This window comes from Salvelinus sp. IW2-2015, linkage group LG22 (assembly GCF_002910315.2).
Source record: "Salvelinus sp. IW2-2015 linkage group LG22, ASM291031v2, whole genome shotgun sequence".
Taxonomy (NCBI): Eukaryota; Metazoa; Chordata; class Actinopteri; order Salmoniformes; family Salmonidae; genus Salvelinus; species Salvelinus sp. IW2-2015.
In genome coordinates, this window is record NC_036862.1 from 5,003,060 (window position 1) to 5,075,148 (window position 72,089).

Genomic DNA, 72,089 nt, shown 5'->3' on the forward strand with positions numbered 1-72,089 from the left:
TATAGCCTGCTACCATATTGTATGAAGATGAATATTGTTTTGTTACACACACACACAAACAATACAGATGTATGTGTGTAAAGACTGACCAACATTGAGTGAAAGGCCATAAAAGCTGTGGTCAATCAGGAGAGGGGAGGGGTGCATATCTCTAAGCCAACCAGGAAGGTTAGGACACTGGACAATACCAAATAAGGGACTGTGTGTAGCATCGGGGGAGACACAAGACGGATCTAATCTACGCAACAACCAGATGCGGACATCTGAGAGAAGGGGACAGGTTGAGCAAAGTTTAAACCGCGCTCAGCCTCTACTGTGATAGGCCAACAGACGCGTTGGAACTACGTCATCACGGTATAAGAACAGCTGTTTACGTACTTCCTGCCAGTTCCCTGTTCTACCCTGCGCGGAGATACAGCGAACCCGTATATACGAAAATTGCATTTGCCATTTATTGTTTGCGTTAATTAAACATAATTAAAGAAAGTTAGCAGACCTTGCTTTTTATTTATCCTGATACCGGATTTGAATAACGCAGTGCTCACACTTTCCGAAGGCACTGTAAGTGAATAAACTGAGATATGACTAAGGAGTTAATCAGTGCAATTTTTACATACAGTTGAAGTCGGAAGTTTACATACACTTAGTCATTAAAACTCGTTTTTCAACCACTCCACAAATTTCTTGTTAACAAACTATAGTTTTGGCAAGTCGGTTAGGACATCTACTGTGTGCATGACACAAGTAATTTTTCCAACAATTGTTTACAGACAGATTATTTCACTTATGATTCACTGTATCACAATTCCAGTGGGTCAGAAGTTTACATACACTCAATTAGTATTTGGTAGCATTGCCTTTAAATTGTTTAACTTGGGTCAAACGTTTCGGGTAGCCTTCCACAAGCATCCCACACTAAGTTGGGTGAATTTTGGCCCATTCCTCCTGACAGAGCTGGAGTCAAGTTGGTAGGCGTCCTTGCTCGCACACACTTTTTCAGTTCTGCCTGTTCCATAGGATTGAGGTCAGGGCTTTGTGATGGCCACTCCAATACCTTGACTTTGTTGTTCTTTAGCCATTTTGCCACAACTTTGGAAGAATGCTTGTGGTCATTGTCTATTTGGAAGACCCATTTGCGACCAAGCTTTAACTTCGTGACTGATATCTTGCTTCAATATATAAATCATTCTCTCTGCTTTTATTCTGATATTTCACATTCTTAAAATAAGTGGTGATCCTAACTGACCTAAGACAGGGACTTTTTACTAGGATTACATGTCAGGAATTGTTTAAAACTGAGTTTAAATGTATTTGGCTGAGGTGTATGTAAACTTCCGACTACCTCTCCATGGTTGCAGGATATTGTCTATTTTKACTAGTTTTCTATTGAAATTCATTGTGGAGAGCTCATTTATATAATTTGTGATATGAATACTAAGTTGTTCTACTTCAACGTCAGCCCATTTTATAGGTAAACTGCAGGTTAATGTAAAAGGTTTTAAATAGGTTTCATGAATAGGTTTTAATCCAGAGTGCAGAAAAGTTATCTAGGTCTTCAATGAGACATTGCAGGGATCTAGCTTTCAGACTTAATATAAAACTTGAGTCATCGGAATGCATGGACACCTTTGTTTTTAACGCTTTTCTAATGCTTTAATTTTTTATTTCTTGTTATTTATTTCACCTTTATTTAACCAGGTAGATCAGCTGATAACAAGTTCTCATTTACAACTGCGACCTGGCCAAGATAAAGCAAAGCAGTGCTACACATAAACAAACGTACAGTCAATAACACAATAGAAAGATCTATGTACAGTGTGTGCAAATGTAGAAGAGTAGGGAGGTAAGGCAATAAATAGGCCATAGAAGCAAAATAATTACAATTTAGCATTAACACTGGAGTGATAGATGTGCAGATGATGATGTGCAAGTAGAGATACTGGGGTGCAAAAGAGCAAGAAGATAAATAACAATATGGGGATGAGGTAGTTGGGTGTGCTATTTACAGATTGGCTGTGTACAGGTACAATGATTGGTAAACTGCTCTGACAGCTGATGCTTAAAGTTAGAGAGGGAGATATAAGACTCCAGCTTCAGTGATTTTTGCAATTCATTCCAGTCACTGGCAGCAGAGAACTGGAAGGAAAGGCAGCCAAAGGAAGTGTTGGTTTTGGGGATGACCAGTGAAATATACCTGCTGGAGCGCGTGCTACGGGTGGGTGTTGCTATGGTGACCAGTGAGCTGAGATAAGGCGGGCTGGGCTTTACCTAGCAAAGACTTATAGATGACCTGGAGCCAGTGGGTTTGGCGACGAATATGTAGCGAGGGCCAGCCAACGAGAGCATACAGGTCGCAGTGGTGGGTAGTATATGGGGCTTTGGTGACAAAATGGATGGCACTGTGATAGACTACATCCAGTTTGCTGAGTAGAATGTTGGATGCTATTTTGTAAATGACATCGCCGAAGTCAAGGATCGGCAGCATGGTCAGGTTTACGAGGGTATGTTTGGCAGCATGAGTGAAGGAGGCTTTGTTGTGAAATAGGAAGCCGATTCTAGATTTAGTTTTGGATTGGAGATGCATAATGTGAGTCTGGAAGGAGAGTTTACAGTCTAACCAGACACCTAGGTACTTGTAATTGTCCATATATTCTAAGTCAGACCCGTCCAAAGTAGTGATGCTAGTCGGGTGGGCGGGTGCGGGCAGCAATCGGTTGAAGAGCATCCATTTAGTTTTACTAGCATTTAAAAGCAGTTGGAGGCCACGGAAGGAGTATATATATGGCATTGAATGTATATACAGTATATATATATGGAATGTATATGGCATTGAAGCTTGTTTGGAGGTTTGTTAACACAGTGTCCAAAGAAGGGCCAGATGTATACAGAACCGTGTCGTCTGCGTAGAGGTGGATCAGAGAATCACCAGCAGCAAGAGCGACATCATTGAAATATACAGAGAAAAGAAAATGTTCTGATGTTCTTACTTGATCTGATTTTAATAGCTAGCATTTCGATGACCATAACGAATAGATAAATATGGTGACAGCGGACACCCTTGTTTAACTGCTCATGTCAATTCAAAACTCTCTGAGAAGTAGCTGAGAGACCTTTACATGGCTATCAGAACGTCACACCAGGGTAAGCCTACACAATACACAGCCCTTATTTTAAGTGTTTCTAAAATCCCCTATGGGAAAAATTTATGGTATCATTACCCTGTTTGACCACTAGGTTTTATGGGTATTACGACACCACTGTGGGGCTCTATAGGCAAAATATGTGCATTGATTGAAACATAACACAGATAGGCCTATGCTATAGTTTAAGACCATCTGCTCTACAATTCGCTCACTGTACATAATTCGAAACAACACTGTAGGCTACTTTTAAACAACACTGTACATAACTCAAGAAGATCTAAATGCATATTCCCAGGGTCACAACTTTCACAACTTTTTTTGAGACACATTCTGAAAATGCACCCCCCAGTGTTATCATTGGAATGTCATACAAAACAGGGGACTGTGTGCTTTAGGACCATGCGGACGCCTCCAAGCGTCGGGTTGGCTGTTTGGAGTGTTTCTTCGACAGGATTAAATAATAATAATGCCCCCCCACTTCGAAAACGAAAATTGCGTCCCTGTACATTCCCACATAGGAATGAAAACTGATATGAAACGGATTTTAGTTCAAATGTTTCACTGGTAAAACTTGAAGAATTTTTATTCACGATTGACAGTGAGAAATGTTTAGGTCTGGGGAAAGGTTTCCAGGGGAGCAGAACGGGCAGTTACCTTCGGAACCAAAGCCTCTGCCGTTATATAACATCTGAATTATCATCTGAGAGAGTTGAAACGACAACGGTACAGACATAGCTTTACGCGTTTTAGTGCCAATTGCACACTTATCATGAAGTAGTACCCATCTAGGTAGGCTACAACATTAAGTATAATGTAATGATTCAAGCCACAGGAGCGGGCACAGGTCAATGTCACCTCAGTTGTTGTTAGGAATTTACAACAAAAACTTGTGTCTGAATTTACACAGCCAAATGTTTTTGGTAGAAAGGAATTTCCGACCATAATTGATGAATTTCTTGAACATGCAGTCTACTGTTACAACAGACGCGCGTGCCTGTATTTTCACCTCGAGATCGCGCATGAAGAGGGCGTAGTTAGAGGAGGTGTTGGGGGCAACATTTGTGCAAGACGGAGGGCAGGGAGAGGTTCTGCAAACGGAAGGGGATGAACAGGAAGAGCACGGGCCGTGCATACAGAGGGGGGGAAACTGCAGGCTGTGTGGATTTTTCTAAATGTATTTATGCACCTCGTCTCTCTTCCGCCTATGTTAATGATTTGTGTTAGCTATGTAAATGTCCCTTTAGTTTATTGGCGCCACCGTCAGCTCTCCCTTCTACCTCAACAGTAAGCGTATTATCAAGCTATCTTGACTGTATCCAGCCTGCCACTGAACTTCCCGTCACTGAGAAGAACGCAGACGGAAAGATCGAGCAGCTGAATAGGAAACATAGGGGTTGTCAATGAGAATACAGTTCAATCTACACGGAGACCAGACGGATAGACAAATCGATATCATTGTCTTTTAGTCGACTAGACGGGTCTGGACTGGCTTGCTTACCAACCTGCGTTGTATTCCTTGCTGAGCACCCAGCTGCAGTTTGCCCCACTCGTCGAGGCTCGAGACAACCACTGGTGGGGGGTTTAATGGGATCCTTGTTTCAATAGAACTCCCTTCTCCCACCCCCCGACGGACCTTCGCTCGAATCCGACTCGGGCGCCCACTTCCCCGGGGGGTGCCGGTTTTTGCTCAGTCTGACTGGGGAAGGAGGGCGCCCCCCCCCCCAGCATTGACTGTCGCTCTGGCCGACCCTAGTGGAGCCTAATATGGCAGGAAATCTGAAGAAAGGCGGAGGACTGATCGGGATGATGAAGGACGCGTTTCAGCCTCATCACCACCTCCATTCCCATCACCAACCTGGGGCCGTGGACAAAAAGACGGTGGAGAAATGCTGGAAACTAATGGACAAGGTGGGTGACTAGCAGTCGGAGAACTATCTATCTAGCTACAGTACCCAGCTGATGATCAGTGGCCCAGGAAGTTAGCTTAGCTAACTTTAGCTAATTTGCTGGCTAGCTTCCTAGCTAACGAGACAGTTTCTAGCTAACTAGATAACATTAGTTAGCTAGGGGTACACTGACCAGCTAGGCTACACCGAATAGTAGAGAAGGTGGTAGCTAGCTAACGTTAATGATCTATAATATATTCTATTCATCTGCAGAATATGTAGCTAGGTGAAGTTAGCTAGAACTGGCTATATGGTTGTAACTAGTTAGCTTAATGCTGGTGTCTGGATTGCTAGCTACGTTAGCCAGCTACCTAGGCATCTAGCTAGCCAATTAACATTAGTTAGCAACATTGACCAATATAATCTCGTGTACATGGGGATGGTGACTCAATACTCATCCCAGATTAGGGTCATGAAAATAGTAACTAGTTAGCTGAGCAAAATTAGGCTTGGGTTTTGATCATACCCACCGAGCTATATTTGACTGTTTAGAACAAGATCTTTCCCATTGACAAAGTTGTTCAATAAGGTTGTAAAATGTGAGATTTAGCTAGCTAAATGTGATTTTAATCTGTAATTTGTATGATCAGATATTAAACACAATCATTGTCTAAACAATGTGCCAACAATCTAACTGCTCGAGTCCAACACTTAGCCGTGGCATCTGAAATCCAGAGTAATGTGCAGCAATGAAATTAATACATGTGAGCATAATAAAGGATTAGCTACATTTACAGCATCACTTCTTGGTAAATGTAGCTGGCTGACCCCTAGTTTCCTGTGTGATTCACACTGAATTATCACAGTGATTCAGAGGACAAGACAGCCTTTTATGTTTGTTTCTCTAGGAGTAGTCTACACATGTTATTCTTTTCTCTTATCCGTAAGAACCCAAGCCCCTGAAGATTGTCATAATGGCACTTTTTTTGGGCCAATTTGCATTTCTTTCCACCAGACAAGCACATCTGCATTGACTCTTTATGAAGAAGAGGTCACTTCACACAAACAGAAAAACAGAAGTGACACTGCAATGTCAGTTCTCCTTTTCTGTTTCAGAAAGTAGCCTGGGCTTCCCAATCAGTGGCACAATGTCTAGTCTGTCTGAGGCAGAGTTGAGGAAGAGGTGTGTGTGTGTTTCCCGCAAGACCTTTGAAATAGAAGAGTTTGTCCACGATGGAGGTTTTGTTGAGAGGAAAACCACTGTGGAACCTGCGATATGTGTTCTTTTGCCTGCTGATTTTAGCAGACTGTTACCCTGTATCAACAGGTCTCTGTCAAGTAGTGTGAGTGCTTCAAGGCAGGATACAACTTTACAAATGACCCCTGTGGAGACTTTGTTTGTTACTGCGGAAACTGGTACCCTATCAAGTGTTCTTCATAGAATTTGTACAGTATGAATGTCCCTCCCCTCTTTCAAAACGGGTTAACAATCATTACACTGACCTTTTTGCATCAGGTTTAACCAATAATAAAAGCTTGTCTTCAGACGGTTATGCTCCATGCACAAGTTAGCCTATCTGCTCATTCAAATATCATGAGGACAACCCGAACAACAGTGCATGCTTTTCATAGATCGGCCTAAGAACGTCAAAGTTCAGTAAAAGTGTTTGAATGGAATATAAGTGTCCTATGGGGTTATTATAGGCTTATTACTCTTCCCATGTTGATTGGGTGTCTCTCTATCTCAATTAAATGTCAATTTAAGGGGCATTATTGGCATGGGAAACAGTCAATATTTTAGTGGTTTTATCATAGCAGGAACCTGCAGTCATGGGTTACGTCCCAAATGGAATCCTATTCCGTATGTGGTGCTGATCAAAAGTAGTGGGCTATATAGAGAATAGGGTGCCATTTGGGATGTAACCCATTACTGCAGGTTTCTGCTATGATAAAACCACTAAAATATTGACTGTTTCCCATGTTTCCCACAGCTGAGAGGCAATCTTCTCTTTGTTTTTGGTTCGGTCCAGGCCACCACGACTGGATGTGTGTGCGTGTGTGCACGTTTAGCCAAGGGCTTATCTGCTCTCTGACAGGACTCATATTCTTGGGTTGGAAGCGCATTAGGGTTTACTGTGACCCCCTCTGTCTGACGTCAGCAGTGCTGCTGCTCAGCCAACCCCCCCACCCATTCTCAACTGGCTACACTCAACACATGGCATGCGTCTCTCTGTATCCATGCGTCTCTCTGTATGCAGCCTTTTAAGCATTCTAGTACAGTTAAATAGTTAACACACACACATGGACGCAGCGGTCTAAGGCACTGCATCTCAGTGCAAGAGGCGTCACTACAGTCCCTGGTTCGAATCCAGGCCGTATCACATCCAGCCGTGATTGGGTGTCCCATAGGGCGTCGCACAATTGGCCCAGCGGCGTCCGGGGTAGGCCGTTAATGTAAATATGAATTTGTTCTTAACTGACTTGCCTAGTTAACTTCTCTAGGATAGGGGGCAGCATTTTCACGTTTGGATGAAAAGCGTGCCCAGAGTAAACTGCCTCCTAATCAGTCCCAGATGCTAATATATGCATATTTTTATTAGTATTGGATTGAAAACACTCTGAAATTTATAAAACTGTTTGAATCATGTCTGTGACTATAACAGAACTTATTTGCCAGGCAAAACCCCGAGGACAAACCATTCAGATTTTCTTTTTGAGGTCACTCTCTTTTCAATGTGCTTTCATTGGGAATTCAGTTTTCTAAGGGACCTTCTTGTAGTTCCTATCGCTTCCACTGGATGTCAACAGTCTTTAGAAATTGGTTGAGGTTTTTTCTTTGAGAAATGAAGAAATAGCCATGTTCAGAATGAGGCTCCAGTGAAGTGTACTGTTTGTCAGAGGCGCGTGACCAGAAAGCATGCTACACATTGTTTTCCTCCGGTATTGAACACAGATCATCCCGTCTTCAATTTTATCGATTATTTACGTAAAAAAATACCTAAAGTTGTATTACAAAAGTAGTTTGAAATGTTTGGACAAAGCTTACAGGTAACGTTTGAGATATTTTGTAGTCACGTTGTGCAAGTTGGAACCGGTGTTTTTCTGGATCAAACGCGCCAAATAAATTGATATTTTGGATATATATCGACAGAATTAATCGAACAAAAGGACCATTTGTGATATTTATGGGACATATTGGGGGTGCCAACAGAAGAAGCTCGTCAAAAGTAAGGCATGAATTATATCTTTATTTCTGCGTTTTGTGTTGCACCGGGAGGGTTGAAATATGATGGTCTGTGATTGTTAGCTGGGGTGCTATCCTCAGATAATAGCATGGTTTGCTTTCACCGTAAAGCATTTTTGAAATCTGACACGTTGGTTGGATTCACAACAAGTGTAGCTTTAATTTGGTATATTGAATGTGTGATTTCATGAAAGTTAAATTTTTATAGTAATTTATTTGAATTTGGCGCTCTGCATTTTCACTGGATGTTGGCCAGGTGTGACGCTACCGTCCCACATATCCCAGAGAGGTTAAATAAAGGTTACACACACACTGACCAAAAATACATTTTTTGGGCATTTTATGTATGTCCCCATTACCAGTAAAACAATCATATTCTTCCTTCACTTACTTGCTGTGCTGTTTCGTTGTTCATTTGTTCAGTCGTTTCATTCTCAACCAGGATTTCATCCTACATGTCAAGCAGTGAAGTTTCAGCTCTCTGTCCGTGGCTTCTCTTCCTCGGTGTACACTGTCACTGTGTCCGTTTCCATCTTGAACAGCTGTGTATGTAACATTTCACACAAACCCTGTTTCTTGTCTGCCTCGAGGTAGCGGTCTTTGTACATAGCATCGAGCATGGTGGCGACACAGTAAAGAGAGAATGCCACCGAATCGCTTTGTTGAGCAGGCGTTTCAATGCCATGACCGAGGGTATCACGTCTGTTGCAGGCACAGTTGATACGCTTATTTCTCGAGTCAGTTGTTCGAATGGAGCTAGCTAGTGTGTTCATGTTTCAAACATGTTCTCAAATGCCATTGAAATGCCAGTAGCGGTATGACATCTGGTCATACATTTGGCAGGAGATTAGCAAGTGCAGCTCAGTTTCCACCTCATTTTGTGGGCTGTGTGCACATAGCCTGTCTTCTCTTGAGAGCCAGGTCTGCTTATTGCGGCCTTTCTCAATAGCAAGGCTATGCTCACTCAGTCTGTACATAGTCAAAGCTTTCCTTAAGTTTGGGTCAGTCACAGTGGTCAGGTATTCTGCCACTGTGTACTCTCTGTTTAGGGCCAAATAGCATTCTAGTTCGCTCTGTTTTTTGTTAGTTGACACATTGGAAAGAATTATCTTTTTGTTTTCTCATGATTTGGTTGGGTCTAACTGTGTTGCTGTCTTGGGGCTCTGTGGGGTCTGATTTGTGTTTGTGAAGAGAGGAATAGCTTGCTTAGGGGACTCTTCTCCAGGTTCATCTGTCTGTAGGTGATGGCTTTGTTATGGAAGGTTTGGGAATTGCTTCCTTTTAGGTGGTTGAAGAATTTAACTGCTCTTTTCTAGATTCTGGTAACTATCGTGTATCAGCCTAATTTTACTTTGCATGCATTATTTGGTGTTTTACGTTGTACACTGAGGATATTTTTGCAAAATTCTGCGTGCAGTCTCAATTTGGTGTTTGTCCCATTTTGTGAATTCTTGGTTGGTTAGCAGACACCAGACCTCACAACCATAAACGGCAATGGGTTCTATAACTGATTCAAGTATTTTTTTAGACAGATCCTAATTGGTATGTCAAATGTTATGTTCCTTTTGACGGCATAGAATGCCCTTCTTGCCTTGTATCCCAGCTCATTCACAGCTTTGTGGACGTTACCTCTGGCGCTGATGTTTAGGACAAGCTATGTCTAGTTTTTTGTGTGCTCTAGGGCAATGGTGTCTAGATGGAATTTGTATTTGTGGTCCTGGCGACTGGATCTTTTTTAGAACACCATTATTTTTGTCTTACTGAGATTTACTGTCAGGGCCCAGGTCTGGCAGAATCTGTGCAGAAGATCTAGGTGCTTCTGTAGGTCCTCCGTGGTTGGTGACAGAAGCGCCAGATCATCAGCAAACAGTAGACATTTTGACTTCAGATTCTAGTAGGGTGAGGCTGGGTGCTGCAGACTGTTCTAGTGCCCTCGCCAATTCCTTGATATATATATATATCATGTATGTATGTATGTTGAAGAGGGTGGGGCTTAAGGTGCATCCCTGTCTCACCCCATGGCCCTGTGGAAAGAAATGTGTTTTTGCCAATTTTAACCTCACACTTGTTTGTGTACATGGATTTCATAACGTATGTTTTTCCCCCAACACCCCTTTCCATCAATTTGTATAGCAGACCCTCATGCCAAATTGAGTGTCAGGCTTTTTTGAAATCAACAAAGCATGAGAAGACTTTGCCTTTGTTTTGGTTTGTTTGTTTGTCAATTAGGGTGTGCAGGGTGAAATTCATGGTCTGTCGTACAGTAATTTGGTAAAAAGCCAATTTGAATTGTACCTGCAAACACCAGTCTCAACGTTAACAGTGAAGAGGCGACTCCGGGATGCTGGCCTTCTAGGCAGAGTTGCAAAGAAAAGCCATATCTCAGACTGGCCAATAAAAAGAGAAGATTAAGATGGGCAAAAGAACACCGACACTGGACAGAGGAACTCCCACTCCTTTTTCTATTCTGGTTAGAGCCAGTTTACGCTGTTCTGTGAAGGGAGTAGTACACAGCGTTGTACGAGATCTTCAGTTTCATGGCAATTTCTTGCATGGAATAGCCTTCATTTCTCAGAACAAGAATAGACTGAGTTTCAGAAGAAAGTTCTTTTGTTTCTGGCCATTTTGAGCCTGTAATCGAACCCACAAATGCGGATGCTCCAGATACTCAACTAGTCTAAAGAAGGGCAGTTTTATTGCTTCTTTAATCAGGACAACAGTTTTCAGCTGTACTAACATAATTGCAAAAGGGTTTTCTCATGATCAATTAGCATTTAAAAAATGATGAACTTCGATTAACTAACATAACGTGCCACTGGAACACAGAAGTGATGGTTGCTGATAATGGGCCTCTGTACACCTATGGAGATATTCCACTAAACATTTGCCATTTCCAGCTACAATAGTCATTTACAAGATTAACGATTTCTACAGTGTTTCTGATCAATTTGATGTTATTTTAATGGACAAAAAATGTGCTTTTCTTTCAAGAACAAGGACATTTCTAAGTGACCCCAAACTTTTGAACTGTATGTGTGTGTGTGAATTAAAGGGGGTTTCCAGCCAAGTAGTCTGCATATTAGATGCAGTAGTTGGTGCACCTCTCCAATCTCTGATAGTTTTAGGTGTCTTTTGCCAGAGGTTACCTCAGCATATGTAGGCTGATGAGCTGAATGATACATGGTGTGGACTGCATCATGTGGTGTACTTCTCTGAAGGACTGTGTTCTGCCTGACCCTAGAGTAGTGGTCAGAGCTGTGTTGTGATGGGCCGGGTCTAGTAGAGCTGTGTTGTGATGGGTCTAGTCTGGTAAATCTGTGCTGTGTTGGGCCATGTCTGGCTCTTCTCTCCTAGGGACGGTGGGGGTACTGTTGTTTCAGAAAGTGGATCCGGGGGGGGGGGGGACTGCTGCTGTGGTGAAGGGTGTGGGTCCCTGCCAAGTGTTGCATCCTTTAGGTCCTTAGCAAAGGTTCTGACACTGTCCTGATCAAGATGTACATTATCGTGTAAGTGTTCAGATGTCAGAGTGGGATGGTGAGCCATTCTGACATTGAGCAGTAAGGCACAGTCCACGGTGATCTGTTGATTTATTTTGTTGATCAACTTTCCTGGGACGTCTTTTCTTGGTAAGACCCAACTATATTGTTTTTTGTGAACATAGCCTGTTCTGCCACTCTTCTCACTGCCCCAGATACTTTTTCACCTTTGCCAGTGTGGAGGATGATGTTGTCAGGGGTGTCAATCCTGGTCTGACTGAGTAGCTGCATTGCGCTCTCTCAGTTGTAGGACACCAAAACGTATACTTCTGGTGTCTAAGGAATACTATTTCCTGGACTAAGAACTTCCCATTTGAATCGATAAGGATTGCAGTTGTGGGTGATTGTCTGGGTGGAGGCTGGTATTCTGACCTGAGCTATGAGCAGACTGGGAGGCTGGTATTCTGACCTGAGCTGGAGCAGACTGGGAGGTTGGTTGGCTGACCTGGGCTGGAGCAGACTGGGAAGCTGGTTGGCTGACCTGGGCTGGAGCAGACTGGGAAGCTGACCTGGGCTGGAGCAGACTGGGAAGCTGGTTGGCTGACCTGGGCTGGAGCAGACTGGGAAGCTGGTGCAGTGTCATCAGGCTATGTGGTGGAGCCCATGCTGCTTGTGCTGGTCTCAGGTTCTGCCTGTTTTGTACCAAGCTGGTGGACAAGTTTCTGAGATGAGTTCCGCTTCTACTTTTAGGGTAGCAAACACATTCTCAAAAGCCTGGAGACTTGAGTCATTGCCTTGTATCAATATAGTTCCATTATTGTATAAGTTGACTGTTTGATATGTGTTGCTCTGGTCAGCTTACAAAAAGCTGATCTGGGGCCTCCTGAGGGGCGCGGTGGTCTAGGGCACTGAATCACAGTGCAACCTGTGCCACTAGAGATCCTGGTTCGAGTACAGGCTCTGTCGCAGCCGGCCGCGACCGGGAGACCCATGGGGCGGCGCACAATTGGCCCAGCGTCGTCCAGGTTAGAGGAGGGTTTGGCCAGCAGGGATGTCTTTGTCCCGTTGCACTCCAGCAAATCCTGTGGTGGGCCGGGCGCGTCCACGCTGCCACGGTAGCTAGGTGTATGGTGTTTCTTCCGACACATTGGTGTAGCTGGCTTCCAGGTTAAGAGGGCATTGTGTCAAGAAGCAGTGCTGCTTGGTTGGGTCGTATTACATGACAGTTTGCTCCTGTATTTCTTTATAAAGTCAGCAAAAAAAGAAACGTCCTCTCACTTTCAACTGCGTTTATTTTCAGCAAACTTAACATGTGTAAATATTTGTATGAACATAAGATTCAATAACTGAGACAAGTTTCACAGACATGTGACTAACAGAAATTGAATAATGTGTCCCTGAGCAAAGGGGGTGTCAAAATCAAAAGTAACAGTCAGTATCTGGTGTGGCCACGAGCTGCATTAAGTACTGCAGTGCATCTCCTCCTCATGGACTGCACCAGATTTGCCAGTTCTTGTTGTGAGATGTTACCCCACTCTTCCACCAAGGCACCTGCAAGTTCCCAGACTTGCTCAATGGGATTGCGAACCGGGCTCTTCGCTGGCCATGGCAGAACACTGACATTCCGGTCTTGCATGAAATCATGCACAGAACGAGCAGTATGGCCGGTGGCATTGTCATGTCAGGAGGAGCCTGCAGGAAGGGTACCACATGAGGGAGGAGGATGTCTTCCCTGTAACGCAAAGCATTGAGATTGCCCGCAATGACAACAAGCTCAGTCCGATGATGCTGTGACACACCGCCCCAGACCATGACGGACCCTCCACCTCCAAATCGATCCCTCTCCAGTGTAACGCTCATTCCTTCGCCGATAAATGCGAATCCGACCATTACCCCTGGTGAGACAAAACTGCGACTCATCAGAGTAGTTCACTTTTTGCCAGTCCTGTCTGATCAAGCAACGGTGGGTTTGTGCCCATAGGCGACGTTGTTGCCGGTGATGTCTGGGGAGGACCTGCCTTACAACAGGCCACATTTTTTGGTGTTGCTACATACAGCTGGAAATAACTTTTGGATATCAGTGCAGGGGTAACTCACCAGCATTACGACCAGGAATACAAATTTCCTGAATTGGATCCTTTGTTCGTACCACCAAGGGCAATTGAACTTATTCCAGAGGCTGCTCCAAAACACCGCCGGTGGAGAAGCGGTATTCAGAGTGGATTTCTAGTCCGACTCAGGAGACGTGCACACCATCCACCGCTTCCGAGTATATTACTCGCTAATGTTCAGTCTCTGGATAATAAAGTAGACGAGCTCAGGGCGAGGGTCTCCTTCCATAGAGACATCAGGGATTGTAACATACTCTGTTTCATGGAAACATGGCTCTCTCGGGATATACTATCCCCGTCCAATCAGCCATTTTGGGTTCTCAGTACATCGCACAGACAGGAATAAATACATCTCTGGGAAGAAAAAAGGCGGGAGTGTATGTTTCATGATTAACCACTCATGGTGTGATTGTGATAACATACAAAAACTCAAGTCCTTTTTTTCACCTGACCTAGAATACCTCACATTCAAATGCTGACTGTATTACCTCCCAAGAGAATTATCTTTGGTTAATCATGATCAAATCTGATCACGACTCCATTTTGCTCCTCCTTTCCTATAGGCAGAAACTCAAACAGGAAGTACCCGTGCTAAGATTTATTCAATGCTGTTCTGACCAATCAAAATCCATGCTTCAAGATTGTTTTGATCACGTGGACTGGGATATGTTCCGGATAGCCTCTAAGAATAACATTGACGAATACACTGATACGGTGACTGAGTTCATCAGTAAGTGTATAGGAGATGTTGTACCCACTGTGACCTATTAAAACCTACCCAAACCAGAAACCGTGGACAGATGGCAGCATTCGCGCAAAACTGAAAGTGCGAACCACCACATTTAACCATAGCAAGGTGACTGGGAATATGGCGAGCTCTGAACCAACTAATATTAATTTGGGGACAGGTCAAAAAGCATTAAACATTTAAGGCAATTTAGCTAGCTAGCTTGCTGTTGCTAGCTAATTTGGCCATGGATATTCAGGTATAATAACAACCAAAGGTCCTCTACTCTGACAATTAATCCACAGATAAAAGGGTAAAGGTTTCTAGTAATCTCTCCTTCTGGCTTCTTCTTTGGACTTTATATGGCGGATGGCAACGAACTTTTGCATTACAACTACCAAGTAGACTGGAGTTTGGACCATCTTTCAATCATCCACGTGGGTTTATGCTCCTAAAAAACATTGAGGAGACGGGAGAAGTGGGATTTGCAGCGCATCAAGCATCACAAATAGAACCAAGTTCTATTTTAGCGCCTGGCTATGCAGACGCTCGTGAGCAGTGTGTTTGCAATGATTGAATAACATGTGCAAGACAGGTCAAAAGCTTTAGAACACCTACTCATTCAAGGATTTTTCTTTATTTTCACTATTATACATTTGTAGAATAATAGGGAAGACATCAAAACCATGAAATAACACGAATGGAATCATGTAGTAACCAAACAAGTGTTGAACAAATCAAAATATATTTTAGATTTGAGATTCTTCAAATAGCCACACTTTGCCTTGATAACAGCTTTGCACACTCGTGGCACTCTCTCAGCCATTTTCATTAAGTAGTCAAGTAAAAGACATATTAACTGTTCAAAGGAGACTGTGGGAATCAAGCCTTCATGGGTCAAATTTCTGCAATTTGGATCCAACTGCCGTGTCTTTGTGAGATGCGGTGTGGGTGAATGGATAATCTCTGCAAGTGTATTTCCCACCGTAAAGCATGGAGGTGGTGGTGTTATGGTGCTTTGCTGGTGACACTGTGATTTATTTAGAATTCAAGGCACACTTAACCAGCATGGCTACCACAGCATTCAGCAACGATACGCCTTCCCATCTCATCATTTAAGCTCTGGGCCTTGGGTCTGAACTCTGCCCTGTGTAACTGGGTCCTGTAATTCCTGACAGGCTGCTCCCAGCTGGTGAAGGTAGGAAACAACACATCCACTTCGCTGATCCTCAACACAGGGGCCCCACAAGGGTCCGTGCTCAGCCCCCTTCGGTACCTCGTTCACCCATGACTGCATGGCCACGCACGTCTCCAACTCAATCATCAAGTTTACAGACGACACAACAGTAGTTGGCCTGATTTACTAACAATGACGAGACAGCCTACAGGGAGGAGGTGAGGGCCCTGTGAGAGTGGTGCAAGGAAAATAAGCTCTCACTCAACGTCAACAAACTACCTGCCCTCCAGGACACCTACAGCACCAGATGTCTCTGGAAGGCCAAAAAGATTGTTAAGGACATCAACCACTAGAGCCATGGCCTGTTCACTGCGCTATCATCCAAAAGGTGAGGTCAGTACAGGTGCATCAAAGCTGGGGCTGGGAGACAGAAGCTGTTTTTCAATCTTAAGGCCATCAGACTGTTAAACAGCCATCACTAGCCAGCTTCCACCAGGTTACGCAACCCTGCACCTTAGTGGCTGCTGCCCTATATACAGTGACTTGAAATCACTGTCCACTTTAATGTTTAAATAATGTTTACATACTGCTTTACTCAACTCTTATATACAGTTGAAGTCGGAAGTTTACATACACTTAGGTTGGAGTCATTAAAACTCGTTTTTCAACCACTCCACAAATTTCTTGTTAACAAACTATAGTTTTGCCAAGTCGGTTAGGACAGCTACTTTGTGCATGGCACGCGTACTGTTTCCACTTATAATTCACTGTATCACAATTCCAGTGGGTCAGAAGTTTACATACACTAAGTTGACTGTGCCTTTAAACAGCTTGGGAAATTCCAGAAAAGGATGTCATGGCTTTATAAGCTTCTGATAGGCTAATTGACATCATCTGAGTCAATTGAAGGTGTACCTGTGGATGTATTTCAAGGCCTACCTTCAAACTTAGTGCCTCTTTGCTTGACATCATGGGAAAATCAAAAGAAATCAGCCAAGACCTCAGAAAATAAATTGTAGACCTCCAAGTCTGCTTCATCCTTGGGAGCAATTTCCAAATGCCTGAAGGTACCACGTTCATCTGTACAAACAATTGTACGCAAGAATAAACACCATGGGACCACGCAGCCGTCATACCGCTCAGGAAGGAGACGCGTTCTGTCTCCTAGAGATAAACGTACTTTGGTGCGAAAAGTGCAAATCAATCCCAGAACAACAGCAGGACCGTGTGAAGATGCTGGATGAAACAGGTACAAAAGTGTCTATGTCCACAGTAAAACGAGGCCTATATCGACAACCTTTTTAAAAGGCCCCTCAACAAGGAAGAAGCCACTGCTCCAAAACCGCCATTAAAAAAGCCAGACAACGGTTTGCAACTGCACATGGGGATAAAGATTGTACTTTTTGGAGAAATGTCCTCTGGTCTAACAAAAATAAAACTGTTTGGCCATAATGACCATCGTTATGTTTGGATGAAAAAGGGGGAGGCTTGCAAGCCGAAGAACACCATCCTAACTGTGAAGCACAGGGGTGGCAGCAGCATGTTGTGGGGGTGCTTTGCTGCAGGAGGGACTGGTGCAATTCACAAAATAGATGGCATCATGAGGGAGGAAAATTCTGGATATATTGAAGCAACATTTCAAGACATCAGTCAGGAACCATTGCTTGGTCGCAAATGGGTCTTCCAAATGGACAATGACCCCAAGCATTCTTCCACAGTTGTGGAAAATGGCGTAAGGACAACAAAGTCAAGGTATTGGAGTGGCCATCACAATGCCCAGACCTCATCCTGTAGAACAATTGTGAGCAGAACTGAAAAAGCGTGTGCGAGCAAGGAGGCCTAGAAACCTGACTCAGTTACACCAGCTCTGTGAGGAGGAATGGGCCAAAATTCACCCAACTTATTGTGGGAAGCTTGTGGAAGGCTACCTGAAACTTTTGACCCAAGTGAAACAATTTAAAGGCAATGCTACCAAATACTAATTGAGTGTATGTAAACTTCTGACCCACTGGGAATGTGATGAAAGAAATAAAAGCTGAAATAAGTCATTCTCTCTACTATTATTCTGACATTTCACATTCTTAATATAAAGTGGTGATCCTAACTGACTTAAGACAGGGAATATTTACTTGGATTAAATGTCAGGAATTGTGAAAAACTGAGTTTAAATGTATTTGGCTAAGGTGTATGTAAACTTCCGACTTCAACTGTATATACTGTATTATATTCTACTGTATTTTAGTCAATCCCACTCCGACAATGCTCAATCTAATATTTCATATATTTCTTAATATCATTATTTTACATTTAAATGTGTGGGTTTTGCTGTGAATCATTTTTAGATACTACTGCACTGTTGGAGCTTGGAACACAAGCATTTCGCTACACCCGCGATAACATCTGCTAAATATGTTTGTGATTTGCTTTTGACTGTCTGCAAGTTGAACATGAATGTAGCCAGTAAGTCTAAGGTAGACACAGATTGTCTCTGTTTTTTGATCTAGCCTTTATACTATATACAAAGAAGAAGCTGACGAAAAAGTAGATGACGAAGTGTAGTTGGGCATAATTTCCCGACAATAATAAATCGTCTTCCTTGTTTCATTCTGATAACGTTACTCATTCATCGCAGAATGCCATGGCATGTGTGTTTTTGTTTATTGATTGTGTTTATGGTTGTGTCTCAGCTGCATACCATGCTTCGCTATATTATTTTTCACCAGATGTGTTAGTAGCTTGAGGAGATTGACAATGGGAAGTGCAAACCCACACACAGCCAAGATGCCAGACTCCGACAAATACAAAATACTTGTAAAAAAACAAAAGTACTGTCAGCCCCTTGCATCAACATCTGCTGTACAGTGCATTCAGAAAGTATTCAGACACCTTCACTTTTTCCACATTTTGTTATGTGAAAGCCTTATTCTAAAAATGTATTAACCTGTTTGGGATAAGGGGGCAGCATTTTCACATTCGGATGAAAAGCGTGCCCAGAGTAAACTTCCTGCTACTCTGGCCCAGAAGCTAATATATGAATAGTATTTGTAGTATTGGATAGAAAACACTCAGAAGTTTCTAAAACTGTTTGAATKATGTCTGTGAGTATAACAGAACTCATATGGCAGGCGAAAACCTGAGAAAAATCCAACCMGGAAGTGGGAAATCTGAGGTTTGTAGTTTTTCAACTCATTGCCTATCGAATATACAGTGTCTATGGGGTCATATTGCACTTCCTAAGGCTTCCACTAGATGTCAACAGTCTTTAGAACCTTGTTTGATGCTAGCTACTGTGAAGGAGGGAKGAAGGAGAGCTGATTGAGTCAGGGGTCTGCCAGAGTGGCATGAGCTGGTCACGCGCACTCATGTGAGAGCATCCTGCGTTCCATTGCAATTCTAAAGACAAAGGAATTCTCCGGTTGGAACATTTATTGGAGATTTATGTTAAAAACATCCTAAAGATTGATTCTATACATCGTTTGACATGTTTATACGAACTGTAATATAATTTTTGGAACTTTTCGTGGGAACTTTCGCCTGGACTTGCCCGTGCCTCGTGAGTTTGGATTGTGAACTGAACGCGCAAACAAAAGGAGGTATTTGGACATAAATGATGGACTTTATCGAACAAATCAAACATTTATTGTGGAACTGGGATTCCTGGGAGTGCATTCTGATGAAGTTCATCAAAGGTAAGTGAATATTTATAATGCTATTTCTGACTTCTGTTGACTCCACAATATTGCGGGTGTCTGCATTGCTTGTTTTTGTCTGAGCGCCGTACTCAGATTATTGCATGGTTTGCTTTTTCCGTAAAGCTTTTTTGAAATCTGACACAGCGGTTGCATTAAGGAGAAGTATATCTATAATTCTGTGCATAATACTTGTATCTTTTATCAAAGTTTATTATGAGTATTTCTGTAAATTGATGTGGCTCTCTGAAAATTCGCCAGATGTTTTCGAGGCACAACATTACTGACCATAAAGCGCCAATGTAAACTGAGATTTTTGGATATAAGTATGAACTTTATCGAACAGAACATACATGTATTGTGTAACATGAAGTCCTTTGAGTGTCATCTGATGAAGATCATCAAAGATAAAATTAATCACTAATCTCTGTTTCTGCTTTTTGTGACTCCTCTCTTTGGCTGGAAAATGACTGTGTGTTTTTGTGACTAGGCTCTGACCTAACATAATCATATGGTGTGCTTTCGCTGTAAAGTCTTTTTGAAATCGGACACGATGGGTAGATTAACAAGAAGTTAAGCTTTAATTTGGTGTATTGCACTTGTGAATGTATGAAAGTTACATATTTCCCAAAAATATTTTTGAATTTCGTGCGCTGCCTTTTCAGAGGAATGTTGTCGAGGGGTTCCGCTAGCCTAGCCATATTAAATACATGTTTTGTTTTCATCAATCTACACACAATACCTCAATGACAAAGCGTTCCTCTGTGGACATGGGAGAACTTTCCAGAAGGACAACTATCTCTGGGGCACTCCACCAGTCAGGCCTTTATGGAATAGTGGCCAGACGGAAGCCAATCTTCAGTAAAAGGCACATGACAGCCCGCTTGGAGTTTGCCAAAAGGCACCTAAAAAACTCTCAAACTATGAGAAACAAGATTCTCTGGTCTGATGAAACCAATATTGAACTCTTTGGCCTGAATGCCAAGCCTGGAGGAAGCCAGGCACTGCTTATCACCTGGACAATACCATCCCTACAGTGAAGTATGGTGGTTGCATCGTCATGCTGTGGGGATATTTTTCAGAGGCAGGGACTGGGAGAATAGTCAGGATCGAGGGAAAGATGAACGGAGCAAGGTATGGAGAGATCCTTAATGAAAACCTGCTCCAGAGCGCTCAGGACCTCAGACTGGGGCGAAGGTTCACCTTCCATACCCAAATAGACTCGAGGCTGTAATCACTTCCAAAGGCACATCAACATATAGTACTGAATAAAGGGTCTGAATACTTATGTAAATGTGATATTTCMGTTTTTTTAATACATTTGCAAACATTTCTAAAAACCCGTTTTTGCTTTGTCATTATGGGGTGTTGTGTGTAGATTTATGAAAACAATTTAATCAATTTTAGAATACGGCTGTAACGTAACAAAATGTGGAAAAAGTCAAGGGGTCTGAATACTTTCCAAATGCACTGTACAAGCCATAACATGATGATTTATAAGAAAACACAGGTCTTCACGTGTGTGTGTGTGTGTGTGTGTGTGTGAGCACATGCACGTGTGTGTGTCCTCTATTACCAGACCAACAGGAAGGCGGAAGCCTGAGATGAGTGTGTTTTCATTTTCTTCACTGTGTTGAAGGCTTTAAAATAGACTCACTTAGCCAACCCTGAATGATACGACCTCAGCACTGATCTTTCACTCGTTCTCCATGCTCTTTTACTAGATCTCCCACTTCTCCTCCGAGAGACTTTTCTCTCTTCCCCTTTGAACCTAGTCCTTACTTGCCTTGATGCTCTGGCAACCCACTGCTGCACAAATCATTGTCAGATAGAGCTGGAGTATTTTACATTCACGCGAAAAGTGGTATGATCAATATAATCCACGTCACACTATCGTAATACCCATGTATTTGTCAAATGGTGTTCAGTGGTAGTTTCATTAGTGATATTGATGGTTCCTTTTCACTGACCATTTTATGTGCAGAAGTTCTGCTTGTGTATGTAGGCTAGTTTAAACACGGTACACTCTTGAAGTTTGTTCAGTTAATGTTAGGGTACTTGTCAGGGTTGTGGTCAATTCACTTCCTGAATTGAAAAGCTATTCATAGGAAACCAATGTGAAACTTTCAATTCAAGAACTAGCATTTTTATTCACTTCCTGAATTGTATTAAAACAGAAAAATGGATCCCAGCTCTGGTATGCATTAGCGTGCTACTCAGTCTCTTCCTCCACGGTTGCTGGCTTCTTATTTGTCTCAGTAAGCTGATTTATCATCTCCCCTAATGTGTCCTATTCTCTCCCTCCATCCAGGTGGTGAGACTGTGCCAGAACCCCAAGCTGGCCCTGAAGAACAGCCCACCTTACATCCTGGACCTGCTGCCAGACACMTACCAGCACCTCCGCACCATCCTGTCCCGCTACGAGGGCAAGATGGAGACGCTCGGCGACAACGAGTATTTCCGCGTCTTCATGGAGAACCTGACCAAGAAGACCAAGCAGACCATCAGCCTTTTCAAGGAGGGCAAGGAGCGCATGTACGAGGAGAACTCGCAGCCCAGGTGAGAGGATTACGTTTTTTGGAGATTGAGGTGGAAATGGAACTTGTTGTTGACGAAATATAGCTACTTTTCCTGTAATACCTAGGTACTTTTCTCAAATCTCAAAATTGCCGTATCCTGATTTTTACGAGACATCAAGAGAATTGCCTCTGTTTTTGTACATCGAGCGAGAATTGGGTTTCGTCATCCTCCTCCTGAAATTCTCTTGTGAGGTAGGTCTGCACCCTGACCTGTGTTGAGGGATACTCCGTTCATTCACTACCAGAATATTATCCCTTTCATGAGCCCAGAGCTAAGCCGAGCTGTGCGGCACTGGCTTTGGTTACACATCCACCATGGGTCCAGGAACCGTAATTGAAGGAACATGGTGAACAGCAAGTATCTGAGCCAGTACGGTTTGRGATGGCACAATAGTAGGATCAACATATTCAGAACCTTTTCAGACTATGTCTGAAGTGAAGTGGGGTGTCCTTTTTGTTGAACCCTTCCCAGTCATAGCATGCAGGTGTAGGGGTTAGCTCTCATCCGTGGGTACGTTTCTTCACCGATCTTAAAATGGAGCAATTTAGGCTTGTACTGAGTAACAGCCTAAGAGAAGGGTGCTGTGGTTTGCACAAGTGAACGTTTGTGGTCAGGATGACGCCGATCTACTTGCCTGTGACTCTGTCTCTGTGTTCACAGCCTTTTTTGTCGGCAGTAGCCCCCAGACCGGCAGGCTATAAGGAGCTAAAGAAACCGCAAAATGTAGTCTAACACATTTTATTTTCTTAATAACATCAACTACAGCAAAAGTCACTCTCTATGCAAAGGTATACATACAAAACAACTTACGGGTGCACACAAACAATGACTACATCTCACACCCCCATCCCTAGTGCCTGTATTATTGTTCGCCACTAGGCCTTAAATTGAATCAATTTAACTAACACTTTTTTTTAAATAATACATTTTGTTTAACAATTTCGTAACGTCTTTTTAGATGACCGAGCTCATTTTTTTGCCGCAGCCCTTGCTGTACACGCATTTGTAGGTCAGGGGTCTGAGTAATCAAGCATCCCAGAGAAGGACTTGTATGCGAAGCCATTAGCAAAGTTGAAACATTCTTGACCGCCCTTTATAAATCCCGTCAGAAATGCAGGATTTGGCCTAAATCTGTGGGGGGGGGAATGGGCTATGACAGGCTGTCATTCAACTTTGCCAACGGCACCCCTTATCATTCCTCCTCTGAGATGCCTGATAACTACGGCCCCAGGTTATACAGTTAAATAGGACGATAGGCTAAGCTTGATTTGCACATATCTATCTTATTGCTGGCCTCTCCCAGCCCAATCGGTTACACGCAGGGGGAGCCTGATTATGATGGCTTGAGTCAAGTATCAATAGCATATCTTTTGTCCATGAACTGATAGACAAATTAGACCCCTGAGCTCATTCAATCTCCAATCTACTCAAAACACTACCCTTTTTATTTTATATATATATATWTTTTTAAACAACTTATGAAAACTGTAGTTAATTTCCTTCTTTTAATGCGATGAATCAGAGTAGCGATGACTCTGTCTGCCTGTAGTTTTTCCACGGCTTCTGTTTTTCCGGACAATGAGTCTCCTTGTGCTGAAACTAAGGGAGAGGAGGCTCCGCTCACAAGTTCATTCCTCTTCTGTCTTCCCCCTAATTGAATTAGCGTTAAGTAATGGGCCCATTTTTTGAACTGTCTTAACCACTCCTTTTGTGAAATACAATTTCATCACTTCGTTACAGAGGGAGTGGGTTCTAGAGCCGGAGCTGGTAATAACCGATGAAGCTCCCCCACACAGGGGCCAGAGACAAAGAGCGCTATTGTGCCTAGGGAAGGGCTCAAATGAGTAGGCTATTGCCCGGTAGTGTGGTTAGTGTGTTACCGTTAGACATGGCTTTAGCTGAGTGGCTTTAGCTGAGTGACACTCCTCCCAGSTCTACGTTACCTTTTTTTACAAGGAGCATGTGTTTGCTTAAGTTGAGAAAATGTAGACGGACACAAAAATTTAGGAGCACAATGAAAAATATTTGAGTTGCTAAAGCTCCTAAATTAAAATTCCATGTCGCGCAGTTAAATATTTAGGGGCGTATGCRACTTTAAAACGGTCGCACTGTAGAGCCCTACTTTACCACTCTCTTTCCTTCTGGATAGGATGGAGATGGTTAAAACAATTTGATACACTGTTAGCTTCAGACTCGACTGAAATTAGTTTCCTGTATCGACATAATGTTCGCTATTCCCTTTCCTCTGGTTGTTAAAGATTGAGCACCATTTAGTGAAAAAKGATGGATGGTAGTTATGAATGATACGTGATGATTACAATGGCCGTTCTCCTCAGACCATTGCAGTACAAAGAGCGATAGAGTGGGTGGATGTGGTGCTGAGATGCATATGCAGATTTCGCCACAATAGTACCCCCGCTAAATTCACCCTTCTATCTATTTTAATTTTGGCGTCCGCCCCTCCATATTTAGGTTTGAGCAGTACAAATCGTTTTTGCTTCTCTTGTACACAGACATACAGACACACAGCCCCCATAGGCTCGCGAGTGGCGCAGTGGTCTAAGTCTAAGCATCTCAGTGCTAGAGGCATCACTACAGACCCTGGTTCGACCCCGTCCGGGTTTGGCCGGGTAGGCTGTCATTGTAAATAAGAATTTGTTCTTAACTGACTTGCCTAGTTAAATAAAGGTTCAATTATTAKACTGTACATCTTTTTTTTTATTCTTAGAACTGTGCATTCAGTGTTCTGACTGTATTGCTGGTTGATTACCACAACCACGGTAGACTGAAAGCCCAGCCTTTTGCTATTTTGAGTTCCGCTTTTTGTGYGGCGGTGGTCTGACATGGGAGTCTAGCTGCTGTGTGAGGGGGCGAGGTGGTGTCTGCGAGAAGGGACCTAATGATTAACAGTGACACACAGTCACAAACTGTGTGCGCCACAGTTTCTTCCCGGTAGCCTGCGAGCTTCCTTTTCCTGTTTCTCACAGGCCAGCTAGTTCCATTTTCTACCCTGCTCAAAGAGAGAGGGGGAGGGTGCACAGCTAACGCTAGCCTGTCTATAACCGCAAAGTCCAGGCTGAGTATGGAGTCAATGTGGGCAGAAAATAGGCACTTCCAACCTCCCCTATATCCAGATATTGTTCTGACCTCCCTGAGCTTTGCTGTTTGATCTGGCTTCCTTGACTAAGCCTATGACGAGCGAGCCATCCTGACTGCTGGTAGTTAATATATCCTGAGGGGAGAGGAAGGACCACAAATGGCATCCCGTTCCCTATATAGTGCACTACTTTTAACCAGGGCCTATGCGGCTTTAGTCAAATGTATTGCACTATGTAGGGAATGGGGTGCCATTTGGGATGTAGTCCCGGGTCTGTAGTCCGAGGCGCGAGGCAAGGCTGTCATTTCAACTCCTAACGCCGTTTTCATATCCACGGGGCAGGAAACCAGAACAACAGTCCGGCTCTCCTTTTTAGCGGGCTGGCTCTCTCATCCTTCTTTCACTCCACGATCCTGGCCTTGTTGGATTTGAACGTGTTCAGATCAAGATAAGAGGAAGGACACTCCCTCTACATTCATGCATCCCCGTTACAGCCTCCTGCTGCCTGTCGTAGCCTCCGCTGGCTACAGCTGGGGGTATTGCAGATGGTGGGACCCCAGTGACGTTGCGAGAAGGATCTGCATGGTTGGCCCTGGGCCTCCATCTTCCTCACTACTGCCGACACCCACTGTCTCTATGCCATCCTTTCTCTCTGCAGACAGGGGAAGAGCTAGCCTCTCATATCTTCTTGCACCTGGCAGTCTCAAGCCAGTCTGCACGTCGCTGAAAGTGCCTCGGTGGCTCACACAACCCCCCCCGTATCCATCTCTTCTAATACCACCTTACTGACGTATTCAATCTCTTCTCTAAATAAGACAAAGACATGATTGCAAATGGTTTATTTTGATAGTTTTGAAAATGCTGACAAAACTGTTGTCATTACAGTATGTAGTTGCTATCTGAAGGGGCTTCTCTGCCTCTTATCTATGCTKCCGGGATCTATGCTGTGGTATCATGCCAAGTTCAGCATTAGTACCATGACGTCACTGTATTTGCAAAGGGCACTTGTGCCAGTTGCTAAATTTGTCCCTCAAAGCTCTGGCCTAAGATAAAGTATGACTTCCTATTTTCTATAAATGTGCCTGACTAGACGGGCAGACAGCCTGCTGGTAAAACAATAGTTTCTCTCTCAGGAGCAGGCTATTGGCTTTGACTATCCCATCTTATCTGCTGGCAAAGGTCTATGTGAACGGATCAGTTCTAGCAATAGGGAAATGCACTGTCGGATAACAATATCATGCAAAAAAAGGATGTGTACATTTTTGTGGTGCATGCAGAGAATGTGGCCCTACATTTGCATAATGCATACTGCAGCGTCACTCATTGTCTGCTTATCTGTGTTTTAGGCTGCTGAATTTGACATATTCTTTGCCACTTCATTCATTCATTCATTCATACACCATTCATACTTTTATATAACTGCTCTGTCTGWAATGTTAGGCTATTTCTTAATGGGTTCTGTAAGATCAGACAGACGATTTGTGGTTGGTTTCTGACTAGTGGTGTGACAAATGGGAAAACATTTAACGTTTAAACAGCCATAAAAAAAAAAATCAATAAGAAAATAATCTTAAAATGTACATGTGAATTCACAATACAGCTGTGCTGCTTCCAGCAATGGTTTGGGTCTGAGTCCCTTTCAGATAGTTAAGCATTGCACCTGTACCTCAATTCCACCTCGCAAAGTTTGCATATCCTTCTCATTTAACTTCTCAAAGTATTGCCATACAGGGAGTGCTGMCCCTTTTAGTCGACTGGTCGATTGTTTGGTGGATAGGCTGTTGGTCGACCAAGATGGGGGGSAAAAAATTGTAGAGCAGTCCAAAATATATTTTATTGCGCATGAGACACCTGTCTCATTCACGCCTGTCTCAGTGGACTAATCCATTGCGGAAGCCACGTGTATGGCACACCAGTATCACCAGTAGTACATTTACCATTAATTCCCATCATTTCTCATCTACAATGCTTGTTTGGTTACGGTAATTTCTGTTAATGCATTACATATATTTTGATTAGTCTTTTACAGTTTTCATTGTCTGAGTGGACACGTTTGCAGACCGCACAACCTAGGCTACACTAGTTTTAGTTCATTTCATTCCATTTAGGAGTTGTTAATTTATTCATTGATATTTCTTTATATATATATAAATATATATATATATATATATATTCTTTTAGGGGGTAGATTGTAGCTTCCATCAATGTAATTGTCTGTATCACTTCCAATCCCCCATATATATAATTTGCAAATATATATATATATATACATGCGTGCATATACATACACAAATACACACTTATATATTTTCCTTTACTTTCTAACTCTACCACCCCCTCCTATAATTGGAGTAAACTACTGAACAACAACGCTTCTGCTTCCAGCTTATACATACTATATAAATAGTTGTCATTGTCGTTTGTTTCAAGCGATCCTGTCAATGTTGAGTAAAGACGCGCACCAGATTATACATAGAAGTATGCCTGCCTGGCCTGTGTGCAAATGTAGGCCTCTAAATGTGCCCATTTGGGGATCTGATAGTATTTCTGATTGTCTTAACTCACCACCAGTGTGGAACTTCTCAAAGTAATTTTTTACTTCACCTCAAACATCAAGTGACCAAASTCTTTTTACAGCCATTAAGAATAGTCCCTCAACGTAGCCTATTTTAAACATCTTTCCAGCTCTCTTTCCGTAACCACTCAGCGTGGGGGGGGGGGAAATGGTTGCAAATGTGCTCGAGCTTCAGTAGCTAGGTCAGACCCAAGTTAATAGTTGATACAATGTTTCATGTTCTTTGCAGACAGGCCATGCCTAGCCAATGTGATTTCTAGAATATTTATTTTTATCAGGATATTTTCTACCTGCAGGCTGCAATGTTTTTATTTGTTGGCTTTATGTATGCTATTTTTTTTTACATAGTTGGCAATGGCTATAGAAGTCATTTTTTAAATAATTTTGATTACCCACATGATCATTTATTTTGAGATTCGAAGACTTTATTATACTGAAAAAATATATAAATGCAATATGTAAGGTGTTGGTCCCATGTTTTATCAGCTGAAATAAAAGATCCCAGAAATGTTCCAAATGCACAAAAAGCTTATTTCTCTCAAATATTGACAACAAATTTGTTTACATCCATGTTAGTGAGCATTTCTCCTTTGCCAAGGTAATCCATTCGTCTGACAGGTGTGGCATGTTAAGAATTTGATTAAACAGCATTATCATTACACAGGTGCACCTTGTGCTGGGGACAATAAAAGGCTACTCTGAAATGTGCAGTTTTGTCACACAACACAATGCCACAGATGGCCCAAGTTTTGAGTGAGCGTGCAATTGACATGCTGACTGCAGGAATGTCCGCCACAGCTTTTGCCAAAGAATTTAATGTTMATTTCTCACCTGCGGGATTGTCTGAGGGGGTGTTAAGGTGTATTTCTGTCTGCAATAAAGCCCTTTTGTGGGGGAAAACTCATTCTGATTGGCTGCGCCCTTACCATGTGAAATCCATAGATTAGGGCCTAATTTATTTATTTCAATTGACTGATTTCCTTATGAACTCAGTAAAATCTTTGACATTTTTGCATATTACAATTTAGATATTTTTTTCAGTATATAAATTAAATAAAACTGTTTAAATTAAAAATGTGCATATAAAAATCATAACTGGCATGCAGATCGGTAGAAATGGTAAGATAAGTTGGCACTCCAAGTGGAAAAGGTTGCTGACCCCTGGAATAGCCTGAGTTTTCCGTGCATTAGCAAGATGGAACAAGGAAGTCTTGAGGTTTTGCTCACCTGAGGTAGAGTATCTCATGATAAGCTGTAGACCACACTATATTTACCTAGAGATTTCATCTATATTTTTCGTAGCTGTCTATTTACCAACACAAACCAATGCTGGCACTAAGACCGCACTCAACGAGCTGTATARGGCCATATGCAAACAAGAAAATGCTCATCCAGAGTTGGCACTCCTAGTGGCCAGGGACTTTAATGCAGAGAAACTTAAATCAGGTTTACCTAATTTCTACCAGCATGTGCAACAAGAGGGGGAAAAAAACTCTAGACCATCTTTACTCCACACACAGAGACGCATACAAAGCTCTCGCTCGCCCTCCATTTGGCAAATCTGACCATAACTCTATCCTCCTGATTCCTGCTTACAAGCAAAAACTACCAGTGACTTGCTCAATACCAAAATGGTCAGACGACGCAGATGCTAAGCTACAGGACTGTTTTGCTAGCAGAGACTGGAATATGTTCCGGGATTCTTCCGATGGCATTGAGGAGTATACCACATAAGTCACTGACTTCATCAATAAGTGCATCGATGACGTCGTCCCCACAGTGACCATACGTACATCTGCATCCAAAAGCCATGCATTACAGGCAACATCCGCACTGAGCTAAAGGGTAGAGATGCTGCTTTCAAGGAGCGGGACTCTAACCCGGACGCTTATAAGAAATCCTGCTATGACTTCCGACGAACCATCAAACAGGCAAAGCATCMATACAGGACTACGATTGAATCCTACTACACCGGCTCCGACGCTCATCAGATGTGGCAGGGCATTCAAACTATTACGGACAACAAAGCGAAGCACAGCTGCGAGCTGCCCGGTGACACGAGCCTACCAGACAGCTAAATTACTTCTATGCGCGCATCGAGGCAAGCAACACTGAAGCGTGCATGAGAGCACCAGCTGTTACGGACGACTGTGTGATCACGCTCTCCGTAGCTGATGTGATTTAAGACCTTTAAACAGGTCAACATTCACAAGGCCGCAGGGCCAGACGGATTACCGGGATCTGTACCCCGTGCTTGCGCTGACCAACTGGCAAGTGTCTTCACTGACATTTTCAACCTGTCCCTGACTGAGTCTGTAATACCAACATGTTTCAAGCAGACCACCATCGTCTCTGTGCCCAAGAACACGAAGGCAACCTGCCTAAATGACTACCGACCCGTAGCATTCACGTCTGTAGCTATGAAGTGCTTTGAAAGGCTGGTCATGGCTCACATCAACACCATTATACCAGAAACCCAAGACCCACTCCAATTTGCATACCACCCCAACAGATCCACAAGTTATGCAGTCTCTGTTGCACTCCACACTACCCTTTCCCACCTGGACAAAAGGAACACCTACGTGAGAATGCTATTCATTGACTACAGCTCAGCGTTCAACACCATAGTGCTCTTAATGCTCATCACTAAGCTAAGGACCCTGGGACTAAACACCTCTTTCTGCAACTGGATCCTGGACTTCCTGATGGGTCGCCCCCAGGTGGTAAGGGTAGGTAACACATCTGCCACGCTGGACCTCAACACGGGGACCCCTCGGGTGCGTGCTCAGCCCCCTCCTGTACTCCTTGTTCACCCATGACTGCATGGCCAAGCACCACTCCAACAACATCATTAACTTTGCCGGCGACACAATGATGAGACAGCCTATAGGGAGGAGGTCAGAGACCTGGCAGTGTGGTGCCAGGATAACAACCTCTCCCTCAACGTGAACAAGACAAAGGAGATAATCGTGGACTACAGGAAAAGGAGTGCCAAGCATGCTCCCATTCTCATCGACAGGGCTGTAGTGGAGCAGGTTGAGAGCTTCAAGTTCCTTGGTGTCCACATCACCAACAAACTATCATGGTCCAAACACACCAAGACAGTTGTGAAGAGGGCACAACAAAGCCCCTCAGGAGATTGAAAAGATTTGGCATGGGTCCTCAGAGCCTCAAAGTTCTACAGCGGCACCATCGAGAGCATCCTGGTTGGTTGCATCACTGCAACCTGGTTTTCTTCTGGTTTTCTTGATCTCTGGCACCCTCGAGTCATTTGTGTCTTAATTATTTAAACACAGTGTGCTTAAAGCATCAGACAAGCTCAGTAGCCTACATATAGTTGATTTTATTAAAACACATAGGGTGTGTCTAAATAGGGAAAAATACACGTTTAAAAATGTCTACCAATCCATTGGAACAGACGAATCTAGGTCGACCACTATTTTATTTTTAGTCTGGGACAGCCTTACGTACAGGACTTCGCTTCTGTCGCTTTCCTTTCTCTGCCAATTTTCCAACTGTTAACAATGATGACGTTGATTCCTCGACTTCTTGCCCGGTGTCGACTCTCATTTCTGAGTGTCAAGATTAGATTCTGCTAGGAATCGATTCCTAAGATTCAGTGTTTTTGGAACGGAGGAAACTGTTTAGTTGCCGTACTTCCAAGAACATTTGCAACTTTCATAGCAAGCTAGCGAGGGATGGAGAGAGAGGGGAGGGGCACAGTATAGGAAGGTCGGCCACCAGGCAGACCGAGTCAGAACTGTGTACTAGGCCTATCCATCGGCGATCAAAAGCTGTATCTCACAATTTCTTGGCTTAGTGTCTTGCGGCTAGGATATTCTACACGCAACAGACCCGAAGACTGAACACATACTCGCATCAGTAGATAAGAGAAACACACACACACACACACACACACGCACGCACGCACGCACGCACACAGGCACGTACACATATATGCACGCGAACACAAACGCACACGGAGGCAACACTGCATCATGTTTATTTATGGCGTTCCGCTGTCAGTTTCAAAATAATACAGATAATCTAGTCCTCACACTAGATTACGAGCAACATTAGGCTATTAACAGTTTCCTATTTGGCCTGGCGACACAGCAACTAGGCTATGCAAGTGTGGTAAAGGCTATTTAGACAGGAAATGGTAAGATTAGGCATTGGTTGATATCTCACACTGTTAGCACGTAATAGCACTGAGTGAACATTTTTCAGGGGTGAGGCAGTGACTTGTGTCTTTCCGAGTCTTGATCAGGGTGGATGCGTACGTCTCCTGTCACTGCTGTTTCCTATCAGAGATCTGGTGCGAAGCCACTTCCGGAGAGTTCAATGTTATAATGTGAAGACTGTGATGAAAKGGGAACCCAGTTTTTCCATCTTGTGGCAGCGGTGTTTCTTTTTTTTTCTGTTGAAGTGTCAATATGAGTATTGTGGCGTGCTTTTGTTGCTGCTGCACGCTGGGTGTTGAGGATCCTAGTTCACAGACTGWTGGTACATTGTATTGCGTTGAAAGAAGGCCTACCACCAGGCTTGCAYKATGTCAACCCCCCCCCCCCCCCCSMATGTCATGTAGGCCTAATGTGTGCAGCCACTGTCATTTAGTCCCCCAGACCGTCCGTCCGTCCAGTAATTGGCTTCAAGTGGTCCGCGGCTTTAACTTTCTCGCTTTCTATCTCAGAAAACCGTAAACGGGAAGGGAGCAGCCAGCTGCAGGTCAAAGGTCAGCACCGTATCCAGGGAGAGCTTGGCCCATCCCCGCGGTAACGGCGAGGATCTATGCTTAATTGTCGAGGCAGCGCTGGATTGAGGGGGCATATGTATCTGCGGGTTAACTAGCGCATGCAGAATAAGAACAGGACTGCATCACAAGTGGCACCATTTTGCCTATATAGTGCACTACTTTTGGCGAAAGTAGTGCACTATATGGGGAATAGTGTGCCATTTTGAACGCGAGAGAAATGCCAATGCCGGGGTTAGCAAAACACCCAGCAGCCCACTCACTGAGGTTGCATTTACTTAGAAACACACTCTCTTTCTCTCCCTCTCTCCGGCTAATGATGTCCTTGGGTTTTTCAGCGGAAAAGGAATGGACATAAATAATAAATGGATGTATTTGTGAGTTGGTGTAGTTTTTCGAAAATTCTAACTAACTTTTGTTGGGTGCTGCTGTTTGTATCTGTTTTGGTTTTGAGTTAAAGCAGATGACACATACAGACGCGTATAGGACTAATTTGACWAATTCTTATTTACAATGACGGCCTACCCCGGCCAAACCGCTGGGCCAATTGACGCTGGGCCAATTGTGCGCCGCCCTATGGGGCTCCCATTCACGGCCGGATGTGATGCAGCCTGGATTCGAACCAGGGACTGCAGTGACGGCCCTTGCACTGAGATGCAGTGCCTTAGACCGCTGCGCCACTCGGGAGCCCGTATGCACTTGAGAGGATTGTAAACAATGTTTTTAATAGCACCACCCCTTGCCCTCTTTTAGGAGTGTGTGGACTAAGCAGAGTGTCAACTCCACTATCCACTAGGCTGGTCTCTGTATCAATCAACATACATGAGATGCATTTAAGGGTTAGGGCCCCCTTGCCTCTCCTTGTAGCATTGGTGCCATGCCCAGTCGCACAGAGAAATACATAGCAAGAGTCCTACCCTAGTCAGAGATATGAGGAAAGGAATCACACGCACACTGTAACCTCATAAGCAATATCACTCTCAGATTGACAGTAACTCATTGTTTTCTAGAAAGTTTCACTTAATGGTGACTACACACACACACACATACACTAGTCTCTCACACACACACACAGTGACTGAGCACAGGTGTGCTTCACCGAGGGCACTGCCACCTACAGAGCAATGCCCACACGAGCCTCGTCAAGAACCAGGCTTCCCTAAAACTGGAAGCCTGGGGAAGTTCATGGCAAAAAAATAGCTAAATGAGGTGGACACCCTGTGTAAATCTCACACACACACACACACACACACACACTCAACTCACACAATTTGTCAGGGTGTCTGTATCCTCACTGTTTTTTCGAGCTCATCTTAAGTCTGTCCTCCTCTCTCTCCCCTCCCTTCCCCTGTGCTGGCATTGTGGAGTGAGAGGAGAGGGAGAATCTGGTTGGAAGCAGCTGCGACGACGCTGCCGCCACACTCGCGCTCTCTTGTGCATGTCAATTGTCCCGGCTCCAAGAGCCTCGCACAATCCCTCACTGTGCTATCCCGTAAATCACGCGCTTCCCCCCCCCACTTTCTCCCCTCTGCCGCCACTGCGCTCGCCCTCCTTCCCCACCTCGCTGCTCATGTGCCCAGGGGCGGCTGGAATCAGAAAAATGTACCAGGCATGTCGTGGCCTCACCTCCCTCCAACCAACCCTCCCTTCTGCCCGTCAAACCCCAGCTTGCACATCCAAGGCCCAGGCTAGCATGTGTAGCGTGATGGGGGTCTGGTCCCTCCTGGCGCTCTCTCTCTCTCAGCTTCCACCAYGAAGCTCAGCCCCTGGCCTCTATCTATGTTGTGGCGTGGAAATTACAAAGCCATGTTAACATGACATGTTAGCTATCGGTGGCTAAAGTTGGCTGATATGTGTAGTGGCTGTTTTAAAGAAAACTAACCCATGGGTTAGTTTTSTCCTGGCCCATAAGAGTACTTTCAGGGTGAGGAACCATCTAACATGAAGTTGTACAATACTCTCTCTCTGTTCCTCTTCTGTAGACGGAACCTGACCAAGTTGTCGCTGATCTTCAGTCACATGCTGGCCGAGCTCAAAGCCATCTTCCCCAACGGCCTGTTCCAGGGGGATAACTTCCGAATCACCAAGGCTGACGCCGCCGAGTTCTGGAGAAGATCGTTTGGGGACAAGTGAGTCCACCTCTGCTCTCTGCAAAAAAAGTAGACATTTGCTGCAAGCTAGCTAGTCACGGTGGATGTATTTACATCTAAGTGGTAAGACTGGATATATTTATGCACCACATGATGGAAACAGGAAGAAGGAAATGGCTTTGACCTTTTCAAGCTATGTGAGGTAGCCTAGATAAGCAGATAGAAAGTAGTTACTTGAGTAGATTTTTTTSTTTACTATCCTTGTTTTATTAGTCACATTTTTTGTCAGTTGCCGGAACCAGGAAAAGGAACTGGTCAAATTAAGCCCACGTGATTTCATATGGCCTGACGAAAATGTGTCCATAAAAAGAACAGAATCGGCCGTGGCTTAATGTCATTGCTGACCCCTGACCTAAACTCTATTGTTGCACTGTAGCAAATAACATTGTGTGGAACGTCCATATTAAGGGTCAAATCAGAAGTGGGATCGGACATTGTAAGTGCAATAACAGGGAAGCTTTAATACACTGCATCGATGTTGCTTGTTCAGCTCAATGGGTATAGTATCGTAAACATGTTGTCCTGATGTGTTCTCAGGACTATAGTGCCTTGGAAGGTGTTCCGGCAGGCACTGCACGAGTTCCACCCCATCAGCTCGGGCCTGGAAGCCATGGCCCTCAAGTCCACCATCGACCTCGCCTGCAACGACTACATCTCCGTCTTCGAGTTTGACATCTTCACCAGGCTCTTCCAGGTCGGGCCTACACTCGCATGCACACACACACACATGGACGCACGCAAACTCACACAATCACACACTTCCCCCTTTGTACTACTTCCCACTGCGACAACGTACACACWTTCTCTTGAGAGATAAGTTGAGAAAAAGGGTTTAACAATGCTCATTACCATAGCAACACTTTYTAACTACCCATGGGGTTTCCAAAGCAAGACTATTGTGGCCGTGTGTGTTTCGCTGCTATGTGTTATTGGGTGGCAGTTGTCTGCATCCCTGGCTGCCTGCTGAGAGAGAGACAGGGAGCCAGTGTTTTGAGTTGAGTGGCTGCTTCACGTGTGTCCAGGCTGAATATAGGCCTCTTGCTGCCCCTTGTTGTTGGCATAATGCAGGCTCCAACTCTTAAAGAACCCACTTTACAGCAGTGGTTCTCAACTGGTTTTGCCTCGGGACCCATATTGAACCAGGTTGTCTGAGTCGCGATCTAATATTCGCATCGTGATTTTATTTATTTTTTGCCAAAATGCAATCTGGAGAACTGTTTTATTCTATATTGATAGTAAATGTGCCAATTATATGACAAGGGAACAACAGTCCCATCTTTTTCATTTTCAATAATTCAATTTTGTCCCTATTCTGGTTTGAGACTATAAAATCAACCAAATACTCTCAATGAATAATTCTACATTGAAAATACTACGATTGAAGAAAAGTAATTTGGAGGTAAAATTATTTAAATGTAAAGGTTCATTATTATTTCTACACACTTTCTACCTGGTCTTAGTCATTTCAATTCAGACTGGAGTATATATTTAAAAAACACTCAACCCATTCAAACCTGGGTCACGACCCACCAGTTGGGAATCGCTGCTTTACAGGGAGTCAGGAGACTGGATGAAATGAAGTGCCTTGGAGAGGAGTGGTGTTTTTGGGCTAATTCTATCAAGTCCTTAAGTGGCCACTGAACAGAGAGCGCTTACTGGGCCTGCTGGTCAGCTGTGAGGCACAAACTGTACCACAATATATCCGTCCTGTCACAAAGGACCTCGGAATCTGACACTTCAGATTCTATTCTAGTTGCATTGAAGATTAAGTTTAAGCCTAGTCTTGGATTGGTTTCAATTTAGATGAACCTGTATCCGGGGGGACCCCCCCCCGCTGCTCTTCTTCACACACGTCATGTTTAATGCTGCTGCTAAATGCTAAAAGACCAACAACCAACTAAGTTATTGTCTCATTATAGTTAGCTCTATGATGCACAAAGCACAGGGTTGTATTCATTAGGGCACGCACCGGGAAAATATTGTAAAACGTTTTGCGACGGAAAATGAAAATGAGGTGTTTCTTATTGGACAAGTCCAAGTGGTTGCTCCTTGTTTCAGTCCATTTTCTTCTGTCTGGTGCCTAATGAATATGACCCACGCCACTTACATGGCAATTTCAAAACCTAAAAGCGAAGGTTTATATAAATGTTCCCAATTTGTTTCTAAGGGACAACTAATATTTGATTTGATGGTTTCTTCATTTCATTAGGCCGTAGCTAGCTCCCTGGCTTGTGTGACAGTGAGTGGATTGGATGCGGTGCAACCTAGATGGCTGGCTGGCTGCGAGTCGTGCTGAACAGCTGAATACAGGCTCTTTATTTTGGCTTTTAGAAGCGCCCTAGAAATAGCTGCGGCGTGTTTGCCGACAGCGCTCATGTTCTTTTGAAGCCCCTGGACATCAAGGTCATGCTTCTCATCAGCATGTGAATCAACCTGTATGATGGATAGATGGATAAAGGAGACACTGCAGTAGGATGGATGCATCATTTCTAGTTAGTAACAAGACAGGGTGGTCTGAAGTAGTGCACTATATGGAATAGGGTGCCATTTGTGACGTGTCCGTTTGCTACTAGCTACCTTTATACAATAGCCAACTGACGATAAAAATACTGGTAGTAGTAAATGTATAATTAGGACTGCTGTCTGCCATGGATGTCTTATCTATAACTATGGCTCCTGTGCTATCTGACGGTTAGATTCAGTGCCGTGTGACGTGACTTTGATTAATGTGATGACTTATTTATAGAATCAACTAACTTATGTTTAATTGTTACCAGATTTAATTAATCACGTAACAACTAACTCATTTGGAATTTCGGGCACCATGGAAGTTGTTGTTTAACGAGTTACCATCTCCCGAATTCAACTCATTCCTAAACTAGCCCACCAATGTCTGTTGTGTGGATCGAGCAGTCATTTGAAAGAGTAACAAAATTTCAGCGAGACAACTCAAAGGTGAAATCCATTAACGCCAAGATAATGGAATTCATTGCCCTTGACAATCAACCGTTCTCTGTCGTGGGTGATGTTGGCTTTTGCCGACTGGTCGCGCACYGGTACGCACTAGCAAGTGCGCTATTTTTCAGATGTTTCCCTACCGGAGTTAGCTTGTGTAGCTTCACAACATACATACTATGGAACGCCGTTTGGGTCTTTGCATGTCAAAAAATATACAGTATCGCTGTCAAAGCTGTACAAAAAAAGTCTGCAAACTAGCAAACACCGGCCACAAACGATGTGTTTACAATACCGCGTTGGTAATAAAGCATAATTTGGTCGACCGCAACTTCTGGGGTAGCTAGCTTTAGCTTGGTACCTAGCTAGCACCAATACATCCAACCTGAAAACAATGACCAGTAGAACCTACAGTCATTTTCATTATTCTTATCAATGATTTAGGAATCCTTGTGTGTAAGTAKTAGCTAGGTTGCCACTTGTTGTTCGCCTATTGAAATTGAACTTCAGTTCATGAAAATAAATAGCTAGTCAGCAACTTAACCCTGTTTCCCAAGCTAATATTATAAGCAGCCAGCTAGCTTAATCTGGCTAGTGAGGCTCGACCGCACAAGGTTATGTGTTGTGAAGCTAGCCACAATAAGAATTATGCACAATAATGTAATTTACGGTTTGCCTTCAAAATAAAAGTATGTCATTGACAGTAATGCAAATGAATACAAATAGTAGAATTATGCCATAGTTTTATTTTAAAGGCTAACCGAAAGTCCACTTGTGGCTAATCCTTATTGTGGCTAGCTTCACATAGATGGGTCGGACAACCATTAATCAAATAAGAACTAGGAAGAATTAGGGTTATTTTAGATGATGACACCTAGCTATATAGTTAGCTAGCTAACTATAGCTACTGAAGCAGATGTTGTGTTATTTGACGTGTCAAATAACACTTTGACGTGTATCTTTTTTGACACATAAAGACCCAAACGGCATTCCATAGAAATCCTGGTTGAGAATGAAACGACTGAACAAATTAATAACAAAACAGCACAGCAAGWAAGTGAAATAAATAMGTTTTGATTGTTTTACTAGTAATGGGGACATGTGTAAATGCCAACAAAATAATGTGTGTGTGTGTGTAACCTTTATTTAACTAGGCAAGTCAGTTAAGAACAAATTGTTATTTACAATGATGGCCCAGACGGCACTGGGCCAATTGTGCGCCGCACTATGGGACTCCCAATCACGGCCGGATGTGATACAGCCTAGATTCAAACCAGGGACTGTAGTGACGCCTCTTGCACTGAGATGGAGTGCCTGTGTCCGTGTGTGTGTGTGTGTGTGTGTGTGTTAACTATACTAGAATGCGTAAAAGGCCGCTAAAATTGTAAATATCGGGTATCGTTTTTTTGTCAAGGAAAATATTGGATATCGGTATAGGCCAAAAATGTAATATCGGTGCATCACTAATATAAGATATATCGATAACTGTCATTTAGTAACCATTACCTCATATCAGTCTCATTCTGAACGTCGCAGACTTCTTGAATCCGCAAGAACCCCAGCCTTTTCTGATTATTCAGTTCTACACAAATTGATGTAATTATTTATTTACTAAATAACAACACAGAATACACATACACACTTACATGAGACAAAAGTCCCTTGTGGACTGACAAGATATGATGGCTTGTTACACAGTGGCGRGGGGGTGGGGWAAGCGAGAGATAAAGGGRCGTTTATCGTGGATACATTTCTATAACTATTCTCACATTAATCATAAACCTTGCACATGAACCACCGTCCGTCTGGGTAAGAAATGCAATGTACAGTTGAAGTCGGAAGTGTACATACACCTTAGCCAAATACATTTAAACTCAGTTTTTCACAATTCCTGACATTTAATCCAAGTAAAAATTCCCTGTTTTAGGTCAGTTAGGATCACCACTTTATTTTAAGAATGTGAAATGTCAGAATAATGGTAGAGAGAATGATTTATTTCAGCTTTTATTTCTTTCATCATATTCCCAGTGGGTCAGAAGTTTGCATACTCTCAATTAGTATTTGGTAGCATTGCCTTTAAATTGTTTAACTTGGGTCAAATGTTTCGGGTAGCCTTCCACAAGCTTCCCACAATAAGTTGGGTGAATTTTGTCCCATTCCTCCTGACAGAGCTGGTGTAACTGAGTCAGGTTTSTAGGCTGTCCACAAATTTTCTATAGGATTGAGGTCAGAGCTTTGTGATGGCCACTCCAATACCTTGATTTTGTTGTCCTTAAGCCATTTTGCACAACTTTGGAAATATGCTTGGTGTCATTGTCCATTTGGAAGACCCATTTGCAACCAAGCTTTAACGTCCTGACTGATGTCTTGAGATGTTGCTTCAATATATCCACAACATTTACTCTCCACATGATGCCATCTATTTTGTGAGTGCACCAGTCCCTCCTGCAGCAAAGCACCCCCACATGATGCTGCCACCCCCGTGCTTCACGGTTGGGATGGTGTTCTTCGGCTTGCAAGCCTCCCCCTTTTTCCTCCAAATATAACAATGGTCATTATGGCCAAACTGTTCTATTTTTGTTTCAAAAGACCAGAGGACATTTAAGATCTTTGTCCCAATGTGCAGTTGCAAACCGTAGTCTGGCTTTTTTATGGCGGTTTTGGAGCAGTGGCTTCTTCCTTGCCGAGCGGCCTTTCAGGTTATGTCGATATAGGACTCATTTTACTGTGGATATAGATACTTTTGTACCGGTTTCCTCCAGCATCTTCACTAGGTCCTTTGCTGTTGTTCTGGGAATGATTTGCACTTTATGCACCAAAGTACGTTCATCTCTAGGAGACCGAACGTGTCTCCTTCCTGAGCGGTATGACGGCAGCGTGGTCCCATGGTGTTTACACTTGCGTACTATTGTTTGTACAGATGAACTTGGTAACTTCAGGCGTTTGGAAATTGCTCCCAAGGATGAACCAGACTTGTGGAGGTCTACAACTTATTTTCTGAGGTCTTGGCTGATTTCTTTTGATTTTCCCATGATGTCAAGCAAATAGGCACTGAGTTTGAAGGTAGGCCTCAATGTATCCACAGGTACACCTCCAATTGACTCAAATGATGTCAATTAGCCTATCAGAAGCTTCTAAAGCCATGACATAATTTTTGGTAATTTTCCAAGCTGTTTAAAGGCACAGTCAACTTAGTGTATGTAAACTTCTAACCCACTGGAATTGTGATACAGTGAATTATAAGTGAATTCATCTTTTTGTAAACAATTGTTGGAAAATTACTTGTCATGCACAAAGTAGATGTCCTAACCAACTTGCCAAAACTATAGTTTGCTATGAAGAAATTTGTAGAGTGGTTGAAAAACAAGTTTTAATGACTCCAACCTAAGTGTATGTAAACTTCCGACTTCAACTGTATTTATTTGTAGATGTCTTTGTTCTTCGTCTCTCTGTTGAAACCAATCGATCCTTCTATGGGGAATGTCTCGAAGGGTGTAAGGCTCTGGTTGTCCACCAGAGGTCACAATGTCCTTAGTTGTATGTGGCTTCTCAATGATTCACCAGTGATTTTCAGAGGTGAGCTTCTCGACACTTTTCTTACTCGGGTAGATAGTCAAAGTTCTAGACCCCTTTACATGCACAGCTGCAGACTGTCAATGTTTGGGTCTAGTGAGGTTAACTTCTTCACCTCGTGTTGAGTTTCAGAGTTTCAACCATTTGTAACTTTTAGCTCACGTTTCACGTTTGCTSGTCTGGGAGTTAATTCTTAGCGAGTCCTTTTAAGCACTCTGGTCGAAAAGGGCGGTTCCGTCTCACTGACATGCTCTTCTGACCTCATTTGGGGCATGGCTTAGTTAATGTGCARGGGACATGAAAACTACGATCTCGTTTGAAAACAAAAATCACATTCCTATCTTAACCTCTCTGGGATATGTGGGACGCTAGCATCCCACCGGCCAACATCCAGTGAAAATGCATAAGTTTCATAAGTTACCCGTAAGCTTTGTCCAAACATTTCAAACTACTTTTGTAATACAACTTTAGGTATTTTTTAACGTGAATAATCGATCAAAGTTAAGACGGGATGATCTGTTTTCAATACCGGAGGAAAACAAAGTGTAGCTAGCTTTCAGGTCACGCGCCTCTAACAAAGAGTACACTTCCCTCGAGCCTCATTCTGAACAGTGCTACTTCTTAATTTCTCAAAGGAAAAACCTCAACCAATTTCTAAAGACTGTTGACATCCAGTGGAAGCGATAGGAACTGCAAGAAGGTCCCTTAGAAATCTGGATTCCCAATGAAAACACATTGAAAAGAGAGTGACCTCAAAAAAAAATTGTTTTTTGAGTGGTTTGTTCCCGGGGTTTCGCCTGCCAAATAAGTTCTGTTATACACAGACATGATTCAAACAGTTTTAGAAACTTCAGAGTGTTTTCTATCCAAATCTACTAATAATATGCATATCTTAGCTTCTCGGCCTGAGTAGCAGGAAGTTTACTTTAGACACGCTTTTCATCCGGACATGAAAATACTGCCACCTATCCCAGAGAAGTTAACAAAAATAGTTTMTTTGTATTGTATTAACATCATATTGGATGGAAACTTAACAGCTAAAGTTGGTTTCCTTCATAAGTTACAGTATTTGGTTCATACAGTTAATAACACAAAATGAAAAGCAATATGACATGATTATTTATTAGATCCCCACTGACCAATCTTAACATTCCTATCTTAGAAATATTGTTCCAAAGTTCACTCTTTGGGTGTTATAGTTTTGGCTGCAAAAGTCTTCATTGGGGACAAAGGCATTCCTTTAGTAATACTAAAGAGCAAGAGAGGGTTCTCTGCTGCATAAGATTTACGATTGGTGTGAGGTGTCATAAAACCTGCCCAGGTTAAAATGGCTATCTGTCAGCCTTTTGCCAAGCTGATCTGAGGTCTTGCATAGAGGTCGACCGATTATGATTTTTCAACGCCGATACCGATTATTGGAGGACCAAAAAAAGACGATACCGATTAGTCGGCCGATTTTATTTAATTTATATACAGTGGGGAGAACAAGTATTTGATACACTGCCGATTTTGCAGGTTTTCCTACTTACAAAGCATGTAGAGGTCTGTAATTTTTATCATAGGTACACTTCAACTGTGAGAGACGGAATCTAAAACAAAAATCCAGAAAATCACATTGTATGATTTTTAAGTAAATAATTTGCATTTTATTGCATGACATAAGTATTTGATCACCTACCAACAGACCAAACTCCCTCACGACGCCAGGTCAGCGGAGTCAATCACCACCTTCCGGAGACACCTGAAACCCCACCTCTTTAAGGAATACCTAGGATAGGATAAAGTAATCCTTCCTAACCCCCCCCCCCCCTTAAAAGAGTTAGATGCACTATTGTAAAGTGGTTGTTCCACTGGATATCATAAGGTGAATGCACCAATTTGTAAGTCGCTCTGGATAAGAGCGTCTGCTAAATGACTTAAATGTAATGTAAATGTAAATAATTACATAACATTCTGGCAAATTAGTTCGCAACGAGCCAGGCTGCCCAACTGTTGCATATACCCTGAATGCGTGCAATGAACGCAAGAGAAGTGACACAATTTCCCTAGTTTAATATTGCCTGCAAACATGAATTTCTTTTAACTAAATATGTAGGTTTAAAAAAATATATATTCTGTGTATTGATTTTAAGAAAGGCACTGCTGTTTATGGTTAGGTACATTCGTGCAATGATTATTCTTTTTTGCAAATGCGCTTTTGTTAAATCATCCCCCGTTTGGCGAAGTTGGCTATCTTTGTTAGGAAGAAATAGTCTTCACATAGTTCGCAACGAGCCAGGCGGCCCAAACTGCTGCATATACCCTGACTCTGTTGCACAGAACGCAAGAGAAGTGACGCAATTTCCCTAGTTAAAAGAAATTAATGTTAGCAGGCGGCAATATTAACTAAATATGCAGGTTTATAAATATATACTTGTTTATTGATTTTAAGAAAGGCGTTGTTGTTTATGGTTCGGTACATATTGGTGCAACGACTGTGCTTTTTTCGCGAATGCGCTTGTTAAATCACCCGTTTGGCGAAGTAGGCTATGATTCAATGATAAATTAACAGGCACCGCACCGATTATATGCAACGCAGGACAAGCTAGATAAACTAGTAATACCATCAACCATGTGTAGTTAACTAGTGATTATGTTAAGATTGATAGTTTTTTATAAGATATGTTTAATGCTAGCTAGCACCTTACCTTGGCTCCATGCTGCACTCGCATAACAGATAGTCAGCCTGCCACGCAGTCTCCTCGTGGAGTGCAATGTAATCGGCCATGATCGGTGTCCAAAAATGCCGATTACCGATTGTTATGAAAACTTGAAATCGGCCCTAATTAATCGTCCATTCCGATAAATCAGTCGACCTCTAGTCTTGGATCCTCGACCAGGAGAGTCATGACAAGTAGTAGGTTTGCTAATGGCTCATATTGGTGATGCTGCGTGCATGACACTTAGCACCTGGTAGTGGTTGAGGTAAAGATGAACACGTAGCTTTCTTTCTGGTCATATAGTGACTGAAGCTGAAGTCAAAGCTGAAACAACTGACTGATATAGCCTTGAATCTAGGACTGTGTCCTAGGGTTGTGTACATTGGGCATAGACTGGGCTTAGAAAAGTGCCCTAATATAAATGCTTTCACAGTTACAGCCACAATTATTTTTTTTATGACATCTGAAGTGACAGGATGCCATTTTGGGGTCTGTTGGGTCACCATACATGCATAACCCATTGGTTAACTGTGTTGAACAAGGCTATGTCTTTGGCCATTGTGTTTCCACTTTATTTTTCGTGTTGTGTTTCCTCTAAACCATCAGCATGAATTCACTTCACAATTTCTTTCACAGTTTTTGACGTGTCCAAGGACCTCATAAACTCACTGGTGTGGATCCCCCTTTGTACCGCTATGTAAGCTAGCTAATTGCTAAGTACATTTTTAAAGAGGTTTATAGCGCATTAGCTTCCATCGCTAGCAGTATAACTTTCACAATCACTGGCCTAACTCTATTTCCTCGTTCCTCTTGTCACCGCGCATACATTTTTAAGACCAGCCAGCTGAAAATGGTTCCTCACGGTGTGTCAGTGTACTCTGTGAATCCGTCCGTCCCTCCTCCTCCTCTTCCCGGCGGAGTAACACTCTAATTTGAGTCAAGCAGGCAGGGGTAGTGCAGCGCAGGGTGATTGACTCTTAGTACAGTACCTTCGTAGCTTCTCACTATCGTTACCACATTACCATTCCCCGGGGGCAGATCTGATATGAAGATATGAAGATAGGGTTGCATCTCTGGAGAAAGTAAAGGGAGCTTTTAAGAGTCAGTCATGATTTCTTGCTTTACTCTCAACGTTGTACCACGGTGTTGTACCACTCTGAGACGACGGGACTCACCCCCCGCTCTGTGTGTGCGCGTGTGTGTGTGTACAGCCTTGGTCATCTCTGCTGAGGAACTGGAACAGCCTGGCGGTGACTCATTCGGGCTACATGGCCTTCCTCACCTACGATGAGGTCAAGGCCCGGCTGCAGAAGTTCATCCACAAACCTGGCAGGTCAGTGAGAGACTACATACGTACACCCGACGCATGCAACAGTGACACGCGCACATCAACACACACACATAGCGTATGCACACTGACCGGAGCACACACACACCTCCGCTAAATACACTTTCTCCGCTAATGTCAAAGCACAAACACAGTGACAGATGCTGCTGTTTATTATGCACTTTCATTCACGTTACAAACCTCATTATAACCATTACTCTGCATATGAAAAAAAATCTATAAATAATCAACTCACTGACTTGCCCGTGCTGTCGCGTACTCTCACGCTCCAATACAGCTACTTAGACAACTGTTAAGCACACTGCGTTCATACACAGTCTGTCTGACATGAGCTTACACACCACTAACAAACCCAACCTTGCACCACCAACCTAACACACACTTACACAATGACACAGAATGACCCCCCCCCCCCGGTCTCACGTGCCCCCTGTGGCACATGGAACGGCGTGGTACCTAGCATCAATAGGACGTATTGTAGAGACTGGGCTGATGTCAATACTCGCTCCAACAGAGAGCAAGTGTGTGACACAACGCAGCAAGTATTTAGCCTTCATTCACCTCTTAGGCCTAGTTGACTAATTTATAATGATTTTAAAGCATAAGCTTTGCTTAGCTATTTATGGATAGTGTATATTCCTACTAATAATACTTGAGGTTTCTGTGATGTACAAACATTTACAAGCATTGTAAGCATATATACTGCATTGTAAGCGGTGGGTGGGTGTGTGCGCACAAATAAGCAGTACAATTTATAAGCGTACCGTATATTGTTTACTAAGCTTGTAATGCCCACAATTGCTTTATAAAAGGCTTGTTAAGGAAAATATGTCCTTTAGTATTGAACTCAGGACAGGGAAGCTCACCAGGAGTTTGTTTAGGGTGGGGATGAGCTGAGATTGGGCGTTTTATTTCGTTTTTTCCCCCTGTTGTCATTAGTCCTTGGTGTGTATGTGTGTGTTCCACAGCTATATCTTCAGGCTGAGCTGCACGCGGCTGGGCCAGTGGGCCATCGGCTACGTCACTGCAGATGGGAACATCCTGCAGACCATCCCCCACAACAAGCCCCTCTTCCAGGCCCTCATCGACGGCTTCCGGGAAGGATTGTGAGTTCCCTAACCTCTCTCTCTGTGTGTCGGTTTCTCTCTCTTTCTGTCTCGCCTGTATTTCTGTCTCCCCCCCGCCCATATAAACAATGTGGCTACGTCTCAAAGTCCCTATGCCACTGAACTCAAACCAACACGTCTCATGTTGCGTCTGCCTCTTCTGTTTTCATAAGCAACAGGAGAGTTTGATTTGCAATGTGCAGTAGTTAGGGGGGGATAGTGGATATGATATCGTCTACTACAGCAGTGGTTCCGGACTCTGGTCCTCGAGTAAACCCCAACAGTACACCTTTCTGTTGTGGCCCCGGACAAGCACACCTGATTCTACTCGTCAACTAATCATCAACCCCTTGACAAGTTGAATTGGGGTGTGTTTGTCTGGGGGTTTCAACAGAAAGGTGTGCTATTGGGGGGGTACTCGAGGACCGGAGTTGGGAACCACTGTCCTCGAGTATGCCGGTGTTCAAACTTCTGTTTTGTTTTCATAAACGCTGCGGTATAAACCTGTAATCAAATGCTGAATTAGTCTGTGGAAAGGTTTGCTTTGCAAAGAGCCTGATGCATGTGTTCTATAAAGCCACTATGAAAGTATCACTTAGGCCTCTACATGAAAGATATAGTCAGAAGCACGCAGTATGGCTGCGACTCAAATTGCACCCTATTCCCCATAGTGTGCCATGCTTTTGATCCTGTGTGGCAGCCCTGTGTGGCTCTAGTCCGTAGTAGTGTACTTCATAAGGGGAATAGGGTGTCATTTGAGACAACCTATGTGTGTTGCTTTACCCTTGTGAGTGACCAGAGTTCCACCTCCTCTGCCCAGCTACCTGTTCCCCGACGGGCGCACCCAGAACCCAGACCTCACGGGACTGTGTGAGCCCTCGCCACAAGACCATATCAAAGTCACACAGGTAGGTCTCCTCTCACTCACTCACTCTCTCACTCTCTCTCAGTACATACTGCACTTCCTGAATCTTGGGTCCTGTTTAGTAGGGGAAAAGTTTTGGAAACTGAGTGAAACGCATATGAACGTGTCCAGTCGAAAATTCTCATTCGTTTTCTGTTTCAAAATGTTTTGCCGCGCTGTGTCCTCCTGAACATGACCCTGGCTCTTTTTAGTTGCCGTATACGGTACGAACCAAACTCAACTAAGGGTGCTTTAATGTGCTCTATTTGTATGAATGTGTTACCCTGTGCTCAGGGAGGTCTGCTGAAATCCCATGGCTGACTGTGTGTATCTATGTGTGTGTGTCCTCAGGAGCAATATGAGCTGTACTGTGAGATGGGCTCCACTTTCCAGCTGTGTAAGATCTGTGCGGAGAACGACAAGGACGTGAAGATCGAGCCCTGCGGTCACCTCATGTGTACCTCCTGTCTCACCGCCTGGCAGGTACTGTACCCCTAGTCTCTTTCACACTGCTGGGTAAGGGGGGGTGTAGGGCGGGTCGGTGGGTGTGTGGGTCAGTGGACGGAAGTGTATATGTGGGTGCATGCATGTGCATTCTCATATAGACATGAATGTTCCTAATCTCCCTCTCGATTCTTTTCTTCTCCTTCAGGAGTCGGAGGGTCAGGGCTGCCCATTCTGCCGGTGTGAGATCAAGGGCACGGAGCCCATCGTGGTTGACCCCTTTGACCCCAAGGACCCCGTAGGGGGCTCCTATGGGAGCAGCAGGGGTATTTTCGGGGCGGAGGGTGCCCCGTCGCCCAGCTACGACGAAGACGACGACGACCGGCTGGAAGACCCCCACATCATGATGAGCAAGCTGGCCTGTTCCAAGGTGAGCGTGGTCTAGCTGGGCCTTAAATCTGATTTGGAGCCCTCTTCCTCCTTACTGTAGCTCCTGGGTGAAGTTTCCCCTAGGTACAGGTCTAGGATCAGCTTCCCCTCCCCCAATCTTAACATTTTAGTGGGGAAAATGCGAAAACTGACCCAAGATAAGTGTCTAGGGACAACTTTACATTACTCTTCCTCTCCCTGGGCCACGTTCAGCAAGGCACAACATTGTGGAACGTTCAGATAGAAACGTATTATTTGTGACCGAATTTCTCTCAAAGTTTACCGACTGAATGTTGGCACATAGCCTACTGTAATCCTTGTGGACTATAAATGTGCACCCCCGCTCTAAACTGAACTCCTCTGAGGACCTCTTCCTCTCTCTTTCCCGCACCTTCAGAGTGTAAGATCACATCGCTTTCATCTTTGACTTCTAAGGTTCCGGGTTAGCTTTGCTTCTTCCAGGTATTTGATGTGCGGGGTCTTTATTTTTCTCTTGTGAGACAGCATCTTTCAGCTGTCTCTTTGTAACACGTCAGAACTCAGCCAGTGGAGTAAGCTTGAATAGACGAATACTTTGAGAGTGAGACTACACACACAGCTTTGACGTGATGGGGAAAGTTTCCCCCTGGTTTTGAAGAGTAAGTGCAGTGAAAAGTATCCATAACTCTCTTCCTGAGCTGTGGGGTGGTGAATTTGGTGCGTTGCAGGTGGAGCGTCCCCCCTCGCCCATGTCCCTGGCGCCSCAGTCCTCCCTGCCCCCCGTGCCCCCCCGCCTTGACCTCCTGCAGCACCGACCGCCCAACCCCCCAGGAGCATCCAGCCCAGGGGCCACATCCAAGGCAAGCTCTCTGCTCATCAAACAGCAATAGACAAATGGGAATGTTACAAGTTGAAATGTGTGAGAGAGGGGCCTATTTAGCCACTGTTTGAGGACAAAATAATAATTAAACCAAAAACCTCAAACAACTTTCTTAAAAAACCAAAGGCATGACAGCTGTTAATAATAATAAGTTGACAAATAAGTTGACAAAGGCTACTTCCTCCTTTGAAAACAGATTCAATTGATTGTCCTCACGGTCTGTAATTGTGTTCTCCTTTCCCCTAGGCGTCCTCCCACCACAAGGACAAGCCTCTCCCCCTGCCCCCAGCCCTGAGGGACCTGCCACCCCCTCCTCCCCCAGACAGACCTCTCTCTGCCGGGCCTGACGGGTGGCTCGGCAGACGTCCCCTACCCTGCACCCCCCTGGGGGAGCCCAAGCTKCCCCCGGCCCCGCCCAACCGCAACCTGGCCGACTGGAACCCCAGGCCAGTGCCCAAGGCCCCCGGACAGCCACCCGTTGTGGGAGACACGCGGGGGGTCCGGGAGCTCTCCAACAGACACTCGCTCCCCCTGGCCCTACCCTCAGCGCTAGACGGATGCACAGACGGACAGCGGAACAACAGCTCGCTCAGTCTGGATCATCAGCTGGAGAAGGGAGCCCAGGTATAATACTAGCTTCTGTTAGAGCAGTTGGTTAAATGTGGTTTCACAGACATGGATTTAACCTATACCAAGACTGTGTACAATTTGTATGGGGATCACAAATTGGTATTTACAGAAATAGGACTTTAGCTGTGTCTGACTGTGTGTCTTGTCTGTCTTCTCTGTTCCTCCCCAGAGTTTTGGAGGCACGGCGTCTGGCAGTCAGGCGTATGACAACCCCAAAGTGAAGCCGTCAGTCTCGGCCAATGCCATCTATGCTCTGTCAACAAGGTGCAGTGAAGGACACACACTCCTCTCCCTGCTGTGTGAATGTGTTGTATGATGTATAGGGCCAGGAGTTTTTCCTTCACCAAGTGACTTTACCCATGAAAAACTCTGTCCTAGGTATAGCCTATACTCAGAACCTAGAGTTTTCCCTGATCAGGTCCCAAAATCTCCTGGCCTTGGTTATATGAAGTGTCCCCCTCTCTCTCTCTGTGCGTTGTCAGAGCCCATCCAGGTCTGAAGCCAGTGGCTGGGGAGGAGGCCTACGAGAGTGACGAGGAGTCCGACTACATGATCCCCACCTCTCGGCCCGTCCTGGCCCCCATGGCAGCTCCCCTTGTGGTGGCAGAGACCCCAGTCCCCAAACCTCCCCAGCCTACCTCTCTCAACTCATGGTAAGCACCCTCTGCTCTAAGTCAGCATATCCTCTCATTGAAAAAAAACTTCACTGTAAGTTCGTTGATGATATTGTAGGGGTACTGTGTACATCTTCTGTTATGTATTTTCTTATTCTGACATTTGATTGCACGTCAATAGCGAAAAACACAATTTTTTTTGTTTTTATTTTTATTTAACTTATCTGGCCATATGATGTCATGTCCTATTAGTCTCCCTCCCCTTCCTGTGTTTGGTAGGCCCATGCTGAATGACCTGGATGAAGGACCTCAAATGTATGAAGCCATGTATAACGTCCAGGCCCAGGCTCACCTGGCCAGAGACTCGGGTACTGCCCTACCGCAACACTGTCTGTGTGCCAATTGGCACCATTTTCACTACATAGTTCACTATTGACCAGTACTTTTTGGCAACTCTCTGTTACTAAACCCCATCTACTTCTGCTTATTATAAACACACATGCAGTATACCCCATCTTTGCTARTTCAGCACTCCAGCTCTATTCTCATTTTAGCCCACTGATCTATCCCACTGTATTCCATCCCACTGTATTCTATTCTATCCCACTGTATTCTATTCAATTCCATTCTATTCAAAGAGATTAAAATGCCATTGTTTCATTTCACCCCTCTGACCCCACTGTGAATCCCTCCGTTCCCCAGATTACTCTGAGCTGCCCCCCTTGGCCAGTACCAATTGTCCCATCTGGGAGATCCCCTGCCCGGTCCGGGAGCCCCCTGAGGAGGTAGTGGAGGAAAACGGCTACGACATCCCCAAACCAGTGTTGCCCATGGCCCCTGCCCGACGCACCCTGTCCGAGCTGGGGGCCACTTCCAGCGCCGCCATCAGCCGTCTCTCCATGGAAAGCGAGCCCGGAGCATCCGCCTGTAAGGGTCCGCTTCAGAGCCACCTGTTTCGGACCCCTATAGTTAATTTGTAGGGCAGGGAGTTTTTCCTGACCTGATCTGACCAGGGAACACTGGGCCCTAGGTAGTTTATTTGATAGAGACCATGTACGACAAAATGGTGCACCAGATTTGAGTTAAATAAATAACTAATTCTGTTACTAGAGAACAGAGTTTTTCCAGCCCAGTCGTGTTGAGGAGAAACTTCTGGCCCTATGTGTCTCGAACGGTTAAACAACCCTGTTTATTTAACAAGGTAGTCCCTATTGTTGTATTCCTATATTTATACTATTTAATCTCAGAGCACCCTTATGGCGTCTTCAAGACTTCCGATTGCGATTTACATATTTGGGCAGCAGTACTGGATTGTAAATGTGGATGCTGCTTGTTCTGTGGTTTGGGATGTGAATGCCGTTTTATTTTCCTCCCTGTCCTTCTAGCCTTCTCAGATTCCAGCGACGCCCCAGAGCGGCCGCCCAAGCCCCTCCCCCGCCGCATCAACTCCGACCCCCGGCCCAGCCCCATACCTCCTGGATTAGGCGGTGGTGGTGGTGGTGGTGGTGGTGGTGGTGGAGGAGGTGGTGGAGGAGTAGCCAACCCCCAGATCACCAGTGAGATCGAGCATCTCATGAGGCAAGGCTACACCTACCAGGACATCCAGAAAGCCTTGATGATTGCACAGAACAATATGGAGATGGCCAAGAATATCTTGCGCGAGTTTGTCTCCATTCCCTCCACAGCTCACATTCTTACATAGTACCTCCTCTGCTCCAGCCCTGCCCAGCTCAGCCCAAAGCCCATCGCCTGCAGTACTAGCGCTTCAGTGCTAACTGGAGCCCTTGCAGTCTCCTGTCCGGCGCCCTCTCAAAACTAGCTCACTCCGAGCCCTGCGCTTCACTCGCTTTTTTAAGAGTGTCCGGACGCCTTTTGTAATGTGCTGCAGGGCCACTCTCCAGATCCCATGGGGTGAAGTGATGATGATGATGATGATGATGGTGGCTCATCGCACAACCGGCGCTTCGACGGTCGTTTTCACGTCCTCTCCAGGCCTCTACCGAAATGTAATCGACACCTYCCCCCCCAAAAAAACATGTATGTGTGTCTATCTAAGAATTTAATATATAACTAAATATATATTAAATGTGTATAATGTATACATATATATTTCCAATGAGTTCCGCTTCGAAGGTCTGTTTTTGTCTTCATGTTAAGGATAGATTGCAGAGGACAAAGATGGTGATTCTTTGGGAGAGAGCACCCTTCTATAGTCCCCGGTCCTCACTTTTGAAGAGAGCGGCGGTCTTCGTTTAGCATTCAGAAGCAGGCGTTTCCTAGACTCACAGCAGAACATTTGGCAACATGTCAAATATGGCCTTTATTAATATTGCTTCGGTACTTCTTTGGGGGGGAAATGAATGTGTGTGTGGGGTTTGCCTCAAAGTAGCATGATGTTAGTGTGGGATGTCTAGACTGTTGTCTTCAGCTGAGGGTGTGTGTGTGTGTGTCGGGCCAATGACTTGGCTAGTAGGGTTGGGACATGTGATGGCTGACCTAGCTCACTGGTTGACCATATGACTTAAAACCCCGGTGAAAAGCAAAGCTGTGTTTGACTGTGTTGTTATCTATGTGCATCATTTTCTACTGTGGGTGGCATTGTTTCCTACATCTAACCACCCCTAATCATCTCGTCAGTGATTTCCATGACCAGACTGGGAAGCCTGTGTTTTTTTTGTTTTTTCAGTAAGACGTTTTTTAAGAGGCAGTCCTGGCTCTGCTGTCAGAGCTAATCAATCGAAGCCATCTGCGAGGTCCCGGTTGGCCCATGTCCCAATCCCTCTTCTATTCGTGTGCAAAATGAATGTGGAATTAATATATTGCTCAGACGTTTTTTGTTCTTCCTCCAATGTAGTGCTCTCTTAACAAGAGTCTGAATGGGAGAGTGAATGGGAGAGGCAAAGTGTACTGAAATTTAATGGTGAGAGAAAAAGGATTGATGGATTCTAATAAAGGCCCAGTACCCGGGCCAAGATTCTATGATACATTGAAAACCGCTCAGACATGAGGAGAGCTTCGTCCGAGATGTACACCGAAGCTGTTCAGCATTGTGAAACAAAATAATGTGTCATCGATTACTTTAATAATATATTATTATTATGATCATTATTGTTATTATTAATTCAGAAGTGCTTTACTGCTGCTACTATTGTTAGTGCTATACAATTAAGCCTTAAATGTACATTTGTGAATATTGTTTAACCTGTTTTTTTTATTTTTTAAAGTGACAGTATCTCATTTGTATTCTTTATTTGGTGATGTAGCATACTTGAAAATGCAAGCAGCTTGGGTTGTGCAATTCAAGCTGACTTCAGTTGTTTTCCCATTTTTAGGATAGTGTTTGACTGGATAGCCTTTAGAGGAATTACGATGACGTCGTAAGCGGCGCTGTCAGCATATTGACCTACGTGGTAGCACCAGCAAAACAAGCAATGTGATTGACGAAAAGTAACAGTGTCATAACTCATTCAGGAATCTGTATGGTAGATGCCTCCCACTTTTCAAGGGGAGTCTAATCTAATCTAGATTACAATTGTGCGAGCTTTGTCATTTAAGGGTCGACTTAATTGCACAGCTGCAAAAAGCCCAGTAGCTTAGTGAACAAGAACATGTTGAGAAGCACACCCAAAACATTGACGAGTTGCAGCCCAAAAAAAAGGAAAAGGGGGGGTGGGGGGAAAGTTGCACATTCTATAAAACTCTTTATTTATTTTCGTAAACCTTTTCGGTCACACAATGACGGGGTTCTAAAGAGTATGACTTTTTCCTATAGAGATATTACAACCAGTGTTTGGGTCAACGCAACAGCAGGGTTTGTGGACCAGTTGGGAATGTGGCCATTTTTTATCTCTGTTTTCGATTGTTAAACACTCCCTGGTTGAAGGAGGACTAACACATCTTCCTCTGTAACTAGGGTTGCAAAGTTACTGAAACGTTCCCAAATTTCCCAGAATTCCCAGTTGGAGGATTCCCTGCTTTTACCTCTTGATTCTAGGAAAAATGTCCTATCTGTAACTCAGGAATACCGTATGTACCCTAGCCAGACAAGTGACTTCACATGGACTGTTCCGACTCGGCTTGACTCTAATGAGTTGGCAACGAATTGTTAAACTAACCAATGCACTCATTGAATTACAGTAGGGTGCATCTTGTTCCTGTATGTCTACATGGTAGGTCTTCATTCACTTTGAGTTTTCCTGCGTTTTCAGATTCAGTGGTTATAGGGCCTTCGGAGTTTGAACGCAATCCACAAACCCCTATTTTTAGGGAGTCCCTACCGATGAATATCCGAATATCCACACGTATTGAATTTACGAAAGAAGTCTATTACTAATTGTCATCATTTTGTGCTGACTTCTATTACATTGTTGGTTAAAATGTAAAAATCTCACTGACTCGCATTCCTAGATGTTTTCTCTCCAGGACCGGTACTATTGAGGTACATTGGCTTCACCCCTAAAGGTGGGGAAGCTCTGTTAATGGGATTGCCGCCATGGGCTGTAGAATCACCGTGTAGTAGCTTCTCAACTGTATCTCACGGTCTCCGGACTGGAAGAGGTTTGTGTGGTGTCTTTTTTTGGTTTCTTTTTCTTCTGTTCCTAGTTGCCTTGAGGGAAACGGTGACGTAACTTCCGAATGCACCACGTTCAATAGGGATTGTGAGGTTTCAGAATGGAATCACTTATCCTTTCATCTTGATTTACTGTACTGATTCTTGTCTATGTATGAACATGTATGTATCTATGTACAGTGCCTTCAGAAAGTATTCATACCCCTTGACTTGTTGCAGCCTGAATTCTAAATGGATTACATATTTGTTTCTCACCCATCTACCCACTATACCCCAATGTTTGCAAATGTATTGAAAATTAAATGCAGAAATATCTCATTTACATAAGAATTCACACCCCTGAGTCAATACATGTTAGAATTGCCTTTGGCAGTGATTACAGCTGTGAGTCTTTCTGGGTAAGTCTCTTAAGAGCTTTGCATTCCTGGATTGTACAATATTTGCACATTCTTTTTCCCCCGTTTTTATTCTTCAAGCTCTGTTAAATCGTTACTAGACAACCATTTTCAGGTCTTGCCATAGATTTTCAAGCAGATTTAAGTCAAAACTGTAACTCGGCTACTCAGGAACATTCACTGTCTTCTTGGTAAGCAACTCCAGTTGTAGATTTGGCCTTGTGTTTTAGTTTATGGTTCTGCTGAAAAGTGAATTAATCTCCTGGTGTCTGGCGGAAAGCAAACTAAACCAGGTTTTCCTCTAGGATTTTGCCTGTGCTTAGCACCGTTACATTTATTTTTTTTATCCTGAAAACTCCCCAATGAATACAAGCATACCCATAACATGATGCAGCCACCACTATGCTTGAAAATATGGAGAGTTGTACTCAGTAATGTGTTGTACTGGATTTGCCCCAAATATAAYACTTAGTATTGTGGAGTAACTACAATGTTGTTGATCCATCCTCAGTTTCTCCTATCACAGCCATTAAACTCTCAAACTGTTTTAAAGTCACCATTGGCCTCACGGTGAAATCACTGAGCGGGTTCCTTCCTCTCCGTCAACTGAGTTAGGAAGGACACCTGTATCTTTGTAATGACTGGGTGTATGGATACACCATCCAAAATTTAATTTATAACTTCACCATGCTCAAAGGGAAGTTCAATGTCAGCTTTTATTTTTACCCATCTACCAATAGGTGCCCTTCATTGGAAAATCTTCCTGGTCTTTGTGGTTGAATCTGTCTTTTGAAATTCACTGCTCAACTTAGGGACCTTGCAGATAATTGTATGTCTGGGGTACAGAGATGAGGTAGTCATTCAGAAATCATGTTAAACACTTATTGCACACAGAATTTGACTTGACTTGTTAAGTACTTTGTTACTCCTAAACTTATTTAGGTTTGCCATAACAAAAGGGTCGAATACTTATTGACTCAAGACATTTCAGCTTTTCATGTTTTTATGAATTTGTAAAAATGTAGAAAAAATATTTTACACTTTGACATTATGGGGTATTGTATGTAGGCCAGTGACAATCGACATGAACTTCAGGCTGTAACACAGCAACAATATGTGGATAAAGTCAAATGGTGTGAACTTTCTGAAGGTACTGTAAGTGTATATTGACTTTTTCTGCATACTATACCAATTTGTGCTACGATACTGTCACTTAAAAAATGAAGTGTATACTGACTGATTTAAAATAATGTGCGGAAATTGCTATGTTGTATTTTATTCAGCATTCCTGTATATGTCAGAATTCTATTTTGTATTTTTCCCCCCAATGTTTTTTGTTGACTTTTGTGAATAATTCTGTGAGCAGTGCCATATGTTTAGAAGTGTCGGTAATGTCCTACTGCTGACTAAGGCATCGTCTGACAGGAGAACATGGTTTCAACCCTTTGGTCTCGGATAGTCCAGTGTTCTCCTTACAGTACCTATATGCCCTCTCTGCCTATTGGATGGCGTSACCACGTTACACACCAAACTCCTTTTCTCAGTTGGAATTGTTCAACTTTTTACCAGAAGAGGGCGCTGTCTGTCCACATTGCCATGTTTCTTTCAACAGTCAAGGCGTTTTAACTTTTTGATGTCTTTTAATGCTCATATCACTTTGGAAGTATGCACAGTGCTGTACTGTTTATTAAATGAATAGTAAGATGTCTTGTCTCGGTCTCTGTTTAGCGGTACTTATGCAATGCTCAAGGACTGTGTTCAGCTCTCTACTCTGGTTCACACCTGTGCCACAGCAGAATATTTTCTTCATCCATCTAGTTTTTAAAAACATGTTATTGACTGCTGATTGTGCCCCAGGTTTGGGCTTTTGGAAGACGCTTATCAAATCAAATGTATTTATATAGCCCTTCGTACATCAGCTGATATCTCAAAGTGCTGTACAGAAACCCAGCCTAAAACCCCAAACAGCAAGCAATGCAGGTCTAGAAGCACGATGGCTAGGAAAAACTCCTTAGAAAGGCCAAAACCTAGGAAGAAACCTAGAGAGGGGTGGCCAGTCCTCTTCTGGCTGTGCCGGGTGGAGATTATAACAGAACATGGCCAAGATGTTCATAAATGACCAGCATGGTCAAATAATAATCACAGTAGTTGTCGGGGGTGCAGCAAGTCGGCACCTCAGGAGTAAATGTCCAATCCCAAATCGAGCCCTTGACCCTATGCATCTTTAGAAGTAATATGGTAATTGGTCCTGAGACCTCCGTAAGTGCATAGGGGTTATGGGTGGATTTGGGATTGGGGAAGTGTCCACCCCTCTCTCTCGTTGCCTTACTGCTTCAGCTTTTCTCACTACCAAGTGTGAACTGCCATCAGTGCCCCCACGTCCACTTTGGTTTAAAACATCTGTAAGTCGATGCATGTGGATGGGCCGATAACGGGGGCCTTTCAGAGTCCATTGTTCTTCGTTATGCATTTTCCATTATAAACGTATTTAGTAATTTAATGCTTTACTGCTCCTCCAGAACTTCATAAAATCATGTTTCTCTGGAATTTGAAGCATTTTTCATGGCTTGAAAAAACCATACATTGCTATGCTGCATTTATTTTGTCCATGATCATTTATCCTGTTTATTTATTTCTGCTATTTATACATTATCATAGACATTCATCAATTTGATGCAATCCTGTCTTGTCACTTGAATCACAAAGAAAAGACCCAGAAAGCCCAACTAGGGTTATGTCCTGATTCTCCACCCTTCTCCCGAGCCCAGAAACATGCAGTCGTGGATTTAACAATGGTGGAAACTACCTCCAAACGCTTACACTCAATGCATTTAAATCCATGATGGGTAGTGTGCACTGTGCACATGCAYGCTTTGGGAGAAGGGTGGAAAATCAGAAACCTTGGACTTTCTACAGTGAACTTGAACATGATTCAATTATCCACATTGGGGTGCGCTTGTCCTCCATTTCATCTCCCAGTGATAAGCGGATGCTCTGCCAGTCCGCCTTCCTGTCCAACTACAACAATCATCTCTGCAGTGATCACTAGGGGACGATCGAGGTCTTACTTGCTTACTTGTCGTTTGTGCCTTTGTCTGAGTCAAGGTAAACTCCTTGGTAAGAATTGTTATCACCATTTTAGTATTCTTAAGGAAGGTCTAAGATCATTTATGAATATAGACCCAGTACAACCAACTCACTCCTGTTCCCCTCATCTTGGTATCAATTAAAAGTGGTATAATTATCGAAATATATTTTAGTACTCTTGGGAAGCAACGTGGGAAACATGGTAGATGACAAACGCTGCCTCAGCTACTGTAGTACAGTGTACATTCCTGTCTTCACAAGCCAAAAGTGGTCTTCTCTTCCACCGGTGTTTATATTTGGATTATATACTATACAGTATTCTTTATATCAATGGATGGCTAGTCCTGTCAAAAACGGAAAGTGGAAGGTCGTCAAGATGATGTACAATCTTTTCAGGCTTAAAGACACGTTTTTCATTGAACAGTCATTTTTATTTGGCATTTACTTAATAAAAATAAATTGCAAACAAAAGGAATCTGTTAATCTGTCTTTGCAACTCATAGATATTACAACTTTTTTTTTTTAAATAATCAAAATTAACACTGATAGTTCTTGTCCAAAATATTAACAAAACATTCTTTAGGGGGAGATATTGAAGGGTGTAAGTAAAAAGAACCAAACATACATTTTACCTCATACTATCAAAGATTGATTGATGATTGTCATTCTTTTCTCCTCTGACCGTAACATATGATTGGGAGGACCATGAGTAAAAATGAATAAAAAATCAACTGGTGGCCCTAATGATTGATGCAGACTTAAGTTTGGCGCTCACGTAAGCAAACCAGCTTTTAACCTGTAGTGTCATGAGAGGAYATTCTGGGGTTTGTGTTTTAATATGGCCATGAGCGAGCTCTTCGGATCTTCCTTGTGATTAAGGAAGCTCAAACTAAGGAGTGTATTGTTAAAGTCATTCTCTCCTGTAGAAATGGTGGCAGTCTGACCAACAGATCAAATGAATTCTTGCCATTTTGTTTGTAGAATGAAAACCACTAGGTATGTGTATATACATATATACAGTATACACATATAAGCATTAGCAGAGGAGTTCTGCGTAAAACACTATCAGAGATTAACATTTTAGTCCCTGTTCAGATGACTTTCATATAGTTTATATTTGCCATAGGGGAGAGTARAGTACATTTGAGATGTTTTACTTTCAGCATCACGCCATCAAGGGAAATATAGTATTCTTTCGAACAAAGATATCTACATATGTCAGGATGTTGTGTATCCCTGGAAATAATCAGAATTCATGTAAAATGTTACAGTTTTGAAAACATAGCTTGTCCAAAAAAAAGTGGTGTCTTGACACAACTTACAAGTTGAGCCACCTACAAATGTCTTTACTGAATTAAATATGACCACTACCTTTTTAAAAACCATATCTATCTTTATCCTGTTGTTACCTCATATCCCAGTGATAATGCCTTGCATTACGCCTGGGAAGAAAACACTTAACTTGGCATTTCCTCAACTTACCCCATGGCCAACATTTTGACTTTATTAGCCCACACAGCTACAAGGATGCACTTTCATTGTATGTTTAGGAATTCATATTGAAGCTTATAGAGACCCCAACCAATGTATAGAACAATCTTACAATTATATACTTTGGTTTAGATACAAGCATCATGAAACCTCTAACACAATAAATTAATTTGACTTGGTGAAAATCTGTTTTTTGGACCTAACTTGCTTACCACTTTTTCCATGTGGTTTCTTCCTTCACAGACTTCATKAAATGATGACCTCTTCCTAAGTATTTGGTCAAATTATTAATTTTGTGAAGGGTTTCCTAGAAACAAGGGTGGCTCAACTTTCCCCTCTCCCCACATCAAAGAGCCATTTTACCTTCACTTTCATAAAAAACTAGCTGACATTTCACTCACATGACACGCGCAAACACTCCTTCACCCAACTTAAACCAGAGATTCACAGACCAAACATGACAAAAAAAAATCCTAACAAACAAAACAAAATCAGTGCAGTGGACATTCTCACGAATAACGATAAAACAAGTGTGAAAGAAAGTAAGCTATACTGCTAGCTGTGATTTGTGGAATAAGAGGCTGAATGTATAAGGCAGACAGAAGTTTACGGACAGAAACTGGAAACATATCAGCGTGATTCTAACCTCTTATTTACAAAGAATACAAGAACTGTGGAAGAAGAAAAGGTAACCAATGACACTTTGGCTTCATCGGAGCTCTGCTATTGGCTATTGTCGTACAAAATAACCCAATCCTGAACAGATAGGAATGGGGACCTCTAATCCATGGATATTTCACCACATATCCTTCCTTCCATGAAGAAATCACTGATTTGACCTGATTGGATAGGCCTTCTCCTATCCTCGTCATGTCAGCTCGTTGATTACTCCAATGAAGGAAAGAAGCAAGGATGTATTCCAACATATTCAAACAGGGCCCGTCTCTCATAAGATAACAAGAGGATGAGACAAGGCCTTACATGTTCATTCACAAAGCCATTCACAAAGGGGAAACACGTCTAAGATTAGTTTCAGTGGTAAGTAAAAGCTACAACAACAAAAAATATACAGACTAAACTAAAACGGAATCATGACCCATACTGGAGTCCATTTTGAGAACATAGCTCTAAAGGTTGGATGTTGGTTTACATGGGTAGATGAAGCAGGCTGTATACATGTAGACATGGTTGGTAAGACCGTCATTATGCACCCATGGTTTCAGTGTACGGACTTTAGCGAAGTAGGAAGGGAATGCAGCCAATCACACGCAGAGCAACAGCAGGTGGACCTCTAAGAGTAAAGCTAGCTCTGGTCCAGGGCGTTAGTTCCCGTTCCTCCACTATGCTGCCGAGGAACGCGCACTAACGCCCTGGACAAGAGCTAGCGCAAAGCCTACACAGACGTCCCTCCATCAAAAAGCAACAAACCCAAAACAACTCCTAGCCATGTCTTTTTAAAAGGTTTGTCTCAGGGTGTTTTAAATAAAGAAATATATACAGAATATAATACTCTTCATGAAGAGCAGTTCCAGGCTGTTCTTCAGTGATTGGTTGCCCCGAGTTGGCATTTGGATTAAGGAAAATATATAACAAACAGTCCCTCTTATTTTATGCTCTAACTGGATTTTATGGGTGCAAAGAATAACCACATTCATAAAAATTGCTAGGCTGATCCCAGATCTGTATGTGCTTAGGCCAGCATCTCTGTCATGTTCTTCGTTATGCATAGGAAAAACATGATAAAGTATGAAATAGCATGACTTAATAAGAGAACATAGCCACGACCTTTGTTAGCCACTGCCATGCTAAAGAACTAAGAATCTGGGATCAGAGTAGAGGACTGCAGCACAATATCGATGAGTTCTCCTGGGAGTTGTAGGCTATAGGCGCATCAAAGAATCATCCCACCCTGAGAGAGTGAACTGGACCTGGGAGCAGCTGCAGCAGTCGCCCCCTCACACACCTACGCTCACTTCTGCACGTACATATACTTATCACCCTTTACTCCAGAGGACAACACACACACACACACACACACACCCACACCAACACCACACACACACACACCACACACACACACACACACACACACACACACACACACACACACACACACACACACACACACACACAACACACACACACACACACACACACACACACACACACACACCACAACACACACACGCAACACTACACACACACACCAACTGTGATAAATGGACTGTATCATAGGACAGTTGGTAAGGAACATTCAACACCAACACAACAATGCTTTGTATTAACCACTAAAGTTCAGATACTAAAAAATACAATTGTAACTATAATTTTGATGAGTAGTTGTACAATTTATAAGGATGGTAAAAAAATAGCCAGTGTCCATAGTTACCTGGTCACTAGGAGGTTTCTTGTCTCCGTTGACACTTAAAAGCACGGCCTCCTCTGTGTTGTCACTCTTCATCTCCACCACTATGCCGCCCTTATTCGGTTTGGTACTAGAAGGACAGCTCGTAATCACCAGCATGACCAATATAGTACCCTTTTCACACTACTACGAGCTGGCCTGTTTATGCCTCCACCATAGTTGCGATACTAAAAAAGGACAACAAACTATCCCAGCCAGCACAGTACGGTTCGGGTTAGCGCGATAGTGTGAAAAGGGTATCTGATAGCAACTATAATGACACATCAGGTTAAATCATGGAGAAGAAAAAAAAATGAGCTATTGTAGAGATAATGTCTGAGGCATATCCAACAAATTAAGCGCTCTGATAAAAAAAAAAAAACTTTCTCCAAAATGCACAGCTCTTCCAGAAATCCTGGTTGGAGGATTCCTGGGAATTTTGAGAATGMTTCTGGAATTTTGCAAACCTTAAATAAATAAAAAAAATGTGGAAAACACACTTACAGATCCTGCTTGCCCGAACGCCCACATGGGAGCTTGCCCTTCTTGTACAGGAAGTACAGCACACTGCCAAGGATAGCCAGCAGGAGAATACAGATGATGATGACAGCTATGACCACACCGCTGCCCTCTTGTGGGACAAAGAAGAGGAGGCAGAACCACGGGTCATTTCCTGTCCGGTAATTGCTTTATGATAACATTGTCCTCTTAAGAAGTTTCTGATGGTGTGTGTGTGTGTGTGTGTGTGTGTGTGTGTACGTGCGTGCGTGCGTGCGTGCGTGCGTGCGCATCATTCAGAGACAACAGCATGAACAGGTGGTGGTGGTGATGAACAGGTGTACAGTCTCTGAACCAGGTTGTTCATCATGGAAGAAGTTCTTTACTGAGGACTAAAGATCAGTCAGAAGAAACACTTTCCAGAGTTGTGCTGCTTGGTTTCTCTGTCAGAGAATACCAACCAGAACTACAGTAGGAGGTAGCATGACAAAGGGAGAGAGAAAGAGTGAAGGAAGGTAAAGCGGCGGATGGGTGCACTTGGGGATGGACCTCCCCTGGAGGAAGAATGCAGATGTAGATGGATGGATCCATTTCCATCAAGGGAGAGAATGGGTGATACCACTCCATTCTCTCAGGAGGGGGGTTGTACTCAAAATGCTCAATTTGCAAATTGAACTTTTCAGCCTGGTTTAACTTAGTTTTTTCTGATTATGTTTCTGATGATTAATGAAGCATCATACAGAGAAAATATACAAATGATAACATTGTAACTAACAATGTATGATGATAAAAAAAWRWWTGTTTTTTWAATCTAGATTTCATAATATTCCACTTTATCATTTATAAGTAGCTCTCCACATAGATAAATACGGTACATTTTCATACAGTATTACAAAGTCACAAACAGAGAGATCCTATTCAATTATGAATTATTCCATATGTCACAGGTGTTGCCTCCTGAGTAGTGAGTACAAAGCCCTCCCCTGCATAGAGAACGAGGGTCCTGTGTTGAGAAAGTGAGAGTGTGCAGGTTGTGGAGGGTGATGGTGGTGGTGGGGGGGTTCAGTCTAGGCAGTGTGAGCTGGGTGGAGCGAGGGGTGGGCAGGGCAGCCTTCTAAGCGYGTTAGGTGGGTGGCAGCATCAACACCCAGTACCAGAAGTCACAAACCTTTCTTGACTCTCTTCGGAGGAGTTACTGGGGTTACTGTTGTTACTGTCACTGGAGCTACCACTGTTACTGGAACTAATGGAGTCGTTACTGGACAAACCACATGGACACAGTTATCATGATAATACAGCAGCTCTATGGCAACCTAACACTGTTAACCATTGTGCAACAACCGCCTTGTCTACTTAGCATGGCCCTAATCACTTAGCTCCGTGTTACAAACACAGATAGGCAGGAGACATGAACCAGGAAAGGCTCTGCAGTCTGCACTCCCCCCCAAAATGTCCTAATCATTTCCATGAGCAGCAGCGCTGGCTATTTAATCCAATTTTGTCTGCAAATAAAACAACAAACAGGATTTTCCCTCAGAGGGACGTAGGCAAAGATTTCCTGGCATGACGTGAGCGGTCCGCTGAGGTAATGGGAGTCAGGAGACTGTGTTGCGGGCCCTTTACCATCAGCGCACGGCTACAGTTTCAGCCTCGATCCTGATCTGTGTGCAAACAAGACAGCTATAGGCTATCTTTATGCAATAGGGCGATACGCAGCCAGTTAGTGAACATAGCCGAAATAGGATGACAGCGTAGTAAGAGTTCTTTGGCTGGTTTCCTGGACCCAGATTGAGCCTAATCCTGGACTAAAAAGCATGCTCAATGACAGCCCCGAATCTCCAATGAAATAGATTTTTAGTCCAGCTCAGGACAAGGCTTAATCTATCTGTGTCTGGGTAGCCGAGCCATAAAGATTTAATTTAATCGAACATCTAATTATGATAGTTATCAAAGAACAGATCCGGATATGTTCGTATTAGATGACAGAGCAACATATGGAAAATAAACAGCTCTCGCACACCAACTAGTCCATAAAAGGTTTCTCGACCATGACCGTCCTCATCAGCAGAAACCTTAATGCACCCATAAAGACCGTTTAATCATGAGTTTTATTTCAGATTTTGGTCATTTCTAAAAGCACCTGTCGCGTTTTTTTCTTTTATTTAAAAAGAATTCTGCCTGACTCACATAGAAATCTAAACTAGACCATAGACCGCTCAAACACAATATTGGGGAAATATGATTGAGCACAGGCTGCGCGCTTGATTGATAAATGAAGTTGCTTGTTCCAACACCACGGTCATTTTTATTGCATTCACGCTGCACAGGTGATGAGATCTCACAACGCTTGGCAAATGTTAAACACCCCATTGATGTGATATAGTATAGTGATCTTCTGGAAGGTGCAGCCCGACCGCAATAAAGACAWCGTGGAACTCAACCAATGCCACAGCAGTGATGACAGTGAGTGTTATCTACTAAAAGAGTGGTACGCTTACCTGTAGTACTGAGAGCTGACGAGGTCGTTTGGACAACTGAAAACAGGCAAAAAGGGAGAGTGACACTCTACTGTTAGCACACTGAGTTTGAGGGAAACTAAGAGACGCTTTACTAAAGATGATTTGAAGCTCAGGTTTAAGTTTTCTGTTATGTWTCCATGAATTAAATCCTTCGGTCGTTAGTATATTCTGCCTGTTGATTTTCTCTTAACAGTCAAACCGGACATGTTGACATAAAATATACACGATATGACAAATAAGAAAGTGGACAGACAAAACTTACTGGCTTTGAGGCTGAAGGAGACGGAGACTGTGCCGTGCTCGTTGGAGGCGTTGCAGTAGGCTGTGATGTCAGAGGTCACCTTGACGCTCACCACACTGAGAACCTCGTCCACTGTCTCTCTTTGGGACAACTTCAGGACCTAGCACAAACAGGGAAATAAAGCACAGATAAGACCAGAAACCGAACAGCGGGTGTGTCCCAAATGTCATCCTATGGGCCCCGGGTCAAAAGTAGTGCACTACAATGGGAAAAGACGGTCATTTGGGACGAACAATAAACATTATTGACAAATGTAGAGATGTCAGTTAAGAAAGGAATGTTGAACGTGAGTTGCTTTGTCTATTAACATTGTTACAGGAAATGACCCAGGTAGCCAGGATTGGAACAGATCTGTGCATACATAGATCAAAAGCTAGTCAAACATTGTCTGTATGAGCTGACCCAGAGAAGCCCTCTTTTCCTGCTGGTCTGTCTGTCTGTCTGTCTACCTGTGATTTGTCAGAGGAGCTCCAGGTGATAACAGGGGTTGGGTATCCTCTAGCGTGGCAGCTCAGGTTCTGGGACTTCTCTGGGCTCACCTCCTGGACTGGGTCTGCTGACTTCTTGATCTCTGGGGGTCCTGCATGGGAGAGGAGGAGGGTTAGTTGTGTGTCGCTTGTTGTGTCATGGTGTGCTGTGTGTGTGTGTGGTGTGTGTGTGTGTGTGTGTGGTTGTGTGTGTGTGTGTGTGTGTGTGTGTGTGTGTGTGTGGTGTGTGGTGTGTGGGTTGTGTGTGTGTGTGTGTGTGTGTGTGTGTGTGTGTGTTGTGTGTTGTTTGTATGTATATGTGTGTGTGTGTGTTTGTGGGCTCACCCTGTACGAAGACACGTAAAGAGCCACTGGTCTCCAGTCCTCCCAGTGAAGGCACCTTCACCACACACACGTACGTCCCCGCCATGTCAAACACAGCGTCCTTCAGGGTCAGTGTGTGGGCCCTCTGCAACTTTTTTTCCTTTCTAGACACACACACACACACACACGTCTAAATCAAATCAAACTTTATTTGTCACATGCGCAATGAAATAATTACTTACAAGCCCTTAACCAACAATTCAGCTCAAGAAATAAACTGAAGTAAATAAAAATAAAAGTAACACAATAAATATAAACAATCAACGAGGCATATATCAGAGGGTACCGGTACCGAGTCAATGTGCGGGATACGGGTTAGTCGAGGTAATTTGTACATGTAGGTAGGGGTAACGTGACTATGCATATACAAAAAATAGCGAGTACCAGCAGTGTAAAAACAAATGGGGGGGGTCATGTACAATTGAAGTCGGAAGTTACATAGACCTTAGCCAAAGACATTTAAACTCGGTTTTTCACAATTCCTGACATTTAATCAGAGTAAAAATGTCTGTCTTAGGTCAGTTAGGATCACCACTTTATTTTAAGAATGTGAAATGTCAGAATAATAGTAGAGAGAATGATTTATTTCAGCTTTTATTACTTTCATCACATTCCCAGTAGGTCAGAAGTTTACATACAGTGGGGCAAAAAAGTATTTAGTCAGCCACCAATTGTGCAAGTTCTCCCACCTAAAAAAGATGAGAGAGGCCTGCAATTTTCATCATAGGTACACTTCAACTATGACAGGCAAAATTAGAAAAAAAATTCCAGAAAATCACAATTGTAGGATTTTTTATGATTTATTTGCAAATTAATGGTGGAAAATAAGTATTTGGTCAATAACAAAAGTTTTCAATACTTTGTTATATACCCTTTGTTGGAATGACAGAGGTCAAACGTTTACTGTAAGTCTTCACAAGGTTTTCACACACTGTTGCTGGTATTTTGGCCCCATTCCTCCATGCAGATCTCCTCTAGAGCAGTGATGTTTTGGGGCTGTTGCTGGGCAACACGGACTTTCAACTCCCTCCAAAGATTTTCTATGGGTTTGAGATCTGGAGGCTGCCTAGGCCACTCCAGGACCTTGAAATGCTTCTTACGAAGCCACTCCTTCGTTGCCCGGGCGGTGTGTTTGGGATCATTGTCATGCTGAAAGACCCAGCCACGTTTCATCTTCAATGCCCTTGTGATGGAAGGAGGTTTTCACTCAAAATCTCACGATACATGGCCCCATTCATTCTTTCCTTTACATGGATCAGTCGTCCTGGTCCCTTTGCAGAAAAACAGCCCCAAAGCATGATGTTTCCACCCCCATGCTTCACAGTAGGTATGGTGTTCTTTGGATGCAACTCAGCATTTCTTGTCCTCCAAACACGACGAGTTGAGTTTTTACCAAAAAGTTCTATTTTGGTTTCATCTGACCTATGACATTCTCCCAATCTTCTTCTGGATCATCCAAATGCTCTCTAGCAAACTTCAGACGGGCCTGGACATGTACTGGCTTAAGCAGGGGGACACGTCTGGCACTGCAGGATTTGAGTCCCTGGCGGTAGCGTGTTACTGATGGTAGGCTTTGTTTACTTTGGTCCCAGCTCTCTGCAGGTCATTCACTAGGTCCCCCGTGTGGCTCTGGGATTTTTGCTCACCGTTCTTGTGATCTTTTGACCCACGGGGTGAGATCTTGCGTGGATCCCCAGATCGAGGGATTATCAGTGGTCTTGTATGTCTTCCATCTCCTAATAATTGTCCCACAGTTGATTTCTTCAAACCAAGCTGCTTACCTATTGCAGATTCAGTCTTCCCAGCCTGGTGCAGGTCTACAATTTTGTTTCTGTTGTCTTTTGACAGCTCTTTGGTCTTGGCATAGTGGAGTTTGGAGTGTGACTGTTTGAAGTTGTGGACAGGTTTCTTTTATACTGATAACAAATTCAACCAGGTGCCATTAATACAGGTAACGAGTGGAGGACAGAGGAGCCTCTTAAAGAAGAGCCTCTTAAAGAAGAAGTCTGTGAGAGCCAGAAATCTTGCTGTTTGTAGGTGACCAATACTTATTTTCCACCATAATTTGCAAATAATTCATAAAAAATCCTACAATGTGATTTTCTGGATTTTCTTTCTCATTTTGTCTGTCATAGTTGAAGTGTACCTATGATGAAAATTACAGGCCTCTCTCATCTTTTTAAGTGGGAGAACTTGCACAATTGGTGGCTGACTAAATACTTTTTGCCCCACTGTACTCGCAATTAGTATTTGGTAGCATTGCCTTTAAATTGTTTCACTTGGGTCAAACATTTCAGGTAGCCTTCCACAAGCATCCCACAATAAGTTGGGTGAATTTTGGCCCATTCCTCCTGACAGAGCTGGTGTAACTGAGTCAGGTTGTAGGCCTCCTTGCTCGCACACACTTTTTCAGTTCTGCCCACAAATTTTCTATAGGATTGAGGTCAGGGCTTTGTGATGGCCACTCCAATATCTTGACTTTGTTGTCCTTAAGCCATTTTCGCACAACTTTGGAAGTATGCTTGGGGTCATTGTCCATTTGGAAGACCTCATATTTGCTACCAAACTTTAACTTCCTGACTGATATCTTGAGATGTTGCTTCAATATATCCACATAATTTTCCTGCCTCATGATGCCATCTATTTTGTGAAGTGCACCAGTCCCTCCTGCAGCAAAGCACCCCCACAACATGATGTTGCCACCCCGTGCTTCACGGTTGGGATGGTGTTCTTCGGCTTGCAAGCCTCCCCCTTTTTCCTCCAAACAAAACAATGGTCATTATGGCCAAACAGTTCTATTTTTGTTTCATCATACCAGAGGACTTTTCTCCAAAAAGTACAATCTTTGTCCCAATGTGCAGTTATAAACCATAGTCTAGCTTTTTTATGGCGGTTTTGGAGCAGTGGCTTCTTCCTTGCTGAGCGGCCTTTCAGGTTATGTCGATATAGGACTCGTTTTACTGTGGATATAGATACTTTTGTACCTGTTTCCTCCAGCATCTTTACAAGGTCCTTTGCTGTTGTTCTGGGATTGATTTGCACTTTTCGCACCAAAGTACGTTCATCTTTAGGAGACAGAACACGTCTCCTTCCTGAGCGGTATGACAGCTGCGTGGTCCCATGGTGTTAATACTTGCGTACTATTGTTTGTACAGATGAACGTGGTACCTTCAGGCATTTGGAAATTGCTCCCAAGGATGAACCAGACTTTTGGAGGTCCACAATTTATTTTCTGAAGTCTTAGCTGATTTATTTATATTTTCCCATGATGTCAAGCAAAGGCACTGAGTTTAAAGGTAGGCCTTGAAATACATACACAGATACACCTCCAATTGACTAAAATTATGTCAATTAGACTATCAGAAGCTTATAAAGCCATGACATAATTTTCTGGAATTTTCCAAGCTGTTTAAAGGCACAGCCAACTTAGTGTATGTAAACTTCTGACCCACTGGAATTGTGATACAGTGAATGATAAGTGAAATAATCTGTCTGTAAACAATTGTTGGAAAAAGTATTTGTGTCATGGACAAAGTAGATGTCCTAACCGACTTGCCAAAACTATAGTTTGTTAATAAGAAATTTGTAGAGTGGTTGAAAAAYGACTTTTAATGACTCCAACAGGGGCGGCAGGTAGCCTAGTGGTTAGAGCGTTGGACTAGTAACGAAAGGTTGCAAGATTTTTTATAAACTAAGTGTATCTAAACTTCTGACTTCAACTGTAAATAGTCCGGGTGGCCATTTGATKAAATGTTCAGTAGTCTTATGGCTTGGGAGTAGAAGCTGTTATGGAGCCTTTTGGTCCTAGACTTGGCGCTCCGGTACCGCTTGCCATGCGGTAGCAGAGAGAACAGTCTATGATTTGGGTGACTGGAGTCTGACAATTTTTKKGGCATTCCTCTGACACCGCCTGGTATATAGGTCCTTCATGGCAGGAAGCTGGCCCCCAGTGATGTACTGGGCCGTACGCACTACCCTCTGTAGCGCCTTATGGTCAGATGCCGAGCAGTTGCCATACCAGGCGGTGATGCAACCGGTCAGGATGCTCTCGATGGTGCAGCTGTAGAACTTTGAGGAACTGGGGACCCATGCCAAATCTTTTCAGTCTCCTGAGGGGGAATAGGTGTTGTCGTGCCCTCTTCACGGCTGTCTTGGTGTGTTTGGACCATGGTAGCTCATTGGTGATGTGGACACCAAGGAGCTTGAAACTCTCGACCCGCTCCACAACAGCCCCGCCGATGTTAATGGGGGCCTGTTCGGCCCACCACGATCTGCTCCTTTGTCTTGCACACATTGAGGGAGAGGTTGTTGTCCTGGCACCACACTGCCAGGTCTCTGACCTCCTCCCTATAGGCTATCTCATCTTTGTCGGTAATCAGGCCTACCACTGTTGTCGTCAGCAAACTTAATGATGATGTTGGAGTCGTGTTTGGCCACGCAGTCGTGGGTGAACAGGGAGTACAGGAGGGGACTAGGTGGGAAAGGGCAGTGTGGAGTGCGATTGAGATTGCGTCATCTATGGATCTGTTGGGGCGGTATGCAAATTGGAGTGGGTCTACGATATCCGGGATGATGCTGTTGATGTGAGCCATGACCAGCCTTTCAAAGCACTTCATGGTTACCGACATGATAATAATTTAGGCAGGTTACCTTCGCTTCCTTGGGCACAGGGACTATGGTGCTGCTTGAAACATGTAGGTATTACAAACTCGGTGAGGGAGAGGTTGAAAATGTCAGTGAAGAAACTTGCCAGTTGGCCCGCGCATGCTCTGAGTACATGTCCTGGTAATCGGTCTGGCCCCGCGGCTTTGTGACTGTTGACCTGTTTAAAGGTCTTGCTCACATCGGCTACTAAGAGCGTTATCACACAATCGTCCGGAACAGCTGGTGCTCTCATGCATGCTTCAGTGTTGCTTGCCTCGAAGCGAGCATAAAAGGCATTTAGCTCGTCTGGTAGGCTCGCGTCACTGGGCAGCTCGCAGCTGGGTTTGCCTTTGTAGTCCGTAATAGTTTTCAAGTCCTGCCACATCTGACGAGCGTCAGAGTCGGTGTAGTAGGATTCAATCTTAATCCTGTATTGACTCTTTGCCTGTTTGATGGTTCGTAGCGGGATTTCTTATAAGCGTCCGAATTAGTGTCCCACTCCTTGAAAGCGGCAGCTCTAGCCTTTAGCTCGATGCGGATGTTGCCTGTAATCCATGGCTTCTGGTTGGGATATGTACGTACGTACGGTCACGGTTGGGCGACGTTGTCAATGCACTTATTGATGAAGTCGATGACTGAGGTGGTATACTCCTCAATGCCATTGGATGAAGCACGGAACATATTCCAGTCTGTGCTAGCAAAACTGTCCTGTAGCATAGCATCTGCGTCATCTGACCACTTCCGTATTGAGCAAGTCCCTGGTACTTCCTGATTTAGTTTTTGCTTGTAAGCAGGAATCAGGAGGATAGAATTGTGGTCAGATTTGCCAAATGGAGGGTAAGGGAGAGCTTTGTATGTGTCTCTGTCTGTGGGAGGAGAGGTGGTCTAGAGTTTTTTTCCCTCTGGTTGCACATGTGACATGCTGGTAGAAATTAGGTAAAACGGATTTAAGTTTGCCTGCATTAAAGTCCCCAGCCACTAGGAGTGCTGCTTCTGGATGAGTATTTTCTTGTTTGCTTATGTCCTTATACAGCTGGTTGAGTGCGGTCATAGTGCCAGTATCGGTTTGTGGTGATAAATAGACCGTTACAAATAATATAGATGAGAACTCTTGGTAGATAGTGTGGTCTACAGCTTATCATAAGGTACTCTACCTCAGG

At 43.5% G+C, this 72,089-nt stretch overlaps 2 protein-coding genes across 3 annotated transcripts in view; one reads left to right on the forward strand and one right to left on the reverse strand.

The window, feature by feature from the left end:
• The first annotated feature begins 4,202 nt into the window (after positions 1 to 4,202).
• cbl (Cbl proto-oncogene, E3 ubiquitin protein ligase) lies at positions 4,203 to 56,840 on the forward strand. 2 transcript variants are annotated; one of them, XM_023966470.2, is made up of 16 exons: positions 4,203 to 5,051; positions 21,765 to 22,012; positions 34,441 to 34,587; positions 35,146 to 35,302; positions 45,047 to 45,168; positions 46,152 to 46,289; positions 47,110 to 47,197; positions 47,545 to 47,676; positions 47,846 to 48,067; positions 48,774 to 48,905; positions 49,172 to 49,549; positions 49,725 to 49,819; positions 50,038 to 50,208; positions 50,449 to 50,537; positions 50,872 to 51,102; positions 51,555 to 56,840. In XM_023966470.2, exons 1-16 carry the CDS (start codon positions 4,908 to 4,910, stop codon positions 51,869 to 51,871), a joined length of 2,811 nt encoding a protein of 936 aa, XP_023822238.1. In that variant the 5' UTR covers positions 4,203 to 4,907; the 3' UTR covers positions 51,872 to 56,840. The 2 variants fall into 2 exon arrangements, with proteins under 2 accessions (XP_023822238.1, XP_023822239.1); XM_023966471.2 differs by having other exon boundaries at positions 50,872 to 51,096.
• A 1,790-nt stretch (positions 56,841 to 58,630) lies between these two features.
• Positions 58,631 to 72,089, reverse strand: part of LOC111949700 (cell surface glycoprotein MUC18) — a 56,423-nt gene continuing 42,964 nt past the window's right edge. Inside the window, 9 exon segments of the mRNA XM_070433982.1 lie at positions 58,631 to 61,716; positions 62,102 to 62,207; positions 62,621 to 62,747; positions 63,783 to 63,872; positions 65,113 to 65,148; positions 65,396 to 65,534; positions 65,884 to 66,014; positions 66,247 to 66,364; positions 66,366 to 66,389. Of these exon segments, the coding sequence (XP_070290083.1) occupies positions 61,714 to 61,716; positions 62,102 to 62,207; positions 62,621 to 62,747; positions 63,783 to 63,872; positions 65,113 to 65,148; positions 65,396 to 65,534; positions 65,884 to 66,014; positions 66,247 to 66,364; positions 66,366 to 66,389 (774 nt within the window). The 3' untranslated portion in view covers positions 58,631 to 61,713.